Source organism: Liolophura sinensis, chromosome 10 (assembly GCF_032854445.1).
Source record: "Liolophura sinensis isolate JHLJ2023 chromosome 10, CUHK_Ljap_v2, whole genome shotgun sequence".
Classification (NCBI taxonomy): domain Eukaryota; kingdom Metazoa; phylum Mollusca; class Polyplacophora; order Chitonida; family Chitonidae; genus Liolophura; species Liolophura sinensis.
Genome location: NC_088304.1, coordinates 10,999,827 through 11,071,915, shown reverse-complemented (window position 1 = coordinate 11,071,915; position 72,089 = coordinate 10,999,827). Strand labels below are relative to the sequence as shown.

The window sequence follows — 72,089 nt, the reverse complement described above, 5'->3', positions numbered from 1 at the left end:
GATCATTAATAATGCACATTGTTTTGGACAGGTTATAGATGGCGGCTTATTTTTATACCATGTTCTGTGTTGTGGCTGTGCGATTTAAGTTTGAAACAGGCTTACATGAAACTAGGCAAGAACAATGCGTATGACTGCGATGGTGAAAGTGTTCATAGACAGCGACTGTAGGGGTCCAAAACGGACATATGTATACTGGTCGTCAACGAAAATGGACGTTCCCGTTCATTAATCGTAAGGTCAATCCCCAAAACAACGTTCATGCATAATGTGCGAAAGTAAGACGGATTCATACAAAGAGAAGTTTCAGAAATGCTGGGAAGTTGCAAAGAATGTTCTAGGCGAATGAATGAAGTCAGTACCTAAATAGTTACTTTGGGAGTGTATAAGCTGTGGATAATCAGAATTTGCATCCCAGTGGCGCTTTGATTGTTTAATGTTCATATGTCCAACGTGGCGATCTAATCCAACACGAGAAATATACGACCCTAGCCCCTGGTTAACCTGTTATACCACAGGCCTCGCGTCATATACCCCTAGCGTACTGGAGATGTTCTATCAATGGGAAATGCCCCATGTTATGCGCACTGCGATATCAAGCCTTCTGTCTTTGACATTCCTTTCTCTGTAGTCTTCTCTATACAACACCAAGTTTTAAGCCGTTGAGCAATGCACACAATGAACTTACTTACACTCGCTTCCGCCGAACTTACATTTTTGTTCAGCCTTATTCCTGTGACCTGACTTATTGTTTGTTATTTGTTGACCAGGAGATGGAGGCTTACGTCGACGCCATGAGGAATGCAGTGAATAAAGCAATGTACTTATCTACGGAAACCCTGTTTTATCTAACCAGCAGTATGGTATCGGTTGTAAGACAGAAAGATTTAATCAGTGAAAATGGATTGGTAAGATTGTTTAAAATATATAAGAGATTGTGAGATTGGTTAAAAAGTATATATATATATATATATATACTTATATGTAGACTTGTTGTGGCAATAGAAATGACCCAACATCAGATAAGGGAATAATTCGGTTAACAAATATAACACGGTGCTTGCAGTAAACCAGTGGCGTATTTCGACTGGGTGAAATGGGCTACCTGTTCCCGCGCTATAGCGATTCGGGATCAAGTTGGTTTGACCACTGTTGTTATGCACAAGTTCTAAGTTACCAGGTACCGAGAAACCGTCATCGCAAAAGTAGGAATGTAGAAAGGACTGTAAAGTTTTGGCAGTATTAAGGGTACCCACTGATACAACGAACAGTCACAGAGAGGGTATTTCCGTCTTATATGCCGTATAGGCATTTAGATAAAACAATCAGTGCAATATTCTGAGGCTTTAAACAATGACCCATATATATTTCAAGTAAAATTTGAAAACCCACAGCTTCATCATTTGCCTCTACTCGCTATATGAGCTAAGAGAGAGCAGAGTGAATTATTGTCTCCAGGAAATGAAACAGTTCATATCAAGCTGTAATGCTTTTCCAAGATTCCGTTCCCTCACATTCACCCCAAATTGGATCAAGTATATTTGGCTAACAAATAATTGCTTTTTGGTTTCCAGGAAATGGCTGTGGAAGCAGTAAACCAAACCATACACCCATTAGACTCTCTCGTGGCCGAAGAGCTCAGTGATACCCGTGTTGACGAGGTTCTTTCCTGTAAGTTCGAATCCACATCTCGCTGCTTCAGCTGTAGCTCTGGGATTGGGAGATGTCTCAAATACACTGCGGACGGCGATGGATTATTATGATCGTTCCAATGTCCTCCGTCCATGACATGTCGGAATTTTTAAAGATGAGCATATATATTTATTTTTGGGTACCCTTTTATCAGACAAATCAGACAAATATATAAATAAATAAATAATATGCATAACATACCCTGACCACAGAATAACAAGTTCAAAAAATCTGAAAATATGACCTATAAATGCCTTTTGTTATTTCCAGCTTTACTGTCGAGCGTTGACAAAATGGTGAGAGTCGCATTGCCTGCCGTTCCAGTCATGCCGACAGACGTGGACATTCGGACAGCGCGGAAAGAGATGAGCTTGAAAGACACTTACCGCCCTTTGGACAACACCAAGTCGGGTACGGAAGCAAAAGAGAAAGCGGACATCCATGACAACGAACGAGCGTTTTTTCTTATGCGAACATACCAAGAACAACAATACGAGGCAAAGCGAAAGGAGAATCTGGTAAATTTCGGGCAACATTTTTTTCTTTCTTTTCCTTTGTTAAATGTATTTCGAAAAAAAGAATGCACTGTCAGACCGCACAGCTCCGCCAAAGGAAAACCTGAAAGTGTCTCCGTTACAGACAAAGAGATAATGCTCTGTATTCCTTTCCTTTCTGCCAGTGGTTAGGACGAATCGTTTTAAAAATTCCTGATCCGGATACCGACATAATTCAGAGAACAGATACAATACACGTCGGCAAAACCTGCTCGGCGGAAGTAAAACAAATAACCGTCAGCAATACCATAACTTCCCAACCGCAAGGCAAGAAAGCATATATTATTGAGCTTTTTTAGCTACCGTAAAAATTATCTCCTTTGCGGCAGTGAAAAAATAAGCGTTTTTCACAAAGGGGAAAATAAGCTAGGGGAACACGTCAGTGCTGTAGTCTTTTGCAATATCCTTTTTCGAAAGTAAAAAACATGACGTTATTGGCAAAGGTAAATATATATGCTGGCACAACCATAACCTAATGTTGGACGTTAAAAAATGTAACTTCTTTGGCGAAGGTAAATTAATCATTTAACAGTAATAAAACAAACGAATACCATTTATTTATTTACTTATTTGCTGTTTTCCGCCGTACCCAAGAATGTTTCACTTATGAGACGGCGTTCCTTCCATTATGGTGGAAGTAAACCGTGCAGAATCCGGGAAAACCCACGGCCGTCCGCAAGTTGATGGCAGATCTTCCCAGAGATGGCAGCATGAGCTGGACTTGAACTCACAGCGACCGTATTGGTGAGAGGCTTCTAGGTCATTGCTTCTCGCTGGCGTGCTAATCTCCTCGGCCGCGGAGGCCCCACGACACGTATACCATGAACGGGGATTTCAAGTCAGTAATCGTAACGCCTGTTCCCAAGATAATCTAAGTCCGAAGATATATAAAATAAATACTAAAAAAAGCTAGTGACATATAAGAGAAGGAATCACCAGTTTTCAGTTATCTAGGAAGGACAGACGGTATTATAGACATGATATCCAGATTACATTTCAAAGTCCTTGACCAAGAGGAATGTCCTTCGGAGTACGTCATTTAGAAATGACATACGATGGCCATCATGAAGAGCGAATACACCCTCTGTAATGAAAAGAGTTATGCCTCACTTGAAAGTCATCTAATTCCAAACAATTCCATACAGAATCCATGCGTCGAAACAGACATCTGTATACCAGCCGTCAACCAAAAATGACTTTCCAGGTCAAAAATCGCAAGACCATTTCCCAAAACGACGTTTAACACAAACCACCAATAAACTAAAAAAAGTATATAAAGTATGAAATTAGGGCGGAATCATGCAAGGCTAAGCAGTCAACAGTTTTCAATGATGTGGGAAAGAAGCAAGGTATGTTGTGGGCGAAGGAGTCAAATCGGTCTTCAAATCGGATACCATGATAGTATATAAGTTGATAGTCGATAATATATGTATTTCAGTTGCACTTGGATTTCAGCTGTTCATATATTCAACACGGCGATGTTATTTTGCTTTTGAAAGTTGCCTAGCTCAAGTGCAAATTTTGTCATTATTCCCTCTTTGGCGTTAATGTATTGTCACATTAATTTTACTAATGCTGGTGCTCCTAGGGATTGTTTTCGTAATTTGGTTCCCATTACTGAGAAGTTATAACAGCGTGATACATAAATATTAAGTAGAAAGATGCACAGGTGGAAGTATACATTTCTTTTGCATTGCGTGATGCAGAGTTACAAACTATTACGTAGTGATCACCTGGCACATAACAAAATGATTCACGTTGGTGTTGTAGGCAAGGACAGTCACAGGGCCCCTTCAAGAAGCCATCGATAAAGCACTGAAAGCAGCTTCAAGGTTTCTGGTGGTTGGCCAAAAGTCAAAGGTCTATAAAGATTCCATAATATCAGCTGCCGCAGAGAAGTTTCGTCTGAAGTCATTTTTCGGTAGAGTCAAAGAACGGGGAGACATACGACTTCGTATGGATATCAAGGACTCATTCCCTATGGAAAACCCTACATTTGACTTCAAAGTAAGCTACCTATACACACGCAAAGTACCTCCGAAGAAAATTAAGTCACGTTGAGGAAAACTGTGCGAAGTGCCAGAGCCTCACTTGGCACAGTTCTCCTCCGAATGACTTAATTAAAGTCGAAATATTGAGATCGTCAAAATGAATTTCATCCGAATTACCTTGCTGATTTATAATGCTAAGTTGCTTAGTGCGTAAAAGTATCATTATCGGATAGGTTAAAACAGTAAAGAAATGGCTTGTGCAAGTCTCAGACAGTTATCAGGCTCGCACAAGAATGATTAATCTAAATAGTACACCGGCCCCGATGGGTTTGAATGTTTTTCATTTGTAATCTTTTAGCCTTGATATAGTTGCAATATGTCTAAGCCCCGATCATTAATTAATCATTCCTGCGTACATGTAACTGTTACCAGACCACGGTATTCCAAGAGAACCCGTTTGTGTGGAATGGGGAAGGTGACTCATCCAGAGTTTCCTCCCCTGCTCTCGTCATGGACTTCAGCGGACAGGATAGTGACGTCAGCAGTTTGGATAATTTCACGGGCGTCAAGGTCAAACAGACCGTGTCCATCCCCAACCCGAACTCTATTACTTCAACAACGGTCACACCTCGTTTCATACCACTCGACCACGACCAGCTATTGTACCACCGATTAGAACTGACCTCTGTACACGATGCCATTATTCTATTTCTGACGTCATCGATACGTCACGTAAAGTATGATGTATACTTCCGGTCAGGAGAGTTTCCAACATCCTCAGAGTACGATTACAAGACGGGGATTCCCCCGACCTCGACTCTCGACGGAAACACCAAGCTAAAAGTTATGTGCCCCGAAAGAAGTTTACCACATGCCGGAACCGTCTACATTGGTCTTCGGCCTTATAACCTCGGTAAGAACGCCGACCTATGAGTCTTATTAACCTGTAACCCACCAATCGCTAAAACGTAAAACTTCCGCATTTGACTTCAACCATATTCCAATTTGCCTTATGCTTTACACATTAGGCTCGCTCTTCGGCTGAAAATCTCTGCGTCATATGAGGAAAAGTTCGTCAGTCAACTCGGTGAATCATAGGTTTCTCTCTGCTCATAAAGCACACCGATGTCTTACATGTATAAGCCAAATATGTTAGTACGGTATCAAACATCAGTCCAAGCATGAGTCAATCAAGACACGATAATGTATAGTTTCACCATGATACTGTATCATTTGCCAGCAATTTTGAACGAGTACCCAGCCCTTCTGTACGACTAGCTAACGGTACTGTCTGTTTATTGTACCACGTGGCATCAATAAAAAATGTTCTTTTTTGTCATTACAGAAGGTCATAGCCACCACAAGCGTGACACCGTGTCCTCGAATAACAGTACTTCCTCTAACGACAGTACGATAACGTCAGATTACGGGTTCGGAGTGGGCACAGTTGGGTGCAGATCCTGGGAGGGAGATACATGGTCAACTGACACGTGCTGGGTAAGTTTCTAACATATTTCCCATGCTGTAGAAACATAAAAGACTTCCAGCATAAAGAGTAAAACCAGAGTAAAACCAGACCAGACAGCGATAGCTGGCAAATGGACACAAGTAACCAGTGAAATACCTTCTCTTGTCAATTTAACTCAGGATTTATTCTAACTAGTGATGTAACTGCTTAAGTAGTAGCAAAGTACACGAGCCTGATCACCATGGATTAAGCAGAATTTGCTACGAAAACATACATTGATCAAAAGGCAAAAATGTTATGATGTGATCACATCTAACATGGAATCAATTAAAACAAGAGCAAAGGGACCGGACTGTTACAGACATAGATGTATACACTGGCAGAAATAATCAACCTAAGCAGTTCAGCAAACAAACCGGTTTGTTTTCACACATTAACATTCTCAAATTAAGTAATTCATGTCCAAGCTGTGTTGTCTTTTTAAGAAATAATAATTCTTTATGGAGTCATTGTTGTTGATTTGATTCCGGTAAATGTGGATGAGTTGAAATTTTAGAACGAGGCGCCGCAGACATCCGAGGTCAAAAATTTCAACTCTTCCACATTTACCGATCTAAAATCAAAAACAATGACTCTATAAAGGGTCAACATTTCTATTCTATTATGCCTGCTTTAACCTTTTACATATTTATTTGACACAAATGACGCAAACGCAGGGCAAATTGCACAACCTTCCTCCCCCATTTCGCTGCAGTATCTTGTCTGCTGTCAACACGTGCTCGAGAGGGTCATGGAAAGGACCATGCACACACAAAGCAGAGGGGTAAAGCAGTTAGCATGGGGTTGTTTGTGACCTGAACACCCCCTACTTTGAAATGGTGTCATCCAAGGTGGAGTTTTTTGACGCAAATCGTGACGCGTGTATGTTCCGAATAGTGCGTCCCTGATTTTAGACCCGTTGACATTCAACGTTGCATGTAGCAGAAAAATCTAAATATAAGCGCCAGAGTCTAATAGAATGGTCATCCCTACCTTTGTAGCAAGGATTGATGCAAACTGGTAACGTCCAGCACTCGTTTATCAAGAAAACGACCACAACTTGGGAATTAATCTATAAATAGTTTACATAAACATTTGCTTCACAGCCATTGCATAGCATAGAAGTACACGCCATAGATTGATCTACAAATATTTATATGAGCAAAGTTTCGTCATTCGATGCTTAAGGACAATTCGTGAAGTTGTCTATACAGCTTTTACTAAAATCTTTCCTAGCAGGTGAGCAAAGACTTGTATGTTTACTTGAAGGGGGTCAAAGACTTGTATGTTTACTTGTAGGTGAGCGAAGATTTTTTTTCTCTGTTTACTTGTAGGTGAGCGTAGATTCTTCCGAGACGTCCACGGTTTGTGTTTGTGAAAAACCTCTAACTCAAAGTTTCACGCTGGCAACCTCCTTTGTCGTTCCTGTGAACAAAATCGACTTCTCGACCGTGTTCACAAAAATCGACTTGTTGAACAACGGCGCTGTGTTCGCCACGATCATATCTCTATTGGTTGTCTACGCCCTGCTGGCCGTTTGGGCGAGACACAAAGATTGTGGCGACTTCCTGAAGGTAACCATTTTTAGAACTATAATTTGTATTCGCCATTTTATGTACCTAGTATGTCCCTTCCTGTGTGCTCCTTTGCCTGTTTAGATATCTGGAGCCGCTTGCGCAAATTCATCGTAAACATACACAATGTTGACTGCAAATCACAAAACGGCGATTGTATCCCTCAAAAGAGAAGCAAACATAAAAATGATTTCAAAATCGATAAAAAAGCGTCGTAATTTCTCTGCAAATATGGCCTTATTTTTTCAATATTTTGTTGCAGGAGAAAAGTGTATTTCAAAATATTTTTTGTATGGTTGATATTTGGGACCACCTTTTGCTATTTATCGTAGTTTCATAATAACGTTCTGAATAAGGATGTGATGCATGTCTAATAAAACTATTTAAATGTAAATTTCTTGTTTGTATCCAAACATAAGCATTTAATCTGAATTATGATAATATTTATGAACATATTAAAAATATAAATATAATCCAAATCCCGGTTGAACACATTTGTTAGCCGCGAAGACCAAATTCTAGTGCAAACATGTTTGTTTTACATGTATTACGTCCTCACTTATAACAGTATTACACAAAGACTATACATACCAAAATGTGGTCCCAAATACCCACCATACAAAAATATTTGTAAGTGTCTTTTCTCTTTAAAGAAAAATCAAAAACATTATTGAAGACACCCATATACAACTAATTTTTCATCTTTTATGTAATTTTTAAAATTTTCGCATGAATACTAGTACTTGCCTCAGGCAGGTTGCGATTGTTATTTCCGACGCAATGTGCAAGGATAGGCAGTTGGATCAATATGCTGCTATGAGAAGTTTTTCAATTGCTGAATTATTACAATACATAGCTGTTCTGAAAATGAAGGCAACAAAAAGTTATACATTATCCATTTATATACACTGCCTGAACACCGCTGACAAATTTGGCCGTCGATCACAGTGTCAACGTAGAAAAATTACGCTCACCGAAGAATTTGAGGTTATAGTGTATTTCCAGTCGCCCGTAGGTCATACGCAAGATTTACAATCAATTATCGCTGCCAGTCCTTTTAGCATAATACCGTAGTGACTTTTACTGTGTTCTGTTCCAGTGGGGCATAACGCCCTTGATTGACAATGACCCAAGAGACCATTATGTGTATATTGTAACCGTGTCGACCGGAATAAGACCTGGGGCAGGCACTAAATCTCGCGTGGGCGTCGTCATCGCGGGAGAGCACGAGGACTCTGGGATCCGGGTACTTTATGATGGAATTCGAGAAGTAAGCATAGTTTTATAAGCTAATTGCAAAAGTAGTTTTCTTTGTCTTATTTGGGATTCACCTTCGGCAATAGCCTGATTGCATCTCTTTATACAAGTCCAACCCAAATGGTTTTATATTTCTAGTATAATTAAATACGTACAGCATAGAGAGTAAAACCAAGCCAACAATGAGAGTATGATAGCTGTCAAATGGTTACACCTATCCAGTGAAAAACGGCCTCTTGTCAATTTATTCTGTCTGACCATTTAAATGCTTAAAAAGTAGCAAATTACATGCCCCTAGCGCCATGGTTTAAGCAGAATTAGATAAAATAAAAAGGTAGTGATGTTACACCCAGTTTATTAAACAACACGGGTCTAGAATTACTCTAAATGCTGTGTTGTCAGCACATTTGAAATACAATAACACACTAAAACAATGATACTGAACTGGAGCTATCGGTCTAACCCAACAGACGTGACGCAATCTGTGGCGAGCCAGGGCAACTAAATATATAGTGTAATCTGCAATTTAACGGGGCTGAGAGTTTACCCTATGGTGATAACAATCAAGGTACAAATTCGCTAAAATGTTAGAAAGGAAAAAGGTTTGCGAGGTATGAGAATAAAGTAACAAAGAACTCGGTGTGTTGGACAAATATGTAGGTAAAGAAGGAAAGATCAAAGTATTATAGGTGAGTAAATATGTGAGAATAAACCACGGCAGAAATTTGTCTGTACTTCTACATTTGGATAAAAGCAGGTGCACTGCTCTAATTGTATTCACACCACCAAAAGAAATGTGCAGGTGTATTTCCGGGATGGCAAATTCCAAAAACTTAAATTTTTAGATTTCCCTTTCATATCTGTCTTAAAAACAAGAAGAAAAATTTCAAGTGGGTGTTTTCCTGGTTTATTGTGCCTGTACTAGTGGGAAAATTGGACCTTACCATATGTGATTTGAATAAGTGATAGTTCGAATGACGCGTTTCTGGAGGATCTGTAAGGGTGTAAGATGACTTCGATATGTATTGCCCCATATGATGTTTCCGTATGAAATGTAAGGATATATGATATATAAGAGAAAAATACAGAAAAAAATAATGATTTCTTGTTAACAGAATGCTTTATGTAGATTATCAACCCGAGACTTCTAGACACCTTTGCACTAATATAGTCGATATGGGAAGTCCAGTTAAGATTGGAATTGAAGACCATTCCAAGAAATTCGAAATCTGAATTTAGAAAATCTTTCTATTTCATTGTCACATATTTTAAGAGAGGGTGGTGAGTTTATTTTCTTTTTAGTGAGAGGGGGTATGAGAAGATATTTTGTCTTCGTAATGTTCAGGGATAGGCGGTTGCAGCAGACCCAGGTATGAAGTTTTTCAAGTTCAATGGACATAGTATTATAGAGATCATTTATATTATGAGAGTAAATTGTGCTGGTATCATCTGCAAATAAAATAATATGAAGAAGGTAAGATACATGGGAGATCTCGTTGATATGAAGTAAGAATAAAAAAGGTCCTAAAATAGAGCCCTGTGGAACTCCACATGGTATAGATTCAATTGATGATAAAGTGTCAGAAAACGATACACACTGAGTTCTATTATATAAATAACGTCTAAACCAGGAGTTACGTATACCTCTAAAACCATAGCATTCAAGTTTACGCAGAAGTATGGCATGATTTACTGTATCAAATGCCTTTGAAATGTCGAGAAATGTGACTATAATGTTCAGTTTGTTCTCCATGGCAGTCGCTTATTTATCATACAATGAACAAACAGCCAGAAATGTTGAGTGATTTGCTCTGAAGCCATATTGGTTTTTAGCAATCATACCATCAGTTTCTGCATGGCTAAATACTGCATTTGAAGTTATTTTCTCAAGTATTTTACTGAAACAGGGAAGTACGGATGTAGGTCGGTAGTTTTCCAGTAGGTTAGCCTCTCCTGCTTTGTATACAAACGACACTTTAGCAATTTTCATGCAGTCAGGAACGTTGCCTGATACGTAAGATATGTTGATAATATGTGACAGAGGGGCAGAAATGTGATCGGAGACAAGCTTAACGACTGACATTCGAATTCCATCAATGCCCGCAGAGGCTGAGGACTTAAGGTCCGAGATAACAGAAGTAGTATCACTTGGTGTTACATGTGGAAAGGCAAAATTACTGGCAAATGGTTCGCTTAAGTAATCTGTAAACTGTTCCTTTACTGCAGGGATTTCTGCGTTCAAACTACTGGCTACAGAATTAAATTATTTTATAAAGCTGTTTGCTATCATAGCAGTGTCAGTTATATCAGCACCATTAATACTGAAGGACAAAGGTAGTTCTCGAGACTTCCTGCGATTCATTAATTCATTTAAAACTTTCCAGGTACCTTTTATATCATTGTTTCCCTTATTAAATTTGTTCTCAAAGTAGTGTTTTCTTGCTAAGCGAATACTTTTGTTTAACTTGTTCCTAAAAGATCTGTACATTTTTCAGATTCTTCATCTTTATATTTCAGTTTAAGTCGATATAATCTGTTTTTTGTTCAAAGATAGATGTCAGAAGGCCGCATGTTACCCACGGTTTTATGATCTTTTTTATGAAATTTGAGTTGAGTAATGGGAAAATAGCGGCAATAGATGGAGGAGGACATTAGACCAAAAGTGTCCATAGCATGATTTACATCAGCTGAGTTTAGAACAGATTCCCAGTTTGTATTTTCTACTTCATCGATAAAATTTTGCTTCTTTGATGCATTGTATTTCCTGTACTGCAATTTTTGTTCTGTATTATTCCTACAGTATCCTTATTCAATGATATGAAAAATCGGAAAATGACCTGTTATGTGTGTTAGTAGGGTTCCAGAGAGAAGATACTTGTCGAAACAATTTGTGAATATATTATCAATTAATGTTGCTGATCCACATTGTACTCTAGTTGGCTTAGTAATTTGAAGGAGAAAGTAATTTGATTTCATTATTTCAAGAAAGCCTTTTGATGGAGCGTGATATTCAGTTTTGGAAAGGTCAATATTAAAGTCCCCCATTATAACGGTTTGTTTTGATTCTTTTTGGCATTTTTCTAGGATATATAATCTATGATTATTAAAATTATTGACATCTTTACTAGGTGATCTATATACAACACCTATAAGATATACGTTCAATTTAATCTCTATGAACAGACATTCACAACAACCAGAGTCGCTGAGAAAACTCAGATCCTCCCTTACTTTACATGATGTAATGTCTGATGTAACATAGAGAGCGATGCCTCCATCTTTACACCGGGTACGTTGCAAAGAGAACATATTGTAACCTGGAATTTCAAACAGTTCTTCAGTGGTTGAGTTAAGCCAACATTCCGAGAATCCAAGGACAGAAAAAGGGATAAGAGAGACTATGAATAAAGGCAGTTATTTCTGTGAAATGCTTGCCCAGCTACTGGCATTCAAATGAAAAAATGATAGATTGGTTGTAGAGTCAAAATTTTGTAGCCGAGGTTCAGAATTATAAGGCAATTGAGAAAAGTAAATCGATCCATTTGAATTGACTTCATTCCAGTGCGCTATCTCTTAGTCGTTATCATCAGTTTTTTACTGATATATGTTCAGTGGCATTTAAAGCAATTGGGTTGAAACACATGCTATCTAACATCTCAAGATTATACTGACTTGGTTGATGGGAGGGTGAAGTATTTACTGCTGGGATATGTTTTTCACAAGAAAAAGGAAAGACTGATGATAGATTCGAGAATGAATAGTTCCACTAATATCAGTCATTTGAGACGAGCTTACAGGCGCATATTGTACTCATTTAGGTAATGTTTCTTAACGTATAAATAAAGAAGATAAACCCAGAGAAAGAAAAAAAGGATGAGATGAAATTTAACATTTTCAATAAATTCATGAAATTTGTGTGCTCATCAGTAATTATGCTACATTTGTGTATGGTATGTACAAAAATGATCTAAAAAATAAGCAGTGAACAATATTTTAACTTCGTATTTACATAACAGCAATAGGTTATAGTATAAGGGCTATTTCTGCTGCAGCTCATATTAGACGAACACCGCCAGATAGGAGACACCTGATCGTTCAGCTATTCAATATATACAACACATTTTCATATAACAGCGTATCCATCTGATTTAGTTGAACGTCCATGTGCAGCACATATTTTGTTGAGATCCGCAGATGACATGATTATAATTATTTTGTCGTCATGAGTTTTCACATGAATTTTACCAACACGCGACCAGGCCGATACAACTTGAGAGTTTTCAACAGCAGATTTTAACAGGGGCTGATTTTGTCGAGTGAGGTCCTCGCGTATTACAATACCGGATCCCTTTAGCACTTTCCGGCGTTTTATTACCTCCACTTTGTTACTTCTAGATACAAATTTTACAATTACACCCCGTGGGTGAGACTGAGAGCTGGGACGCAAGGGGCCAAGTCTATGGGCAATACTTTTATCACTTGTTTTGTTAGTCATCCCCAATGTGTTGTTTAGAAGTTCAACAACTTTCTCAGAACAGTCAGCTAGCGTTTCTGTCTTCTCGTCACCATGAATTCCATTATTTCGAAGGATGTCTTTTCGTGTGTATTATTCAAGATCATAATGATGTTTACATACATCATCAAGTACTTTTTTACCCGGATTAGTTCTTCACAGTCTTTGTCTCGCTCCAGACACAACATTTTGAAATCCTCCCTTAAAGCGTGATTTTCTTGTTCGAGGTGGAATATTCTATTTTCTTGCTGGTCAATTTTCTCCGTAAGTATTTTTATAACACGGCTCTCACTCACCTCAAGTTTCTTTCTCAGCATTTCAGCCGTCACAGAACTATTCAGCTTGTCCGCAATGGTCTTAAGCTGCTCCTCGACTGTCATGGTAGTTTCCACCTTTTTCCCAGGAGGTTTACTCATTGTAGCAAGAGAATCGTAATTAGAGCTCGGCGAATTAATAATTCGACATCTAGCTTTTGGTCTTAGTTTTAGATTTGTTCAGTTCCATTCCCAGTGGAAATAGATAATGTGTGGTAAGTCAGCAGCTGGCCACATGTTTAGGTTGCATAGGTAGACCGGTTTGACAAGTTCAGGTTGCATAGGTAGGCCGGTTTGACAAGTTCAGGTTGCATAGGTAGACCGGTTTGGCAAGATAGGGGAGTCCGTGCAGCCGAATATACAAAGTCCGTGCAGTGTGCATGACCTGTATCAACATGCATTGATTACCTCATCACATCTGCTTCCAATCGTTGATCAGGATCTGTATACTATATTTACAAAATATGAATAAATGTAGCCCACCTTCATAATAGTTTACAGTTGTGTAGATGATTCATTTTCAGTCAGTATCTTCGGATTGAAGGTACCAGAGTCTTAGCCATCGTCATGACAGTATAGGTACGGAGCAAATATTCCGTATCACCCCTCGGTTGCCATGTTTGTCTTCATGTTTGAAGTCACAGATAACGTGTGGACTTGTTTGTAGGAGCTCCCGAGGCAAAGTGTTGTGAATTACCTGATGACTGTCCCCTACCCCCTCGGGGAGCTGATGTATATCAGGGTGTGGCACGATGATTCCGGCGGTGGGGACAAAGCCTCCTGGTTTCTGCACAACATCGTGGTGGAAGATATTCAAGACGACAAACGGTATAATACATTAATGTATGCATAACGGACTACTCTGGGCACTCCGGTGTCTGTTTTGAGGACAAGATTCCTGCTGCCTTTAACTGCGCGGCATTAAACCACATTCAGATAAATAAATGAACACACCAATTCGTTTGTACACAGGACCTTGAACAGTTTACTTCGCTAATGTTATCTACCTCGCTACAGTACAAAAGACATTCTAACTAGCGCGATTGTTAAAGAATGGCCTTGACAGATCTTATTTAGATTATAAGAGTTACTAACATGGAACTGAAATGGGGAAGTAGTCCTGATATTACGATGTTATCACTGCCTGTGTGCCATACATCATGTGACTCTACGGGCTTCTTATTTAGAGTGACTACTTTTAAACTTTTTAAAAGATTGTAACGCATATTACAATAAAGAATTCTTTATCTTCAGACGCCATAGTGTGCCAACTGACTTTCTCATGTCCAATGTTCTAGATTTCGTTGAAGACAGTGTATGCGAAGCGAAACGCCAAAGCAGGCATTCGTATAAGAGATGTTAACCAAAGTGGACGTTTCGGGTCAGTTATCGCAATTTCCAAAAAAATGTTCAACTTAAACCACCAAATAATTAAGTGAAACAAGACTTTTGGGGACTGATGTCAGAGAATCAGTCATTTGTCAATAATGATGGAAAGACACAAGGAGTGCTCTAGCCCAGTAAGTAAAATGATTATCCGAAGCAATGAAATAGATTCTGTAAAAGAGATAAATCAATATTTGTCCAATTGGTTCTTTCTTCCAAGGTACACCTTTTCGTGTGGTCAGTGGCTGGCTGTTGACGAAGAAGACGGGCAAATTGAACGGACGTTAGCCGTGAGCGGGACAGATGACCTCTTATCTTTCGGAAACTTGTTCAATAACAACATTAGAACAAGTATCACCGACAGCCACCTTTGGCTTTCCGTGGTCATGCGGCCGAAACAGAGCCACTTCACTCGCCTGCAGAGACTCTCCTGCTGCCTGTCCTTGCTTTTTCTCACCATGATCGCCAGCGCCATGTTTTACCGAGCCGAGGAAAATGTTGTCCGTCCCGCCATCGTCTCCGTTGGTTCATTCAGGTTTTCACTACCGCAGATCTACATTTCTTTCATCAGCATACTCATTGTTACTCCCGTCAACCTTGGCATAGTTCTACTGTTTAAGAAATCTAAGCCGCACAACACCTCTACGGTTTCTCCTGTAGACCGTCTGTTGACGAAGTTGTATCCCTTGCGGTTTCGGCAGCGAACAAATTTGGCAGAGTTTATGATTGCACAGCGCACGTACAGTCCGATTGAGAAGATGCTGCCACACTGGTGCGTTTACTTTGCCTGGGGCTTAATCTTCCTGTCGGTGACTGTCCCCGCTTTCTTCTTGTTCCTCTACAGCCAAGAGTGGGGCAGCACCAAGTCTGACGAGTGGTTGACAGCCTTCATACTCGCGTTCTTTGAGTCCCTTTTCATCTTGGATCCCATCAAGGTACTTCGTTACCGTATGAGTTGTTGTAGCTTCATCCCCAAGGTTTTAATTATTTCGTCTGCTGGGGTTTAAGAGTAACCTTTTTGGACAGTTTTGGATTGTCAGTGCTTGATTTTATCGATCTCTTTCATGTTCTGCAAAAATGGAATTGTCCTTCAAATGGCAACTGATAATCTGAAAATCGACAAACTGAGGTTTATTTTTGTGTTCTGCGGAATGCTTTACCTGTACCAGAAGTAAGACATATATTCAAAACCAACACAGAAAAGAGTTTAACTTAAGTTCTGCTTTTCTTCATGCCCAACGATGTAGGCATTAAACTCTGTTAAATGCTAACTTTTCTGAAGTGCAAGGAATCTGGCCCCGGGGTCACGAGACGATCTTAGACATAAGTCAAAATTTTAATCATTAAACCCCGTATGGTTCTTCCCTTATTTTAGCTGAAATTTGTTTTACAATAACGTAGTACCCAGAATTTACGTTTTCAAACAGTATTTTGATCTTGTTACGTCAGAAATAACAATGTTAAAATGATTTGAAATTCTGACTTAAAGTCTAAGATCGCGCTATGATCCTCTGACCATCATCTATTTTCCGAATTACTCATCGATTCGTTTGTCCTGGCTACAGGTGGTGCTGTTGACCGCCATCTTGGCAATGATATTCAGGAAACCAGAGGATGAAAACATGGCTATCCCAGACAAGGAGGAGATAGCAAACACCAGGGCCAATGAACGACACAACGACAGTGTGTTCAAAGGTGAGCTTATGTTGCTGACTAGGCACCTTTGCTCTGCGTCGTGTAAGTTTGTTTCGTTACTTAAGCTTCAGTGAAAGCGAATGGGTCTTTGTTTGTCCCTGTATACATCCGTTCCTCGCTGCGTCCCTATATCTGTATGTTAAGTAAGAAAATGTGTCAGAAAACAGCGCATGTGAGTGCGTGAGTTGGTGCTAATAAGCATTTACAAGAACAGCCAGAATAACACTCTTATTGAGGTAAATCTGAAAGATGCCGAATTTCACCAGTTACTCTTATCCATTTACCAACTAGCACTGCCGTCGCTGTTCTCTATGATATCTTTTACCTTGTATTTTCCAATTTTGTCATTTAAACAATGGAGTTAAACAAGTGTTCTTTCCTGCTTTGCAGATTACACGAAAAGTTCCAGTGTGCCACTGACAGAAGAAGCACTTAAAAGAGCACAGACTGTGCGACGGGAAGAGACAACAGCCTTTGGGCTCATGCGAGAAGTTACCTTCTATACATCATTCCTGATTGTCATCTTCACCATTGCTTACGTCAACCGAGATAACCGCAGCTTTGCCCTCCGACAAAACATCCACAACATGATGGTTAAAAGGCAAATGGACAAACGTATAGGACTTGAAAACGTGAGTCGCAACTATGGCTTCCTGTGCTATTTTTCAATTCCACATGGATGACTGCAAATTTGATATCACCGATTATTTGATGAACCAGAAACTAAAATTCATTTGTTCAATAACAGTTTGAATGAAGTCCACTTAAGGTGTCGTTTATCTCTACCAACGTCGACCTACTAAAGAGAAAGGGCAGAGAAATCACTAGCATTATGTATTTGTGAGCTGAAAAATCAAAAATGTCCAGGCAAATTGTTCAATTTATATTTTAAATGTTTGGATTCTGCAGTGACCCGCTGGGACCACATTGTGACCAATGACGCGACATCAGTTACTGGCCACTTGTCACCACATACAGATTGCTGGACATTTGTTTTTAAATTTTGGCCACGATATGGCTGGAATATTGTTGATATGACATTAAGTCATTTTCCTTCATTCAAACTGAATAGAGCCAAGAATGCAGATGTAACCTTAATGTCAACTACTGGGTTCCAACAAAGCTCCGATGAATCTAATTTTTAACAAGCATTTTACTTATTTAAAAAATTGTTTCTTAAAATATCAATTTCATTTCCAGAACAGTGTTTAACATTCTTTTTTCTGATATATCTTTCATTTTAGTGGGTTTGTCTTTCATTCTAAGTAACTTCTATTGCAAATCGGGTCATTTCGTAAACAAAACAAGCTAAGGAAAAATTGTGATTGAAATGGTCTCAAGTTTAAAACATCTACTCTTGAAACCAAAAGATCGCCATAGTTTGTAAAGCAAACAGAAACCGATGAACATAACGAAAATAATGTATTGCAAAGCGAGTCAAATCGGTAAATGGATGAAAGTGTCATCATTTGTCGTATATTACTGCCTCATGACTCTCGCAGTTCTTTACTACATGTAGCTATTGGAGATAACACCATAGATACCATTTGCTTGTTCGATATTCCCGTGACTAAGTTTGGTATCAAACGCTGTGATGTAGGTTCGATCAAGGGAAGACTTCTTTCAGTGGATGAACGACACAGCATTTCAAGCACTGTTCGCGGAAAACTATTATGAGGGCACTAGACGACACTGGAGGGAACGGCACTTTACCAACGATTTGCAGAATTACCGTGTCGGCCCCCCGCGCCTCCGCCAGGTGCGATCGCCAACTGGTGAGTTTATAAAATATGTTACCTTCATCAAAGATTTCATCCGTTTGAAGTGATCTTATACACCAAGTTGCACCGTAAATAAAACCATTTAGATGGTTTTGGTTTCGTGAGCATTGGCGTAGCCAGTTGGAGTTCTTTTCGGCATGCTGAGATTTTGTTTAGCCTCCAAGAAGTGGCCTACAAGACCATATATAGATATAAAGAATACTTCAGTTTTGGCTTCCGATCATACATAACTTGGTCACAAATGTGTCTTGAGCCATCTGAATTCAACAAACAGCACTGAATAGCACTGTAGCACTGTAGCACTATCCTTATACACGTATATACCCACACATGACTTAAGACAACACAGTATTTTTAGTAATTTTTCAGCAGTGACATCTAATAAATTGCAGGTAGGGTCATTCATTTTTACCTAATTTAGGCCCTGGTTCTAGAGAGCGTGTCAGAAGCTATTGTTTAAACATACAAATGAACAGTTACATTAAAACCCTAACTGAGGTAAATTGACAAGAAACCAGATTTCATTGTTTGCGTATGACCATTTGCAAGCTATCACTCTGAGGACTTACTTTCTATGCTGAAGTCTTTTATGTTTTTGTTTGTTACAGTTGAGGTTTGTTACGTCCATCACATGGGGCAATTTTCTTGTCAGAAACGGTATGATTTCTTTCACGAAGACACTAACGATTATTGTGTCGGCTGGAAGAACAAGCCTTGCCCCGACAGAGAACCGATTGAAACGTTCACCGCCAAAGCATGGACTTTCACATCCTCCCTAAAAATTTGGGGAATGCCGATCTGGGGACATTTTAACGTGTACAGTGGCGGGGGATACATCAACGAGATGGGAGTGAACTACCAGGTTTCCAGTGCAATGTTAATGGAAGAGTTTTATAACCTTTGGCTGGATCGCCGAACCCGAGCCGTAAGTCTTGAATTTACGTTGTACAATCCCAACGTCAACATGTTCTGTTACGTCACCTTAATTGCTGAATTCCCGGAGACCGGAGGAGCGTTGACGTCAGCATTGGTTCAGCCGTTTAGGGCATACCATCACGAAGGGCCAATCGGAGCTTATGTTCTCTTTAACGAGATCACCTTTCTCGTGTGTCTGTTGGGTGGAACTTTAAAACTATTGCTCTCAATCTGCAAACAGAAGGCGCAATTTTTCAGAAGTTTCTGGAACGTTACGGACTTGGTTACAGTGTGTACCTGCTATGTCAGCGTTGTTATGTTCGTGGGTAGGCATCTTATGGTAAAGGCAGCAATAGAGACATTCAATGAAGACAAGGAAAGGTTCGTTAACTTTCAACACATAACAGTTTGGGATGACTTACTAGTAAGCATAATGGGCCTCATCTGCTTCCTCTGTACGTTACGGATGATCAAGATTCTGGGTTATAATCGACGTATCAACAGCATCACGTCTGTCCTAAAGCGAGCTTCTGATGATCTTCTGGGGTTTTCAGTTCTGTTCTTCATTGTGTTTTGGGGTTTTGTCATGGTGGGCTATCTTCTATTCGGTCGGTCCCTTAAAGCATACGGTACCATTTTGACCACGGTGGCGACACTTATAACAAGCATTATTGGCAAAACACCGTTTGATGACATGAGGCGCACCGAACCTGTTTTGGCCCAAGTCTTTTTCTCCTGCTTTGTTTTCTTCATCGTGTTTGTCCTGCTGACTATGTTTCTGTGCATACTTAACGAGAGCATCAACGCTGTCCGTGCCGAAGATCTAGCGGACGCCGATCGCCATAGAGTGCTGAACCTTCTGATAGCCAAGTTTAAGGAATCCATTGGTTTGTTGAAAACTCCTGTTAAAATGACTTCTGTGAGCAAGTGCAAAATGGTCCCTACAACTGTGCAGTCAGCTAATACACAAGACGTGTAAAAAACGGTGAGGAACCTCTGTGTCCGAGATCGTTACATGTAGCGTGCAAGCGCGGCGCAATGTTACAGGAGCCTCTCACCTATGCGGTCGCAGGCTTCCTCTCCGATCGTGCGTGGGAAGATCTTTCTGCAACTTGCGCATGGTGGTGAGTTTCTCCCGAGTTCGGCCCGGTTTTCTCCCATCATATTGCTGACCGCCGTTGTATCAGTGAAATATGCTTGAGTAACATCAATCAAGTAAATAAATAAATAGAAAACTGTGCTGATATGTAGTACTTATCAGGGTACAGGGGATTAAATAGGTCCTATTTTTTTCAAAACCTGCAATGTTGTGGAAGGTTGAACTTCTTTTCTTGCTTCATTTGGGTTTACAACTATCAAAATTAAAGCATATGTGAAATGCATGATAAACAGAAAGAAGAAGTTAAATTTTTACAAGTCATTTCCTTCAATTCTGAATCTTTCCTGTCATGTGAAATAAGCTTTGTATACTGCGTTTAAATAATGTTATATTTAAAGTAAATATTTTAAAGGTTGCTTGGTCGGCTTGGTCGTATAAGCTAAATCGCTGCAGAAGACATGTCTTTACCAATAAATAGGAAATGTTATGAACGGACATGCGTGATACAGCGTTATTTCACATTGTATTTTGTCATCTGTATAAGATCAAAATATCCTTTCAAGGTCGCTAAAGTTGTATTTTTGTTCTGACAAGCTTTTCAGTGGATGGAATAACCCAAACAAATTGTCGTCAGTAGGCTGCTTTGTAAGAATTAAACTAATTACCATACGGCAGTTATGACAAAAGATCAACTTTGTAAGTAGCCAAGCCGTGTATACTGCGCGAAAGTCACTTTTAACCATTCACTAAATTGTGCGTCAAAGCAGACATTTGTATACTAACAGTCAACCAGATTGGACTTTCTAGGTCAACAATCGCAAGATCATTTCCCCAAAACAACGTTCAACACAAACCGCCAAAGAATTCAGAAACTATATAAAGTACAAAATTCATACGAAGATAAACAGTAAAATACTAGTATCACACTGTCGTCGTTGCTCTCCCTTTGCTCTCTATACTGTAATCCTTTTGTGCTATTTTCTACATACCACGTTAACAAGATGGTAATATCAGCTCCACATGCCTTCCCTTACACCTTCTCACAAAACCATGCTGACCAGGTAAGCTTATAAGGTACTCTTCTACTTGTACTGTACAACACGTAAAGAACGTGACCCCTCGTGAAAAGTGCTGCTTCAATGTTATAAGTACACGTCATAAATCCTCAAAGCCTGCTCCACTGAAGCTCCGTGTAAACCTTTTGAACACCAACTTCCGAGCCACATCCAGGTCTCTACATCTGAACCATGCAGTTTTATCCCCTGTAATCAGCAAACAGCCTAGTCTAGGAGAAATACAAAAGGAAGATCACTGATTGAATATGTGATATTAATTAGGATATGTGATAAAGCGTTGCCTTGGGTGTAGAGTTTTCTACATCTTTTGGTGTTAAAATAGCTCTGCCAATTTTAATTTGAAATATAGCTGCCTACGCAGCGATGCTGGGGTTCAAGTCGGTATTTCCGGCCCATGCTGGGTCACTTCCGGTTACTTAAATTGTATGTTCATGCATTGATGTGTAACCAGATTAATTGGAAAGCGAACATTCCTCGTAGCCATCCTTCCATTGTATTACACTATATAGCATGTAATTGAATTGTGCATTTATGCATTGATATATAACCAATTTAATGAGAAAGCGTATGTTCCTCGTGGCCATCCCTCCATTGCATTACACTATATAGCATGTAATTGAATTGTGCATTTATGCATTGATATATAACCAATTTAATGAGAAAGCGTATGTTCCTCGTAGCCAACCATGCATTGTATTACACAAAATAGCATGTATACTGACATACGGTATGTCTGCTTTGGGACGTTATTCGAAAGCAAGCAAGTCCTATGTTTTTTGACACAGGTCAAAGATTTTCACCGTACATACAGTACATGTATAGCTCTATATAGGCAGGGATTTTCAGCTTTACACTTGTAACGGTTTTCTGCCACGTGACCTGCAGAAATGGGGGAACTTGCCAGTGTTCGTGTTTTGATCGCAAAAGTATACATTTATTTATATAAGTATATAAAAGAGAGGACAAAAATAAGACCAAATCAGGGCGTCAAACTATGTCAAGTAATATGTTAAGAATATTTTCCCATAACGTCACTTCAAATCTATCAGTTAAAACCTAATTTGCACACATATTGCATCCTTTTTCTGTCGAAATAGCCTGCAGGAAACGCTCGATATGTGTGCTAAATTTTAACCCAATCGGACATTTGGTTTTGGAGAAAATGACAGTCAAATGTTTTCATCGCAGCACAAAATGGCCTCCAGATCACGTGACTCAGGTCACCCATATTTTTACTCGTCAAAGTTCATCCTCAGGGTCTACCACACACCTATGTTTTATGCATTTTTGTTGGGTCTCGTCAGCTGTAGAACTTTGTACTACTTTCGGTTTGCTGACGTCACCTCCAGTTAAGCAAAATTTATCTCCTTGCCTGGGGATGATGTTAGGCTTTAAGATTGGTTCTCTAGGTCTCTAGGTTCATTGGTTATGTACCCACTTCGGGTTTTGATGATGTCAGTTCCGGTTTTGCAAAATGGCATTTTCGGAATCAGCTTCCAAAAGTGCATTAGATATTAGATTAGTGCATTTTTGGTCACGTGACATTTTCAACCAAAAACGAGCTTGTACAATTTTCAACGGAGAAAGTACAAAATGCATCTAGGTCTGTACAACAGCAGTTTAAATTTGAGCTCATTCGTATTCACCTTTCCGGAAAAGAAGACTTTTTAGGGCAAGTCACGCAATCAAATGGGTATAGAAGTAAACTTCAGATCCTTTGCTAAAACATTCCGAACTTTCAGCTATGTATCGTTTGTCGTTTTCTCATAAAAAAGGATCTCAAAATTGCCAAGAATAATAATGATAATCCGAATAAATACAATAGGGAATCGAGTCTGATTGGCTTGAACCCATAATGAACGATCAGAGAGAGAAATGTTTTCCATCCAGCCCTGTATTTTCCCTGTATTCCCATTGTCTTCATTTTAAAGAAAAGTTTAACACTCCACTCCATGTCATATACATTCTCTGTATCAAGAAAAACTCCTAACACATATTCCTCATTACGCCCCCCCCCCCCTGACATTTTCCAAAGTGGATCATCTTTTATGTCTTAATCTTGCTTTGGCAGGGGTCAAAGTTGTAGATCAATATGATGCAATGCAGAAACGCAGACTGACCAGGTTTAGTAATGGAAACAACTGTGACCTTCCAACTGTCAGGTGAGACGGTATTAGTCCACACTGTACTATATATGTAACAGTATCACAGTTGGACATTTTTCAAGAAGATGTGAAATCACTGAGTAAGAAATGTCACCAGCTCATCCATAGGGGTCATTGGTGCGGTTTAGGGCCAGCTTCACTTCAATTCCTGTACACGTATGCATCGAAACAGACATTCAGCTGTAAATTGATGCATATCATCACACACAATATTATTATGACTTTGACTCTACATGTTTCTTATGGAATACAAATTCAGAGTGCTAATGTTCTGAACTTGATATAAAAACAAAGTTATCGACCAACACATTACATTTCACTTCATTGTGAACACGCTGACATCCATTTCATGGTGACTGTAGGCACATCATTGGGCGTACATTTTCCACACACTGCATTGACTTGTGGCAAGGCTTGATTTATACATATAGATGTGCTACTCTGAGCAGAACATACATGTGTCCCCAATGATCGTTCTGCGTTTTTCCTTACAAGGCGTTAACTTGGGGACACATTGCCGGAAGAAATTCTGTCTAAATACAGTTGGTTCAGCTAAATACAAAAATGAGTTTACATCTGACTCCTAACTACACGCCCTAGGCCTGTATTCTTCGAAAAATGTCAATTAAGTGAAGTAACAAAACATCTGATCTCAAAACATTCCCACGTGCGACTGGACAGGAAAGCAACCACAACTGGACTTGAACCTACTGTAACACATTATGAGAAAGGCCAAGTTTTGATCAGTCCCTTGTACATGTACGTTGTACTCCCTGTGTCACCATGCCTAGTGTTATTGTCTTAGCGAACACAAATATCGAAACACCATGATTATGTGAAAATTGGGAGCATTGCACGAAACGTAACACCGTCCCTCATGATATGACCGAAATAATTACACTGCAATGAAATAAACAGATAAACAAAATAACAATGAATGACAAATACCAGCATAATATTGTCAGATAAAAGAGGTAGACGCAATAACCGATGCGTGACGAAACAGTCAGAGGTTCAAAACAAGCAAAATAACGTGTGGTTGTCGTCTTCCAATTTACATAATTACAAATGGCCATTTTAACGTAATCTCACACAAAGAATTATGCTCATAAATGTATAAGGGTGGGCTCCGGTTACTGCCAGAAGGCGTGTCTGTTGAGACCCTGGCACGACCTCGATGGGTATAAAAGATGCAACTCTGACAAAGATGTTTACATGTGTGCCATTCCTGTAGCTAGGTAACCATAACAATTTGCCAACTATCACATTATAGGCGCTGCTCTGATTTTACTCTCCATGCTGTTGTCTTTTATAATTTATCCCTGTATAAACCAGGATTCTGCTAGAGGATTATACTCGTACCTATATATTTGCACTGTTTTCATGTAGATGTTTGGTAAAAATGACGACAACACCGCATAGTGAGCAATTTTACAAAAGTCACGTCTAGCAAATTGCAATTAACATTACGGCATTGGTTTTTACCCAAATCTGCATAAGCTATGTGACCAGAGAATGTATAAATTGCTACCACTGATTCATATACCTGAACAGTTAAAATAAAACTCTAACAGGGGTAAATTGACCGGAGGCTGTATTTCATGGCTTAAGCAGAAACAAGGAAAAACGTTTTTGGAAGTCAGTGGTCTGAGCCACCCAATATAAAAACAAATTTTGGAGGGCCATTTATTACCTAAAGTTTCCTTTTAGAACAATTTATTTAAGCAAAATTTCAATCTTACCAATACGGGTTTCCTCCCATTATAGTACTTGTCGTCCCCTTATAACGGAATCATTCTTGAGTAAGGTGCGAAACATTTATCAGATAAAGAGATAAATAAGCAAACAACTTCTTCTTAACTGCAGTCAGATGCATCTTTTATTCATCTGGTATTTGCACATTTGTAAACATGCTTCAAGGAGTACAGGTCAGTACAGCTGAAGCCACGGGAGATAATTCAAACGTCCACGATGTTTAAGTACAGAGTCTCTGTAGTAAATGTAGATCTGAGCTGTTAACCTATGTTAGCCAGTTAAATATTCTTAAATCATTGATCTTTTGTGTGCTATGTTTCAACTTTCAACAAATAATAGTTTCATGACGTCAACAGCATATTTAATTTATCTAATTAGAATTTTTAAAAAAACCTGGGGTTTTGATCCAGCCATATATTATTATATATATATATATTTTATTATTGCCTTGCGAATATATGCTCCTTGTATGTCATCTTTGTTTATCATATTACTTACTTTGTTAATATATTCTGGTGAATAAATCAAATCTAATAAAATGTCTTGGCACACTGGTGCTATCTGGCTCCGCGCGTCATATTTAAATCATTTCACGATCCACATATTTCCTACAGTGCCTCTGCCTCATTCTAGACTTTATTGTCACCACTACCACCACTAGACACGCTTGACATTGGAAACCTGTGCGACGCATGTGGGCTTGTTTAGGATTAAAGAAGAAAACATAAAAACCATGCCAACAACAGATGAAAGAGGCTGAAATCTTATTTGCAAATATGGTCTTTAATATTTTTTTCGATATTTTTTCTTTCAAGAGAACAGGGTATTTGAAAATATTTTTGTATGGTGGGTATTTGGGACCATAATTTGTTACACACCGTCTTTGCTTGTTCTAAATAAGGAGGTGATGCTTATGTCATCCATTTATTTGATTTATTTATTCATTTGATTGGTGTTTTACACCGTGCTCACTTATACGACGGAGGCCAGCATTATGGTGGGAGGAAACCGGGCAGAGCCCGGGGAAAACTCATGACCATCCGCAGGTTGCTGGCAGACTTTCCCACGTATGGTCGTCAATTTATTTGAATGTATATGTGTTGTTTATATCAAAACACATGTATTTAATCAGAATTATGATAATATTTATGATTATAGTAAAAATATAATTATGATCAAAATTTAGGTTGAACACATTTGTTGGCTGAAAAGGCCAGACTGCAGTGCAAGTATATTTATTAAACATATCCAAGACACATTATTTATAAGTAAATAAAACACTTAAAACTATGCATAAATATAATTTAATTATTTTTTTCGAGATGTTTGTATTTTAAGGGTGGGCTTTATGAACCATATTATCAGGGTTTAGGGACTCTGGCGTCACAGGAAGTTTTTCCAACTCTAACCATGACACTGAAAGCTGGAATAACACTTTTTACCCATGAGTGAAAGATTACTGAAATAATGTTCCCTAAAATACCTTCCTTCTGGTGAACATCAGAAAAAAGGTGATGTCACATCAGAGCTTCTAGATACCGTCAGTATGGCTCATAAAGTCCACCATAGTATTCAAATATCTGAATACCTTTCAAAACTCTTAAAAAATCTGAAAGCATTTTTACGCTTAGTTTTGAGTTGTCCTAATGATGAATCTTCCTTCATATTTTAGCTTTCTTTTACTTTAAACAAAGACAATATATACCAAGATTTGGTCCCAAATATCCATCATACAAAATTTATTTTTAAGTGTTTTTTTTTTCTCTTTAAAGAAAACCCGAATGAAATATTGAAAGACCATATTCTTTCTTGTACACTTTATGTAATTTTTATGTTTTCCCCACATTTAACCTCACCGCCGATGTCCTAATCGGGGCCTATAATTAATGTTCACGACCAAACTTCACGAGAATGTATATCAAGTATTAATATTAACAAACAATAAGATACAAGGTTTTGAGTTTTCTAACATCGCCCGCGTCTTTACCCTGACCACATTGATCTTTCTAGAGGTCGCTGTAAGGAGTATGGGACTGGCTAGGTAGTGATCCGTTGACTGTACGAGAGACACCTTATTTATGTATTGTAATTAACGATCTTTTAATGGACCGCCTTATGCATATGCATGGCCTTTCGACAGACAGATTCTGAGTTTACTTCGATAAGGACTTGGCATGCTCTACGGATTCAGGCCTATTCTAAGGTTACAGACCTATTCTAAGGTTACAGGCCTATTCTAAGGATACAGGCCTATTTAAACCTGAAACATACTAGCAAGAAAAATAACCAAGCAATAAAAAGAAGCAATGGAACCCACTGCGAAATCACATTTCTAAAGATCATGGGCTCCCCCATATACAAACGCTTGGTTACTGATAATCCAAAGTGATTGGTTACTGTTTGGGATATTGGCGTGTGCCAGTTCATCGCCACACCCAAAATGGTTGCTTCGTGTTAGGCACATTGGCCTGTGCTAATCCCTCGACCTACTCAAAATGGTTGCTTGGTGTTTGGGGTATTGACGTGTGTCAATCCCTCGACATACTCAAAAAGGTTTGGTTGGTGTTTTGAATATTTGTGTGTGTCAATCCTTCGACACACTCAAAAAGGTTTGGTTGGTGTTTTGAATATTTGTGTGTGTCAATCCTTCGACATACTCAAAAAGATTTGGTTGGTGTTTTGAATATTTGTGTGTGTCAATCCCTCGACGCACTCACAATGGTTGGTTCATGTTAGGCATATTGGCCTCAACACATCCAAAATGGTTGGTTGGTGTTTGGGATATTGGCGTGTGCCAGTCCCTCGACATACTCAAAAAGGTTTGGTTGGTGTTTTGAATATTTGTGTGTGTCAATCCCTCGACACACTCAAAATGGTTGGTTCATGTTAGGCATATTGGCCTCAACACATCCAAAATGGTTGGTTGGTGTTTGGGATATTGGCGTGTGCCAGTCCCTCGACATACTTAAAAGGGTTTGGTTGGTGTTTTGAATATTTGTGTGTGTCAATCTCTCGACACACTCAAAATGGTTGGTTCATGTTAAGCATATTGGCCTCAACACATCCAAAATGGTTGGTTGGTGTTTGGGATATTGGCGTGTGCCAGTCCCAGCGATGTAGGAAAGACGGACGATATTCCATGTACAACGTCCAGTTTAAACTGTGAATAATTTTACAGGTCGATTGTAACTGTTCATAAAAGCAGGCTTGGTAGCACATAAATTAAGGCAGACCTACCACTACACAGCTTGTCTTCACTTACAAACTTCCCTACAGTCTATACCCACCACTATCCCACAAAATTTCCCACATACAACCGATAGGTAAGCCAACAAACTTTTCTGCTCATCACAGGCACCATGAGAGGTGATGGCTGAAATATACCTAAGAGACAGTAGTTTAATTCGTAGGGAGCCATGTATTCTCTATACGAACATCAAAGAGCAAGGCGTATGTATATAGATACGAAAATTATTTATTCCTCAGTGTTCAATCACTCCTCTAACCACATTGCTGCTCGCCGTCGTAAATGTGAGAAATTCGCGAGAAGGGTGTAACATACCAATTGAGTAAATAAAGGACTAATACTAATAGTAAGAAAATACATGAAGTAAGACATTAGGACAGATTCATGCGCAATGACGCAATCAATAAATTTCAGTTATGACGGAAAAACACGAGGAATGTTCTAAATGCGAAACAATGAAATCAGTGTCGAAATTTTGTACCATACTATAGTTCTTAGGTTGTCGTTAATCAAAACATGCATTTCTGATGCGCTTTGATTGCAACGGTGCAAAAAAGCTCATCTATAAAGATGGTTGCTTGGTGTAAGGCATATTGGCTTTTGATTCTTCTCTATGACATGTATTGCTGGACACTAAGCTAGTGATGATTTGAGAAAGACAAATAACTACACAACTGCGCAGTAACACCACAAACGTAAAGAAACAATTTCGTCCGACACTGTCCCTGTCGCTTAATCTTTGCTTTTCAGTTTCGTGGTAATAAAAGAAGTCGATCATAATCTTGAGGAAAATTAGGCAAATTCCGGTAATGGCGTAGAAACTGCTTGTAATGGCACTGTAGTGAAGACGACCAAAGCATAGCAGCAGCATTGAAATCGATATGGTCAGACCAGTACCCATGTCGATTCTGATAAAAACAGTCACAAGTATTTATCGAGATAAAACATGCCCATGACATCCACCGCAATAAACACCGAGTAACTCATCATCATCATCATTAGTGCAAATCCGCACGGTAATGAGGAGAACTTATCGAAAATATCGTAGGTTAAGCGGGAGAACATAATGCCAACTGACAAAAGGACCTTGTTGGGTACATCGGAAACCACCGCAGCTTGAGCAAATGAGATCAAGTTGTAGAAAATGGCGGAAGGCCAGAATGTGGCGTGGAAAAACTTCGACCTGAGCATCTACCACACGAAAATAACTTTTCCATTCTCTTCTTTATCAATAATCGTGGTTTCTCTTTCAAATGTTACCTTTAAACTCTTGTTTGTCGTTAGATTAGGGAGAAATGTAAAGCATGTCCCATAAACCACAAGAGGCAATGGAAATGAGAAAGTCGCCAAAATCCTCAGTCAAAAATAGTTCCATCATTCCACCGTAGTATAATGTTCCGGGGCAGCACAAAACCATGTATAGTTTAACAAGTTTTCCTTGTGTTTCTTCGCTAGTAGTAGCTACCAACCCTTTGCAGCTGGTGGTGCCTTGAAGGAAATGGTCACGCACTGTCAAGTTACGCTGTTTAAAATTTCTAATATATTACGGTATTTTACGACTGGGGAAAGTACTGTAAGTCCTGTTGTGTTATTTAGAGAAAGATAGTAGGTCTACAAGTACCTGCTTGTATTACTGTCATACTATCAAACTAAATATACTCTTTTTAATTGTAACCACATAATACTGGTACCGGCCAAGATGCCTCAGTTGGTAGAGCGTCGGGCGAGGCGGCATACTTGCCTTCGGTGAAGCAGCACTAGAAAAAAGAGCTGTGGAAATCCGTCCTGCAACAAGAAGGCACATTGCATGCAGTCTAAGGATTCTTTCGTTGTCATATGACTGAAAAATTGTTCAGTGCGATGTTAAACCCCAAGCAATTATTCACTCACTGAAAAGATTTCAACTGTCCTTTCATCACAGTAGAAAGACAAATTGTCACAGCATGCTCATCAGAGTGACAATTGCTCGGTTTTACTCTGCATACAGCTGGCTTTTAAATATTAATTTAACGAATTACTATAGTTTACTGTTTCACCGTTAATTCTGCACACACACACACACACACACACACACACACACACACACACACACACACACACACACACACATGCGCGCGCGCGCGCGCGCACGCACCCACATGTATTTTTATATGTAACTTGTTTTTGATGATATTGACGGTTTGTTTTCGTCTTGAAATATTGTGACTTGCACACAATTTGTACCCATCGGAATACTCATGCACTGTTCATAAACGGTTTCCCCGAATTTCGCATAGATTTTACTGATAACAAAGTCCAGGTTATATGTACTGTATTGCTGGGATGGGCAAAGAAAACAAAGTCTTGCAATCGTGCATCTTTTATTAAAGCAACATCTCTTTCTACACAGTTGTTAACAAGCATAAACAAGAGTAAAAATGCTGTATCGTAATCACATTTAACATACTAACATATTAAAAAAAACTGCCTTGCAAACAAAAATGATATAGCTTAAGAAATTATATAACTTTAGATATGATATCTGTGTAGTTACCACGCACAGTATTAAAATAACAAGCGGTATAGAGTAGTTACGCAGTTACAGACGTTTATACTTATGAGGATGTCACTTTGCTTACACCAAACTTGAAGTTTACTCATCAGTTAAACCCGCCACGCGTATTGATTATTAAAATTCGAAAAACTTAAGTTTTCAGATATTTTTGGTAGCTAAATGAAGTATGAAGAGCCCATATGCACAATTCCAGAGATTTTCACCACTATTTGCCTAAAACGGGATACTTGTGTGACAGGTGATAAATTTACAATCATCTTACAGAAATGACCTTTCCATCTGTATGTACTCAACATTGCGCATTCAGTACAACTGTTAACTTGTAACATCCCTTCATGGTTTACGCGTTGCATACACATGTAGGATTTGATGCTTGTCTAAATTGTTGTCTCTTATCTGGCCATTTATATTTCTCCAGGTTTTCTGAACGACGGTTCAAATCTTTTGACTTTTTTCACTGACATTTATCAGTTTGAGATAATAAGCCATTTTACTTCTTTGCAATACAACTCATTATTATCCTATGGGTGTTGTATACCCACACACAATATGAATTTCATTTAACACCATGATAACTCGCAATCTCTTCCTGTGAAAATGTCACATATTTCATTCTTGGAAATTTGCGATATTTGCATAGTTTTAGCTGTCCTTTGTCCTTACCGATCTGATCGGCAGCTTCAGTTGATAATTAAACAGGAATTAAATCATAGATATCCTGAATAGCAATTGTAGTATTTTAAGCGGAAACGTTGTTATTTTCTTGATATCAAAGTCTTTTGTAAAATACTTTAATGTGAACAATCTGGCTGGCAATATGTGAAAACCTTACATGAGACTAACAACTGACTTCAGCAAACACACAGCCGTACATCTTTATAGGTATGATATTTTTATATATAAAGCTATAAGACATTGCTAAGCAATATTTTCAATACAGTTACGGAAATGTACTTTATACATTGCTCGACAGGATATAAGTCGTCTCTAGGAAATCATCTTCACACGGCCATCCAATGGGAGCGACGTTGATTTTTAGGGCATCTTTCTGTTAATACATTACAGCACATGGGTTAATTAAGTCCATGCTGGGAATTGTTCCAGCAGACATAAACAATCACATCATGCTTTTTAGCCATAAATTTAGGTAAAATACATGTCTTTAGGCAAATGTGGGGCGAGTGCTGGTTTAGTGGTTATAATATAACCAACAAGTACAGCACAGAGAGTAAAACAAGCAGCGACGACAGTCGGAGAGTTGGCAAATGGTCACACGTAACAGGTGAAATACGGCTCTTGTCAATTGTTATGGTTTCATTCTAACTCTTGTTGTAGCCTCTTGTCAATTTAGCGGAATTAGGGTTTTATTTAAGCTATTCATGTAGCCTCTTTTCAATTTGTCTCAATTAGGTTTTTATTCTGTTCATTTAGCCTCATATCAATTTACCTAAGTTAAGGGTTTATTCTAACTGTTCATTTATCCTTTTCTCAATTTACCTCAGTTAATGTTTTGTTCTGGCTCTTCTTTTAGCTTTTGTCAATTTGTCTCAATTAGGGTTTCATTCTGTTCATGTAACCCCATGTCAATTTACCTAAGTTAAGGGTTTATTCTAACTGTTCATGTATCCGCTTCTCAATTTACCTCAGTTAGGGTTTTATTCTAACTGCTCTTGTAACGCACTTGCCTTTCGCTCACTAGGACAGTCGAGTTTCGGGTAAAATCGTTATTTTCGCCCGCTTCACTGCTTGTGAGGCCGTGGCGACAATCAGCCGCTGACGACGCCAGTGTGCCCGTTTGCCCAGTTTAAAGAAGAAAACATAAAAAAAATAATGCCAAAACTTATGCCATAAACGTGGTTTAGATTTTTGACGACTTTGAGGTTTATATGGAGCGGAAACTTGACAGACCACTGGCAAGACCACTGCACTTTGCCTGCTGCATGTAGATGACAAACCTCCTGATCCGGATACATATAAAGGTGCTACGATTCGAAGAGTATGGCTTTAAAAAAAGAAAGATGGGTTAAAAAATTAATTTTGTTTCTCATTTTTGAGCCATGTTATATTATTTCTTAATAACCCTTCCATTTTATGCATATTTTCCGTCAATGGCCATCCCCCCCCCCCCCCCCTCATCGAATCAAAGTTCTACTGAGAGCTATCATATTTGATGTCACCATAGCAGGGTGTTTCATGGCTGATCGCTGGGGCCTTAAGCAAACTCTAGTTTAAGTCACTTTTACACCCAACGAAGACATCTCAGAGGCGTTTTTGTTCTTTTTTTGTGTTAGACCACATCCTAAATTGAATATTTCGAAAAAATTTGAACCTTGTAAAACCACGTTTTAGACATCGTTGCTGGCGTTCAATCTACACCCTCATTGTTTAGCGGGTGATGAACGTTTAGTAACGGCGATTGGACGATGTTCCTTGTTAATTACTATGAGTAATGTTGTATCAACATGTATGAACCTCAGAAAGCTGGTATGACAAGTTCGGCATAAGGGCTGTTCTGTCCTCCTCCATCTCGGCGAACTCGGACGGTTGTGGGACCGGAGTTGGACCAGACCATAAAGCCGGAACGTTCATCTAGAGTCTTGGAGATGTACGCAGGGTTGTACCGTCGATTAATAACTTCAACTACGTAGACTGTAGAAGTAAAGGAAAGCAGTTTCAGTACTTTAAAACTTTCTAGATGGAGACGGAGAACATTTAGATTTCGACATACAGCAAAGAATAAATTAAAATAGGAAGATGTCTGCATATAAGGGTAACTCAGTGACAGCCCAAAACAGTAAAACAAACAGATGCCTGTTCATAAAGAAAGAGAGAACTCAGTAATCATCCATTAGCCTAGAACATTCTTTGCGCCTTTCTGTCACCATATTTTTAGTTCTTTGGTGGTTTGTCTTAAACACTGTTTTCGGAAATTGGTCTTGAGATAATTGACCCGAAACGTCTATAATGGTGGGTGTTTAGTATATGAATGTCCGGTTCCGCGCCCAGTTAGCAGAACGAGCCATGTTTTGCACATTCTAAGATAATGATTCAAACAGTGAAACCGGTAGGAAATCTCTAGTTCGTTCAAAAATACGTTGCAAGCGGTCTAAAAAATCATGAATCAACCATACAAAGTCTTATGTTAAACGCACGTCAGCCTATCTAACAGTCTCCAAAAAAATGGTGTCATGCCCTTTTCACGACTTTCCAGATAACAGTGACTTCAATGGATTCAGTCCAATTACGGCCAATACATCATTATAACTGATTCTAAAGAGAATAACGTTCTATAATCTCGTGTAGACCTAATAAACTCGCCCAAATCTAGCGTTGTCTTATTAAAGGCCATTAAAGTGCAATGGATGAAATATTTACTCCTTTGACCACACCAGGACTTAAACTTGAACCCGGATATTCATGGTTGAAATTCAACGCTCTATCAACCTGAACTACAAAGGAATGTCGACTATTTCTCACTAAGACCCATAAGAAACATGCTCTTAGAAATTTCTACAATTGGGAGTAAAATAGTTTAAGAGTAAAAGGCTTTCAAAATTTTGTACCCGGCAGTGGATTGATTCCTTATATTAAAAATTTGGAAACCTGCGGATGGTTTTAGGTTTTCTCCGGGCCCTGTTTGGTTCCTACCATAATGCTTGATGCCCTAGTAACATTGGGGTTTCATGGGCTAAGGCTCAACATTAACATAGGCCTCACTCTGCTGGGCTGTGTGTAACTGCACCATGGCTTGGTTGAACGTCGTATCCGTTATCTTTGGCATTGTGGTTCAAGAAGGCAGAACTATAAATAAGCTACGTTAAGCCACAACGTACAGTCCACATCATTTAGAACCTCAGACAGTAAGTCAATCAACTTGCCTTGTTTCTTTGATTCCGAAGAGGCCGGTATGGCTGATTCCCAGGTAATGATGAAAAGACCAATCCTCCCAAATTGATAACGTCTACTGATTTTCAAGTTTGTCGGCGGCCCATCATCAACTTTAACTAAATAGAAGTAAAAAAAACGTGTAAAATACGTGCGTTATACAAACGATGTTATACAAATTATTAGTCTACATGTCTTTACTGTTTTCAGTGTCGTTATAAAATGTGAACTGCCTCTCACCAATACGGTCGCTGTGAGTTCAAGTCCACTCATGCTGGCTTTCCCTCTCGCCGTAAGTGGGAGGTCTTCCAGTAACCTGCGGATGGTCGTGGGTTTCAACCGGGCTCTGCCTGTTTTCCTTCCATCATAATGCTGGCAGTCGTCGTATAAGTGAAATATTCTTGAGTACGGCGTAAAACATCAGTCAAATGAATAACCGTGGACTAAATTTTCTCCCTTTGATTACACGTTGACTTGTTTGTATACTAACTACGTAAGTTTGCATAATATGAATTTCTATGACTTACCAAGCATTCTTTTTTTCACTTCTGATGCTGTTAGGGGGTTTGTGGAAGAGCTTGATGTACATGCATATGTACATATCGCATTTATGTGTATATATCGGTTAATGACAACAATGAGTGATCAGAAATCAAGAAAAACTTTCCCATAGCTACTTGTAATAAAACTCACTCTCCCATTGTTCTTTGTCTTCTGTGCAATGAATGCCCTTGGAACATAAAAAATACAACATAGCGACAAAAATATCAGGTATATGCCTTTAAAGTAGCAAGTTCAACTTCTCCCTAACATCACAGGCCTTGCTGAACTGGGTGAAAAATGAAGTGATGTTCTTTTATGAATGTTTATATGACGTCACTGGTCCATAACTATCCAAAATGATCTGCTGTCGTAACATTAAAAAACTGAGATGCTCACTATACAGGCAAAATCCCGGTTTAGGAGTATCAGGCTACAAACTTAGCGGAAAAGAACCGGAATTAAGAGATAATAACCGTTTCTCATCAAGCCTAAACTCGCGAAAAAGCATAGTTAGACAAAGACATCTATGTTTAGCGCGTGTACCTACCACAGACATTTTCTTTTCTTTCCTTAAATCCTGTAGGACATCTAGCTGATACATCTGGGGCATCGACGACTGATGGATTAAAGAAATAAACCTTCGTATCTCTGATGAACAGCGGCTGATCTGACAGTATGGCGTCTTGAACGCGAGCAATGGAATGCTGAAGGTAAAGTTGAGCTGCCTGATGCATTCGCACGCAAGCACTGAGTGAGCATTTCTCTGGACGATTGTCGCAACCAGCGATAAAAGACAACTCGGCCTCATTTTGTGAAGTTTTTAATATTCTAACGTCAGCAGTCAGCGGCTCTGTAGCGTTAGCAATTAGAAGCAAAGAGTCCTGAAAAGCTGTCTCTAAGGCAGCCTTACTTAAATCTCCCTTGAGCAGCGTGTCGTTCTCACTGACGTTGCCTGGTTCAACGGTAATAAACCCAAATCTCAGTGTCATTGTTGGACAAAGCTGTCTGGCTTCTAGGACCTCAATCGTCACTTCTCTAGATGATACAGTTCCATACTGGTTAACAGCTTCGCACTTGTACACTCCAGCGTCTGATTCCTGAATGGAAGGCAATACTAGAGATTTATTTGTCGTTTCAAAGGTATTATCGGAGGGCTTACGCCACGTTATATTGGGTTGTGGTAAACCGGAAACATTGCAAGTCACGACTACTTCGTCGCCATTAACCACTTCAATCTGGGATGGGGGCTGAGACAGAATTGTAGGAGGGGAGATAACTGAGACAATGGCTGGGTTGGACGTGACGTTAGCCACGTGATTTCCAGCCACACAAACGTACTCTCCGGCATCCTCACTCGTCACAGCCGTCAGTGTTAGAGACCCACCAGTGCCGTACATTTCCTCGTTCATGAACCAGAAGTAGCTGGGCTCGGGGATGCTTGAAGCCAAGCACGTTAACGTGACACTTTCTCCTAACCTCACAGTCACATTTCTTGGATCCTGTGTTATTTCTGGCACGGTACCACAGAAGATCTCATCAGCTCTCAACAATCTCAGTTCGTTTAAGATTTCCGTTGTTATATCTACCAGTTCTGTAAAGCTCTTGGTGTCATTCTCAAAAAGGCTGTAAAACTGTTCCTCCAAGGCGGGTAAATCTTGCTGAGCTCTTGGAAGAAGCTGTGGGTCGACGGAGTCCACCAGTTGGTATATTTCTCCAAAGCTCCAAACCACACAGTCATAAAAGCCAGAGCACTCGTCAGTAGACAATAGTTCCAGGGTAATATTTTCCATCCTTTCCCGGCAGAGAGGTAAGATTTCTGCGCTCGCAAAACTGTTCAGTGCCTCTTCGTTTCCTCGGAGGACATAGTCGGTTGCAGATTTGCTTTCCTTTACCAAATCATTATCTTGCATCTTTGCATTTACGCTATTCAAAACGCTAACAACTTGTTCTCTTGTCACGTTGAAGTCTTCTTCGGCTACGGTGTAGTCAACTTCAGAGTCATTAGCACTTACGTTAATAATGGAGTTTCGTACCTCTACTGTTTCTGAACCTCGATTGGAAATTTCTTTCATGGAAGCATCCAGTTCATTTGTGACGTTATTTAGCTCTGAGATGCTCTGCTGCAGAAAATTTTTCACAGGGGAGTAACGAGAGCATTGTTCTCTCCAGAAGTGAATTTCGCTCTCTCGGGTTGTGTTTGTAAGTATGGTGTTATTCAAGACTCCATCTTCAAGGTTGTCGAACAAATCTTCGTCTAACGTTCCATTTCCCGCCTGCCGTCTGTAGCGGAACGCCTTGTGAAGTCTTGAAAATGCCTCGTAATCGATTTCTCTTTTTCGACGCCCAAACAGATTCTTTAAAGAATCCAAAAAGCTATTGACCAATGATTTTGCGGCATTCCAAATGCTACCCAAAACATTGCGGAAATTTAAACGGAAACGCACGGTTCGCCAGCCCAGCCTAAATGGATTAACATCACAAAATATTTCGAACTCAAACAAGTCTCTTGTGGATAACTCAATCTCAAACCCGCAATTACCAATGTCGATGATACTTTGTAAGCCGTATTTCACAATGAAGTTGATAGCATATTGCACGGCTCTCACGGCAAATTTGACCACCTCTAGAGCAGCATTTGCTAAACTAAGCCCTCCTTTAGCCACTTCTAGAAGACCTTTGGCAACGTCAAAGGCGACTTTTACTACTTCCAACACAATACGCGATTTATCAACAACAACTTGTGCGACGGACAGTGCGAGCTTGGCAGCGTCCAAAGCAAGCATGGGCACTCTCACGAAAAGTTTAGCAACTTCTAGTGCCGCAAAAGCAATAGCCCTGATACCATGGCATAACAAATTCGCGGCCTCACACAAAAGGTTCGGAATCTTGAACATACAGCTTGTAAACTTCGGACAAGGAACCCTAAACCAGCCCAATTTGCATATTTTAATCTTTATACCAGGAATACAAATCTTTGAACACGATTTGATTTTGCATAAACGATCGACTCTTTTCTGTGCGGCGTTGAGTTTAGCAAGAGCTCTGCGGAATGGACCCTTTGCAGCCTCTAACTTCTGCTTTGCTCGCTCTAAACCAGCTATAGCCCTATCGAAGACAACGTTAGCTTTATCCACCTCGGATTTTTTATCATCCAACCATTTCTGTGCACTTGTAAGCTTGTCCTTTGCTTTGTTCACTGCATCTTGGGCTTTACTTATCCGTTTCACAGCCTCATCAGCTAACCTGTTCACAAACTTTCGAATGGCATCTCCTAGGCTGGCCTGAACGTTGTTTCCTGTCTGGCGTTTGCGGCCACCACCAGGAATAAATTCACCCCGAATCTGCAAAGCCCAGTCTGCAACATTTACAAACACCGTGGCCCGGATCGTTAGCCTGGCTCTGAAAATATCCCAGATGTTAACTTCCTTCCGCGTGGCGATCTCTTTGTTCGTGACGAAGACATCTGCGGTGGCTTTGGCTCCAAAGAAATTCAAACGAGCGTGAAACTGTACCACAAAGTTGTTACTGTCACTGGCCAAGGCGAGTCCGAAACCAAATCCTAGTTTCACAGAAAGGAGACTCCAAAGTTTACTCGTTATTTTCCCTCTGCTGGATGCTTTACCACTGGCAAGACCAACCTCGAATCCATCAATGACTCCGAAGGCTCGCCATGCTGCTTCTCCATTCATGTGATCGTAGATTTCCACTAAATCCCCACAGCGCCGTAAATGAGCGTCAGATTTCACGAACTCACCCTCGATACCGAAACCTTTACCCAAAACAGTTACTGAGAAGAAACCGCGAATTCCGAATGTTTTTGGGCCCTTTAAGATGCCGACAGTCTCGTTGTAGAGAGACTGTACCATAGTTAGCGTGTTGTTTTTAATCTTATCCACCTTCGTTTTCACAAACCTAATGAAGTTCTCGAGGGTTTTTTCGAACATCAGTTTGATAAGGTCCACCAGCTGTCTGACTTTCTGAACCAGATTATTGATGCTCTCTATGATATCTTTGACAAGATCGGCCACATTCGTTATCAACGCCGTCAAGCTGAATTTCTTCAAAAACTAGTTGACCAATTGCAACAGCGCTTGAATGTGCTGGCGAAATTCTTGAATGGCTTCAAGTATGACTGATGCGATGACCCCGACGTATTTTTCAGTTTCGGTCACGACGAAGTTTTGGAGCTCAATAACTGCCTGTTTAACATGGGTTAAAACAGACTTGATGATATCAATCGGGCGAGGAACTTTGGAAATGTCAACATCATCGAGACGGTAAAAGAAATCTGCTTCCAGCTCAATGTTAAAGACAAGATCCTGGATGACTGGGACGCCACGGAGAAGTTTGGCGTCAACGAAAACTGTGGTGAAAACTCCAGGAGGGTTGGCTTGGTGTCCACAGTATGCTCTCGGTCCTGGACCTGGAAAAGATTAAACGCTATCAGTTTTAACTACAACAATAGCTTATTGATAGATTACATTTGTTTGTAGCTTATATGGTGAGTTTATATCACCATTTCGTCTGATTTTGATGAATGTGATAAAATTCCAATCATTTACGTGTAGGTCAGTTTAAATACAGACATATTTATTCAGACACATAATAATAGAACTCAATTTTGTATAGTTTTATAAGATGTATAACTATTATTTAGGCATAGCTCACATTATGCAATCGCATATCAATAATTAAATAATGTGATGAAAAGCATTTCTCCCAGATACATGTAGTGTGTGTTACATACACCTGACGCATTCCCAGGTGCAAATCAAAGGAAACAAGGAAACAGGGGAGGGGCAAATGTACGCAATTGTCATAAAAGGGGCATGTGGCAATTTCCTCTGCTCACCTCTTAACATTGGGTCTTATGAAAAGAGTTCACAGGGTGCCCATTACAGCGACAAGCTTAAAAACTTTGCAAGGGGTACATGTATGCGTACCTCCAACAGATCCAAACGCCTGTAAAGTGTGTTGCAATAAATTGCCGAATGACAAGGAAATTGGAGCTGTCCTCTTCAGTATCGTGACGTACAGAGTCACTTCCATTGGCTTCCCGCCAGTCTTCAGGTAAACTTCCCAAGGGTCAACAAACACGTGCGTCAAAATCTGACAGGTAAAGATGTTAATGAAGGTTTATGTCGTTATTTTATTGCCGTTAATATTTTCAATTAAGAATATTCCGTGCGTCTGTCTATCGTGATTGAAAACGTTTCGTCTTACTTTCCTTTTTGAGATGCTTTATTCGTTTATAGGGTATAATAAATACAAAAATAAATATAATACATAACATATAAATATACATAAATATAATTCAAGTAATTAACACACCGTCCCAAGTGTTCTTTAATGCTGGTGTAAACTAATTGTCTGTAAGGGTGGGTAATGTATTGACACAGATTTCAGTCAGCTCGCGTAGCCTTACAATTTCCGACACGTACCTTTCGGATGTCAGGCAGAGCTGCGTAAGTTTCCACGGGAATTGGGGCTACCGAAAAGTCAAAGACTTTGTTGGGATCTCGAACTCGACTAACCTCCAATGATACCCAAAACGAGGCCGTCTGACTAAGGCTGCAACAGGAATATTTATTTATTTATTTATTTATTTATTGATTTATTTATTTATTTATTTATTTGTTTGATCTTTTACACCGTACTCAATAATATTTCACTAATACGGCGACAGCCAGCACTATGGTGGGAGGAAAGCGGGTACAGCCTGGGGGATCATCCCCAGGTTCCTGGCAGACCTTCCAACTTACGGCGGGAGAGTGGACTGAACGCACAACTACCGCATTGGTGAGAGGCGCCTGGGTCATTACGCTGCGCTAGTGAGCTACCAACTGAGCTACGGAGGACCCCTGCAGCAGCAATAAAATAGATATTTTGTCTAATAACACTAAATAACTGTAGGTAAAATACAAAATCCGCGCGGAAAATAAAAATGACTGTTACTCTAACTGTTCGTGTAAATGCATAAATAGCAGCAATTTACACGTCCCCTAGCAGCATGGTTAAGCAGAATTAGGTAAAAAAAAACATGCAATGATGTTAATTGTAATTTAATAGAGGTCACTGGTCTACTCAGAATTTCTCAGAAGAGGGCTTTATAAAACACCAACAAATATGTGCAACAAACGGATATACAGCAAGTGCATTATTGAATATTGCAACCTGTAAGATTCATTCATTCCATGAAAACAACAATAGTGAATTAATCATTTGGGGGACCAGTTTATCCTCATAACCATGCAGTTGTTATTACTTACGGATAGTTGAATGTTTCATCCCCGTTCCACAGCTCCAGTTCAGACCCGATGGGGCGTACGTTTAGCTTTCTAAACAGAGAAAATCCAATGCCGTTGGGAAAAACCCTCACACCCGCATCTTCTTTTTTTTGAAGACTTCAACTTTCTCTAACAGAGCACCTGCTTCATCGGGAAACATCATCATGAATGTCGTGCCGAAATCTTTATACAAGTCCAGGATGATGCAGTACTGCTCACTGTGGAGTTCTGGCAAATACACATCCTGGTTGACAAGAGTCAGTGCAATGGCATGAGTAAAGCGGAATACGTGATATCTGGTATCATCAAAAACTGGCGCGCCTTTGCAATAGGTTGTCTTCTTTACTGTACTTCCGGTAGCAATCGTTGCAAAAAAGAAGGGTTGCGGAGAGTTTGTGCCGACAAACATTCTCAACCAATTCGGCAACAAAGGCTCAAGCAACACAAAAAGCTGTCGTAATAAACTGTGTTCCTTGATGAAGTCGTTGATATCTTTGACTGAGAGTTCAAAAGAGGCTTGTCTCGCTCTTCTGATGACTTCTCCTGAAACAGCCGATCCTACGTCTGGGCCCCGAAGGCCACTCACAGGACCGACTGTTACCTGGTTGTTTACGTTTACCTCCAGACCGTTAACAGACATGGGTACCGAGAGATTTCCAACAGAGGAGAATGTGACACCTTTGGTGAAGAAAACATTCGGGTCAGAGTTGAGACGGTACCACTGAGACGTGGACGTGAACTTATAGTCTTCACCTTGAAGACTGAGGTCGATGAAGAAATTCCCAACCGGAAGTCCCTCGAAGGGAATTTGGTATTTTGAGAAAACGTCATCGGACAGAATCTCGAGAGTGGTGACGTTACTGAAAGATCCAGAGTCTAACCCAGAAGCTCTGAAGCTGACGACGAATTTCCCACTGTCAGGAGAGAGAATTTTAAAAGTGGCGCTAGAAGCTGGACTCCGAATGAACACTTGTCCGGGGAAAACCTGCACGTTATCATTCTTTACTGCACTCAGGATTAACTCCCGCTCCGGAAAAGCTGTCACCACGAAATTGTCTGACAGAACCCCGGCTCTGACTCGTACATTGTCTGGCAACGAGATGATTCCTGTTTCACACCAGTCTCCTTGGTATCCCGTGTTGGTACAGTCACATGTAAACGTTGTTGCATCTGGGGAGGGTTTGGAGCACACGCCGTTATGTTGACAGGGCTTGATAAAACAAGGGTCTGCAAACGAAACATATTCACTTTATAGGATTGACCACTTTCACCAAAGTTCCATGCCTACCTTCCAAGCAAACTAAGTAATGTATTTGTTAATTACCAGCTTGCCAATCTTTGTTGAAGCTTTATATATATACTTACTTATCAAGTTCTTGAGTTTTTGGGGTATGAAACGCTACTTTTATTGTTATAGGTTGTATGGTTGTATAAACGTTGTGCTCTGTACAGATATACATCCTGGTTGGTTGTTAAGTGTTATGCACTTCTGAAGGAACGCGTTCGGTGGCGCACTAATAGTTTTTTTATGTATTTATTTACTTTTTCGGGGTTTTACACCGTGCTGAAAAATATTTCACTCGTACGAAGGCGGGAGGAAACCTGTAGAACCCGGTGATATCAAAGATCACCCACAGGTTGCTGACAGACCTTTCCACGTCTGACCGGAGAGGAGGCCAGTATGAGCTAGTCTCGAACACATAGTGACCGCATTAGTACGAGGCTCCAAGGTTATTGCTACGCGCTGGCACTAACAGTGATGTATGTGTTGTTGTTCCATAAATAATATGTAGTCTTCAAGAATGTTCTATGGGAAACACTTTGTTCTTTCGTGCTGAGGGACTGCTAATTTTACGGAGACGTGTTCTTAATTTGATGGATTACTCTTTCAACCTCTCCGTGAATGCTTTCGTGACGAAGGCCGACATTTTATTGTGGAACGCTGTAAACCTGTGCCTGGTGTAACCTTCAAATGGTTTTCGGGATTCAACAACAATGGTTATATTGGCTAGCCGACACTCAGATCCTCAACATGCTATCTTGACCGACCCACTATAGACCTCCTCGACCAAAGGGAACGGCGCTTTTTTCGTTCAGATCCATTGTCCGGTAGATTGGAAACAAAGTGTAAATCTACCAACGTCTTGCCCAACCCGAAAAGAATGAATTGTACGCCTGACGTTTTCACGCTCTTGTTGACAAACGTATAGCATCCCGTGTTGAGGTTTGTGTGGAAAACACCTTAGAGAATACTAAGCAACATTTGATGTAGTCAATCAACAGAATGAGGTCTGTGGTTCGAAAACAGGGTAATCTAAACATATGCTAGTAAGAGTATGCTAGTACTGAGCGATCGTCTGAAGTCTATGACATGAAATGTTGTGTTGAGAAATCTAATTATGAAATAGCTCAGAGAAGAGAATGACAAACATCATGGTCGGGTCGAATAATACAGCCGACTCGAATGTTTACTTGTTACTGGCCTAACTGTAGCCGAGCACAAGACAACGGACGACGCTGTGTGTACACTGTCCTATGCCTTAGATGTGAACAATACAATCGACGATCTGTCGTGATCTTACAATTTGCGCAAAGGGAAAAAACATAAATGAAGATGCAACAAATATTTTTTTTTAAATCTGCTCTGCAACTGAGAAAAGACGGCAGGTGTTTCAATGTCTGGACTGGAACATTTATTTTTTAGAAAAACAACAAACTGTGAACGCCGCCAGACCCAAGGGAATTTGGACTAGGTAAACATTATACCTGGAACACACAGCCTTGGGCCACATCTATTGCCCAGCAAAGCTGTGTTAGGCCCCTGTATTCATTTTATTGAGACAAGTCAAGTGGCAAACAGGTCCTATAGACCTATTTTACCACACTCGTTTAAATCCTCTCGTTTTCATTCCATTTGAAAAATATAACAGGACCAAATCAGAACAGTCTTTTATTTACGATGCCGTAATACATTGATACCATCTTTAATTTGATTGAACTTCGTTAGTGTAGTGTCATTGGGCATTAAGTTTTACACTAGATAACGTGAAACGAAAACATATATTAGACTGGCCCTCTCCACTTCCCAAGAAACTCGTGCTTCTTTTGTTCGGTCCCTTACAGCAGAGCACGGACTCTCTTCAGCCATTTACTGTCTATAAGAGAGCAGCGTGGAGTTCACGTGATCTTTTCGTTTTGTACAATGTCATTGTTACTATGCCAGTTACCATTTCAAATTTACAATCGGTACTTCTTATTTCATAAACAACGCAATACTAGCGGGCACTCGGCGACCATCCATATAGTAATTACTTACTATTAAATTTAAAACAAAATTTGTTATATGCGGTTTGCGTAACTATACAAGTTACTAGATTTACTTAGCCCAGCGCCAGTTACTCTTCACAGACAAAATTCAGTTCTGTATTATAAACAGACCTTTAGTAATTTACATTTATATACAACACTGATTCTCCATGTAAACATTTTGTTCTCTCATGCTTAACAGGAAAATATTTATTTGATTTTATTTTATTTGATTGGTGTTTTACGCCGTACTCAAGAATATTTCACTTATACGACGGCGGCCAGCATTATGGTGGGGGGAAACCGGGCATAGCCCGGGAGAAACCCACGATCATCCGCAGGTTGCTGGCAGACATTCCCACGTGCGTTCGGAGAGGAAGCCAGCATGAGCTGGACTTGAACTCATAGCGACCGCATTGGTGAGAGACTCCTAGGTCATTACGCTGAGCTAACGCGCTAAACGACTGAGCCACGGAGGCCCCTAACAGGAAAATATGAACCATGGCTATGTACACAGCATAAGCCTTCAGCTTAAGGTGTACCTGTTAAATTCCTCTTCCATGGCCTAATGGTTAGAGAAATGGGATGAAACCTGGATCAGGTCATACCAAAGACTGTAAAATTGGCATTTGGTGCTTCCTCGCTTTGCGCTCAGCTGTGAGAGGTTAGATAAAGAAAACAGGACTGACTGGCTCAGTATAATTTGATTAAACACCATGTCTGGTGTCTCCGGCGTGATACTTCAGTGGAGCCAGCACTATGATTGGCATTTCTCCAAACAGTTCACAGTAAATTGCTTCACCTTGATATATTGTATGTCTATATAGACGATGTAAGGGGTCTGTCGATGAGCTTACCTACGCAGTTGATCCCATTGCTGTGAAGCACGTGACCAGAGGGGCACTCACAGGAAGACGCTGATTGGCTACACTGTGGCCAGCACCAGACGAACTGTTTGTCATCGCAGTCTGAAGCATCTGTTTGAAATTAAAGGTAATATCATGAGTGATATGTGATTGTTTTACGCTCAGATTTGGATATTTGTTATACGTACACGTTCACAGATTGAAAATGTATTCGGCTTTGTACACGCTTTAGAGAAATGTTATTCATGAAAATGAAAGCATGTTTTCGTTAAAATTAAGTCATAACGGCAGCAAGTCTTTACTGGACGGATAAACAACATTTTGAATGAATTGCTCACCACACCACCTTTTCCCAGCAATAGGTTAGGCCCCACTGTTTAATCTAGTGGGCATAGAAAGGAATGTGTCTGAGTTTTGTGTTCCTTTGCCAGAATCATTTACCTCGCGTAAAAATTAAAGACTTGGTAGGTGCTTTTTGGCAGCATTCTACTAGTGTCTTTACTGGTGTCACTCATGATCTTATCTCTGCACGTTTTCTGTGTCTCTGTTGATGTCAAGCCTGGTATTTTCCTTCTTGTGTCTCGGTTGGTGTCACACAAGGTCTTTCCTCTGCACATTTTCCTGTGTTTCTATGGATGTCACGTAATCTTACCTCTGCATGTCTTACCTCTGCATGTTTCCGGTGTCTAAGTTGGTGTCACGCGCGTTCTTACCTCTGCGAGTTTTCTGGTATCTAAGTTGGTGCCACAAGTGATCATGCCTCTGCACGTTTTCTTGTCCCCATCGAGGACAAAACCATCCCGACATGAACACATGAAAGAACCCTCAGTGTTGGAACACGTCTGAGTACAGCCACCGTTATTAGCCTGGCATTCGTCCAAGTCTACAAGTCATTCAAACCATAGAATACTCAAAAATACATTTCTCATGAGAGTTAGCAAGAGTTTAATATGGCGAGTGACGGGTGAAAAATGCATCAGCAAATGGAGATTTATACCTGGATATTTGGAACACATCCCAACAGTACAGAAAGTATGTCACAAGAATAAAATATTATCAGGTTTCTGGATTGAAAGGAGATAAATCCAAAAAGGAAAACCAGTATAACTGAGTATCACCTCTGCCATTAAATTATATCAATACATCCTGATATATACCTTGACACTGACGCCCATCTACTCCAAGCTGGTATCCCAGAGGGCAGCTGCAGTGGAAACTTCCGGGATCGTTGACACAAAAATTGCTGCAGCCGGAAGTACCCTCTGCGCATTCATCAATATCTGCAAGACACAGATAAAATTAAGACCATCGTGTCACCGGTGTTATATCTTATAGAATTTTTTCCATTCTCTCATGCTAAATACCAATCCAGGCAATACCACGGCTGTTCAAGTCCCAGTTCCGCTGGATTAGCCAAATACCGATTGAACTAGGGCTTCCCCGCTGGTCGGCCGGTATACTGCAGTCTGATAGAGGCATAACGAAATGTAATAAAAATGAGGACATATCGTGTGATCAAATATTTTTTCCCTTTTTTTCCCGATTGCGGATTTACCGGCGCACGCCTTTCCATCCCCAGCTAACCGATATCCAGAGGAACATCTACACCGAAAGGATCCCTTTGTATTCTCACACTGGTGCTCACATCCGCCATTACCGGAGAGACATTCATTGGTATCTGAAATAAAAATGGTGAATTTGAACAAGAGAGTGATTTGCTAAGAGCGCTTTTAAAAATGGTACATTCATATATGGACACGCATACGATTATAAAACCTTTTGTATTGAAAACAAGCCGTCCTGTACTTGCGGCACGATTTTGTTTTATTAGGATAGAATACTTTAACCAAAGAGATAAGGTGGTGGTGTGGAGGGGGGGGGGGGGGGGGGGGGGTCGCTGGGTTAACATCGCATTTTTCACTTAGAGCAGTTATAAGATCCGTTGCCCAGAAACGCGACTAACATACATAGAGTTTACATTTAAGCTATACATTTAGGACACAGAGGTTTTCAATTCCGTGTGAGGGCTAGGGACTACTTTTTCCAGGTATTACGCTATTACAGAACTATTACTCTTGTGAATTTAACTGTCAAGATGGGAAAGAAATCTGAACAATGAAGTAAACATCGATAAAAAGGCCATAAAACGTGTATCTGAAAACAAATTCAGTAAACTGTTTGGGTTGGACGATGGGCTTAATGGACCATATCGACACACCACATTTTCTACACATTTATGTTCATGGGTCATTGTTTTCTGAACCTTACTCGTGTAATCTGTGGTCATGCACCGAAAAGTGAAACATTTCAGGCATAAAGAAAAGACGGTCAGAAGGCATTGACGACATATAATATCCACATGGCCCATAAAGACCACCTTACAATCCAAGGACTTGATTTCATTTAATTCAGTGAAAAAAAAATGTTAAGAAAGCTTAAATTAAGTTATTCTGATGTACATTTAATATTACAAATAATACTAATATTATAATATATGATTTTTATATTATTATTTTTTTTGCAATGTGTCCTTTCATGTAATGGTTACTTACAAAGTGGGCGTTGGGATTATCTCATGTAAATTTTGAGACCGGAGTTTTTTTTTCCAAGTCAATAATGCACAAGTAACTATATCCTTGGCTTTGCTACACATGCAAACTGTATCTCTTCCTCATGTATTTTGCGGAACGTCTGACCAGGCAAGTATGTGAAAAAACAGTACGGTTTTGAAACAATTTGACGTCGGTGGTTGATGGTTTTACTACAGAAGCTAGTTTGTCAAGGATATTCAACCGTTTTCACTTTAAGTTCCTTAAATTTTATACAGCAAATACACATCTCTTGTTAGCAAATACGGCAAAGAGGGCTGGATATTCATCCTGTTGAATTAGACTGCCACGTTGGATATATAAACAGTTGCAACCAAAGCGCAACTGAGATACACATTTTCATTGTTGACATCTCACACGCTTGTATGTTCTATATACCCGTACTGGCCTCAGTAGCTTAGTTGGTAGCGCGTCCGATTCGAGGGCGGAAGATTCCGGATCAATCCTGCGTCAGGTCACACCTAAGACCTTAAAATAGGCAGTTATAGCTTCCTCGCTTTGTGTTCGGCAATAGGGGGATAGTGCAACGACTGGTTGACCCGTATCAGTATAATATCTCGGGTTGGGCTCTTACTTTTGTTCGGTAATTCGTCTCAGTGAAGCAGAACTAGATAAAAGAGCGGTGGAAATCCGTCTTGTTTACTGCTTCTTTCTGCATGAATTCATAATTTCTTACTTTGTGTACCGTCTTAGTTTTTGATGTGTTAAACATTGTTTTGGAGACTGGTCTTGCGATTATTGACTCGGAAGAGCCATTTTGGTTGACGGCTGGTGAAATAATGTTTTGACGCCTAAATTCACAGCTCTTGTTCTGTGCCCTGTAAATATTTTGTTGTAAACCGTCACTGACAGGTAGCTTCACCAGCTTCAGTAAAGGTTTACTTTTTGTTTAAGTACATGCGTACTGGTTTAGATAATAATTAAACCATTTCAAGTAAATTTAATGCTAAATAATACTCAGTATTAACACATCCTGGGCTTATCGAAACGATCTTAACGGAATAGGCATGATTACATAATTCAACCTCCAAGGTATAGGTAAGGTGTTGTTTTGGATCGATGTATCAGTAAACTCGGAAGTACTTTATTTATCTAGCTGATTGGTGTTTTACGCCATACTAAAGAATATTTCACTTATACAACGGCGGCCAGTCGTTTGGTGGGAGGAAAGCGGGCACAGCCCGGGAGAAACACACGACCTAGGTTGTTGGCAGGCCTTCCCACGTACCATAGGAAGTACTTTTACAAACATTTGTCATTCTGAGCATTTCAAACAGGTTTATATATACAGTGCAAGTTTTAAGAGACACTTTTCAGTGTCTGAAGTACATGTTGACCTATATGGCCCTGTGTAGGACTTAATCCTATATTTCCGGGACTTGAAAATATAATTAAGACGTAGAGCACAGAGAAAAACAAGAGCAGCGACGACAGCTGCCAAATGGTCACATGTGACCAGTGAAATATGCCCTTTTGTCTGTTTACCTCAGTCAGCGTATTATTGTAACTCTTCATGTAAATACATAAATAGAAAAGGGATCAGAAGGACCGAAAAACCGTTAAGAACGTATTATCTCTGTTAGAAATTGCTAGGTTTATAAAGTTCTGAACGCTCTCCAACGTATACCTTCGAAAACATGAGTATTACATATTTTAAAGGAATGGCGTGGATGTTTACCTATAGGTAAGTCAATGTGGGCATCATTTGACCATATTAATGAAACGTTTACTGTTTTAAATACACAATTACACAAAATCTATACAGGTTGTGCACAATTATGTAAATCTTTACACAAAATTTCAACAGGGTGTACAACTGCAATTCATTGCTCGTCGTTTTGAGTTACATTCTTTATCTGCTGGCTGGATTCCTAACACAGCCAGCCTGTATCAAGTTGCACAAGACTGCATAGGGAAGTAGGTCTCAACATTGTCGATTGGTTATATATAAGTTGCCGGGCTACTATTTGCACAGGCAATGTTATACGACTTATACACAGCAAGGCTGTCGGCAGAGTCGAATGAGGTCAACCAGACCCAGAACACTTCCCCTCATTACATGAAAAGAATACGGGTTTCTTGGGCATATCTTATGTATGGGTATTCAATGCCTGGTTTGACCTGTTTAAATTCTTTCTAACCCTAAGCTGAGAACGGGTTTATGTTGTATTGAGGACTTGCAGGTGTACACTTTGGGGTACAACAAGATGCAACAAACCTGATCTCTGAAAATAAATTCTTTTGTGTGGGTATCAAATATACAGAATTACAATTCACTCCTGATTTCCAACAAAAGTTTCATGAAAAAGAAGGTATATGAGTAAATTCCTATGGCGCGTCTCGACTGTCCGAATTTCAACGCATTGATGTTAAAATGAGGACATAACAAAAAAAAGACGATAGTAAAAAGTCATGGTGGGACGCCTGGGTTTCAAATCTTTATCTCTTTGTGAACTGTATAACTCATACTGCTATGAACTGTGCATTTACGCTTCTGGATGAATAGAAGGGACAAAGTATGCCGATAAGCTTTTGGCTTGACAGTTCTTATATATAAACTTGATTTTCCGGCTTTGAAATAATTAGTTAACATTCACCTTACACGATCGCATATGCCTCTGCTGTATATCTAATTCCGTTTAAACCGGGACTTCGGGCTGTATATTCATCATGTCGAATTAGATTCCCACGGGTGTATGAACATTTGCAATCATTTGTTATCGACAACTTATATTCTATCATTGTGCATGATTTAAATACTGATTTCACTAAATCGCCAAGAACATACTTTGTGTCTTTCTAACATCATAAAAAACTGTAGACTGCTTCTCTTTGCATGATTCTGGCAGATTTTCGTACTTTATATACTTCCTTAGTTCCTTTGTGGTCTGTGATTAATGACCACAAACGTCCTCATTGGTTGACGGCTGGTATATGAATGTCTGTTCTGAATTATAGATACACGTTTACACTTCGTCTGTCCGTCCGCCAGATCGTCACTAATAATTTTTTCCACATTTTGTGAAAAACAGACCATTATAATGAAATGAAATATGTTCCCTGTGCTAGCTATCATATGAGAGCTGAGTGTTCAACGAAAATCTGCAACTTTAGTCACTTTTCAAAACAGAATTGTAACTTGTTTCTTACCGTTGCAAGCAGGCGCAGAGAATCCACCCGGACATTCACACACACCTGGCTGAACACAGGTACCACCATTACGACATGTGCCAGCTGGAAGTCCCTGGCAGATTGCTGAAATGATAATTAATAATGATAAGTTACCAGATTAACTGCCACTACCTTTCGGTAAGTTGCTTTCTGTATATGTACATTAAATGCAGGAATCGTGTTTGTCCACACCCACAGGTGCGTTCACTTATACGCCTACGCGACTTAACAGAAATACAGGATTCAGGCTGACCGAGTGATTCCGTTCTTACAACCGTAGTCATTTGTCCGAAACGTAACAATATACATGTAGGCCTACGTATACCTTTCCAATTTACGAAGGCCTTTGCATTGATAATGCTTATATCTAGGCTGGCGAGAGCTTGACAATATTATAACATTTGCTTTCGATTCATATACAGTATTCAAGATATTCCATGCCCAATATTTTGAATTTTAGGGTGGCAGGTCAGGCATCAAAGTCTGAGCATTTCTGTACCGTAAATCACGAGTTCAGATTATACAGACACCATGATAGGTCCTGCGGGTACATTATGTAGACACCGTTAGCCAGGAGTTCACCCAGTAGATTGTACAAACACCTTCATAGTTTGTGCAGGTACATTATGTAGACACCGTCAGCCATGAGTTCACCAGATAGATTATAAAAGTACCTTGATAGGTTCTGCAATTACATTATGTAGACACCATCAGCCATTAGTTCACCAGGTAGATTATGCAGACACTTTGATAGGTTCTCCAGTTACATTATGTAGACATCGTCAGTCACGAGTTCACCTGATAGATTATACAGACAACTTGATAGGTTCGGCAGCTACATTATGTAGACATCGTCAGCCACGAGTTCACTAGGTAGATTATACGGAAAAATTCCAATATTACCTTTACAGGTGCGCATGTCCGCAGCAAGCTGGTAACCATGGCGACAGTTGCATGTGAAGGATCCCTGTGTGTTCGTGCAAGTGCCCGAGCATCCACCATTGTTTTGGAGGCACTCGTTTATATCTAAAACAGGGATTATCTTTGTAAGACATACATAATCAATCATAAATATTCTCTAATTCCGATGTGCTTTTGTCCTCAAACTTTCGCTTATGTATTTGTCTATTTGTTAGTCCTTCCTTAGTCCACTTCCCTCAGTACAAAGGAGTGCCTCTGTGTCTCAGTTGGTTAGCGCGATAGCGCAGCGTAATGACCCACGAGTCTCTCACCAATGCAGTCACTGTGAGTTCAAGTCTAGCTCATGCTGGCTTCCTCTCCGGCCGTACGTGGGACCTGCGGATGGTCGTGGGTTCCCCCGGTCTCTGCCCGGTTTCCTCCCACCATAATCTTGGCCGCCGTCGCATAAGTGAAATATTCTTGAGTACGGCGTAAAACACCAATCAAATAAATAAATAAATAAACTGAGAGCGATTGCATTGGTATTAGGCTCCTGGGTCATTGCTGGCGTGCTGACCCCCTCGACGACAAAGGAACCTTTAACTTTCTGATCGATTGTACTTACTCTCAGGGCCAATACTGAAAGTGTTCTTATGATGATAAATGTGACTGCATACGTTACTGCGGTAATACTGAACAGGGGTAAAACAAAATGAATGAATAAAATATGGGCATTTCTCAAAGTGTCCGCAAATAATATTTCAATTAATACTCTTTTGTCCTCGAAGCATTCTCGGTAAATGACTTGAAGATAACTTTACCTACCTGAACAGGGTGAACCGGAAAACCCCCTGGGACAGGAGCACCTGTCGGGGCTTAGACATCTTCCCCCATTTGGGCACGTCCCAGGGGCACCGCGGAAACAGATCGCTGCAACAGACAGGTGATATGCCGGAATTGAAAACCATTACCTGTACATAATATACATAAGCCAGTCATCTTGACAGTTAAAAAGCATCCTGACGAACAAAATCAAGATAACCAATTATATTGTGACTAACTTATACCATGGCAACCGACAATCAGCTCCACTTTCAATATTCAAGTCATAATTCGGGTAAGAATAAAACCCTGATTAACGTAACTTGTCAAAAGGGCAATGTGACTTATTACGTGTGACCATATTATTATGTATGACCATATTATTACGTGTAATTCTATGTGACCATATTATTTGTCGTTCGCTTCTCCGTTATTACTTTCTACGCTATACGTCTTTATTTATGTAATGATAAATATTTACAAGACATATTTGGTCTTGGTCTCCTTATAGCTATAGAAGACTCATGCAACTTGTTCACGTAAAAGTTACTGACTGATCACCAAAAGAGACACAAACATCACTTTACTCTGTGTAGGGGATACATATGATTGTTACAGACATACATATCACCCTAAACGTTCTGATTGTATAATGATACTCACGTTTACACAGACTCCCGTTCACCAACCCGTATCCAGGCTCACAGCTGCACCGGTATGACCCGTGAGTGTTCGTACACGTCTGACTACAGCCACCGTTATTCGTGTTACACTCGTTGACATCTGAAAAAGTAGTCCTCCGGGGTAAATACAATCAACTGCATTACATCTACACAGGACATATGTTCATACTTGCTATTAAGGATGTTTTGGTTCAAAACCGAACTGAAAAATATCTCAGTCGTTTTCCTCGGTGAGGTAATTCGTGAAAGAAACCTCCAAAGGCCAGAGAAAACCACCGCCTTTCGGCAGATACCTGACAAATCTTCTGATTTCTGACTTGATGTGGCCATTTGCCAACTATCACATTATGTTGTCGCTGCTCTTGTTTTACTCTGTTCTGTATTACATTTTGAACACTTGCAATTACAGCACCATTTACGACTTGTAGATTAAAAATCGGTTTCTGAAGTTGTTAATTTTTCAGTATTAGTTCTGTATAGGAATTATTGTCAGTAGTTGTTCCTGATATGAGCCCTGGAGTGAGTTATTTTTCTCGCACGTCCTTTTTCACGAAAAAATGGAATTCGGACGTACAATCGTGGCATCGCTTTCTGCCATTGTGTAATCCGTTTATGCTGTCGTGCTATCCTTTCTTCCTGTCGTGCAATCCTTCTGTACAATCGTGTCGCTCTGTGCCCGGGTATCACTGCTTCGTGCCCTACCGCCGTCCCTTAGTGGCATCATGCCGAGACGCCTGGTGCTATCGTGCCATCATCCTGAGACGCCTCGTGCTATCATGTCATGGGCCGGTGTCATCATTAGATTTCAAAGAAGTAGAAATGTAGACACGACCTAATATCAAAATATACAGTTAATTTTCTAAATGAATTCGTCTGTTCGAAACGTCGGCTGACTTACCATCACATCTGGGGGCTGCAAAACCTGTTGGGCAAGCGCAAACATCGGGTTGCACACAGGTTCCACCATTTTGACAGGTCCCAATTGGAGCGCCGTGACAAAGTGCTATTGAATGACAGCCAAGACGACAAGAACGAAAAATACATGTAACAAATGAACCTTTCTACTTGTTTGTATTCCGACTGCAGTTTCGAACGTGTTGTTCTTACCCTTACACTCTTATTCTACTAATTAAAGAGACGGAGAAAATATTCATATCCAAAAAAACAAACAGATTGTAATGCTTAAATTATTAAATAATGTGTAAATAATTTACATAAAGTATTACCCCCAAAGATAACAATCGTAGCATTTACCACACACTGCTTATCTTCATCTTAAACCTTTAGGGAAAAAATCCTCTTTTTGACTGGGACTTACCATATCAGAACAAATGTCACAAAAAGTTAACCTACGTTTACACGATTTCCCATCGCTTAGCAACGCGTAGCCACTCCTACATCGGCAGCGGTAAGACCCTTGGAGGTTCTGGCATGTTTGGCTGCATCCACCATTTTTTATCAGACACTCATTTACATCTGAAAAATCAACAACAAATTATCCTGAGAAACAATTGTTTTTGGGGTGTCTTGAATGACGTGACGTTTGCTGGTGCGGACAGCCAATCGTTTTAATATCATTAAAGACGTACAGCATAGAGGGTAGGACAAGAGCAGCGACAAGGGTGTGATACATGTAAATGGCAGATGGTTACACGTAACCGGTAAAATACGGTCTCTTGTCAGTTTACCTCAGCCAGGGCTTTGTTCTAACTGTTCATGTAACGCATAAACAGTAGCAAATTCTACGCCCCCTAATACAATGGCTTAAGCAGAATTACGTAATAAACATGCAGTGACGTAAATTGCAGTTTATTAGACCTCACTGGTATAGAATTACTCAAAATGCTCTGCTATCATCACATTTAACATCCAATCACACTAAAACAAAAATAACAAAAATAATGACTAAGAGTAACTTAGTCCTAAGAAATGTGGTTTCCATCTCGGTCGTGTACACCGGGTTGTGTGTTTGCTCCAGTTCCGCGCATCATTTTGTACACAAATGGTCAGTTTCAATTGGTCATTGCTGTGTCAGTTTCATGTAGGCTTATCGTCTCCAGTGTGGCCTGGCAGATAACAACAATCCGACAGACTGATGCTTTTGCAAAACAAACTGACTGGATAGAATGTACTGTTGTCTGAACGTGTGAGGTGAGCTATATTGGTTGCGCCTATAATTTTTATAATTAATTAATTTGATTGGTTTTTCACGCCGTAGTCAAGAATATTTCACTTATACGACGGCGGCCAGCATTAGAGTCGGTAGAAACCTGGCATAGCCCGGGGGAAACCCACAACCATACGCAGGTTGCTGTAAGACCTTCCCACGTACTGCCTGAGAGGAAGTAAGGATAAGCTGGACTTGAACTCACAGATATCGCATTGGTGGTCATCAAGCCGGGCTGACGTGCTTGGATTTTTGAAATTCGCACTTTTTTATTGCACCTGTCTTAAGCTGATTCTCCACCTTACCGTATTAGGTCCTATGTATATTTGCTGATTTGATTGGTGATTTAGGCTGTACTCAAGAATATTTCGCCTATACGACTGCAACCAGCATTACACAGGTTACTGGCAGACCTATCCACGCACGATCGGAGACTGGTTTATTAAAGAGAACAATCATAAATTGTACTCACCGTCACATCGAGGCAGAGCGTATCCTGTCCGACATTGACAAACGCCAGGTCGCACACACGTTCCCCCGTTGGCACATATCCCCGGAGTAAGGCCGTTGCACACCGCTATGAAAAAAAAAAAACGAACGCGATCTCAGTGAAACGCTTTGCTCTATATATTCAAACATTGTCTCAAACATGCATTCCTTTGCCCAAAAAGTATCTAGTTTTAAGTTGTTGTTTGAGTTACACGTGGCTAAACCACAGCTTGCAACATGACCCAGTACAACTCTACGCAATTAAATGGACCTAACTAAACAATACGCACATAATGAATCACGGCATTCCTACTTGGCCTCCATAAGGTAATGGAAAATGTTTTTAGTATTTCCCGTTCAAAGGATTTGAAAAGACAAGGCGGGGACTGGGTTCCAGTGCATAACACTGTGTATCTCAAGAAGAGAAACAGACCATATATACGACTACTGACACCTTCGGAAGACCAGTTCCTTTCTCAGTTCTGTTTTACACCACTTTCCTGTTGTATGGCGAACAAGCTCCCAAACATACACAGAGGAGAGTTTATATCCTGGCTTGCGATGTATATATGTCATAAAACCGAAACATAGCGGCCTGCTCCAATCACACTGAGATATCTTTTTTGCATTAGACACTGTCAAGTGGGGGAATCAATTCACCACAAGTGTAGCTTTCGGAAATACTCTTCACCTCGCACAACAATCAAATAATAATCAGCCTTTTAATTTCAGTTCAGTGGCCACATGTTACAAATTAGCATACCCTAACAATTATCAATTGCAGTTCACGACAACAAGAGCCATGCTCATTACATCTGCATGATGCCTTTATGAACAGCTGCAATCAAAGTGCGACTGAGATACCTTGTTTAATTGTTATTTGACCTGGAACTCATTAATGGACTACGAATTTGATCTTTGATATGGAATTCATGCCTGGACTATCCACTGTCTGCCACTGTCTGCCCGCTCATATTTATAGATCTCGTCAGAAATGCGGATTTTAAACTTGCCAAACTAGAACTTCGGCCCACAATTTAAACTGTTCGTGCGACCTTGAAGGCCACTTGTTGTTTAAAACTATGTGGTTTACTCAGCACATTGAGGTTCCCTCCATTCATAAAAATGACAGCTATCGTTTGATTACAAATTTTTTTCAATGTGACATTAAATAACAATCAAATGAGTAAATAACTATGACATCGTACAGAGGCTCATGCCGTTTACATGGCGGCGGTCAGGTATTTTTTGTGACGTAAGAGAGCAGGGAGTTGAGAAATCTTGACTTGGTACTTCGCACATGCCACACTTAACTACATGTGGAAGCTCGAACCAACTATACACCATCGCTATGTCTCCAACACTATACTTGACGCAAGGCCACAACCTAGCCTTTAAGTTACTATTTATAAAACACCTGACCTTACAGGTTGAGGTACAGAGGAGTACTTGCTCACGTATAGCAGACATTCATATCTATTGTACATGTTCAATACCCGATTATGGTACATTTGTACAAAGCCATTGAAAGTTATTGTTGTTTAAACTTACGCTTGCAGTTCTTCCTATCAGCCAAAAGTCCATAACCTGGACGACAATCGCATCTGAACGATCCGATTGTGTTTACGCAAACCTGCTGACAGTCATCTGTGTTTAGCAAGCATTCATCTATATCTGGAATAAAAAAAATTAATTTAACACTCTATGCACCGGTCATACCAACATACCAATATGCTAGATGACTTCTCATATGTCACATCCGTACATTGCACACATAGTTAAGTTTTTCCTGATTGAGTCTAATTTCGCTTAATCCGGGGCTAGGGCCTTTATATTCATCGTGTTGAATTAGATATATGAACAGTTCAATCAAAGCCCAACTGAGATACATATTTTGTTATCGATAACTTATATTCTAGCATGGTACAGGATTTGAATACTGATTTCACTCAGTCGCCTAGACCATACCTTGCGTCTTTCCAACACTTTATTTTCGTAGTTTATATACGTTCTTAGTTCTTCGGTGCTTTGTTATACGTCGTTTTGGGAATTAGCCTTAGCATTATTGGGGCCGGGAACGTCCTTATTGGTTGACGGCTGGTATACGAATGTCTGATTCAACACATAGATTGACATCACCATAGCTTCAGTGACATTGTTCAAGGAGTATGTAAGGAAAGGCTTATAGTAGGCTGATATCTTCCAGATATCAAATGAAGCACGGGTCACTGTGACCTTGAATAGCACGAACAACAAAGCTTAGTTTGTTTGCCATTCGTGCTTCCTTACACAGTGCCCACAAACACATTCTTCCCATCAGGAGCCGACTGACACGCAAGCTTGTTTACATGTATAAGTATGTATGCACGCGCTGTCAGGGAGTCGCACCTAAAGCTGTTACAGTCATACTACTGTTGGCTGTGGTGGCCACATCAAACGCACCTTGATGCCTATTCACTAGCAACACACTTTGTACTGTATGTGTATGTTTGGAACACACAGTAACCCAGGTGAAATTTTTTTGTTCAGTGTACATGTATCATGCCGAAGACACCAGACATAACATCCCATCCAATATTTGCATGTACATTATACCTGCACCGGGTGAACCTGTCACGTTTCATTGCCCCAATCTTTCAGTGTCGAGCGCCAAGTGAGGCTACAAGAGGCATCATTTTAAAGTCTTTAGCATGCGACCTGGCCCGGGTTTTATCCCAGGCCTCCTGACTTTGTGACGGTAGCTCTAGCCACTAGAACGCAAAGCGGCCCAGCACTATGGAAGCACTTAATTAAACTTCTGCGGTGAATCGAATGGGGCCCGGAACCATGATTTTTTAACGCGATTCTTTGTCAAGAACATAATTATTATTAGACAACAAGTGGGAAATAGACAATATTATCCGTTTGATCTGTAGTGATTAATGGCCGGACCGAATTATCTGCGTTGGGGTCACTGTACTATTTAAACTGCGGGTTTTAGGAATAAGCTCTTGATAGGTGGAATTGCTCAGAAAGTTTCAGAAAGAGCGGCAAATTTAGTTGGATATCTACCTTTAAGACAAGATTTTAATTTTGTTATGGAAACAGCGAAATTCTTGTTTACGTAATATAATATAAAATACTAGAGTACGGAAGACAGTAATAGTGTGATATTTTGCGAATGGTCATTTAGAAATACTCAAAATACTGTGTTTTCCTCACATGTAATAGAGAAAACAAAAGGGTCTGGCAATTTATTATCAAATGATTATAAGCCGTTTAGGCCTACAAAAAAAAAATCCCTTTTTCACATAGACCGCCTTCCGCCTGTCTCCCTGATACTTCCAGAGATAACAGCAGAAAGTGGCTGTTTCAGTTTAATAATACAATGGTTTAAAACTACGAATACTTGACTTTATATTTTTGGGGAGGACATACGGTTGCCTTCAATTTCATATCGATCTGCTACCAAAGGTGTTTCCTTGTGAATGTGAGGATATTACAGAAAGTGGATGAGAAAAATATATGAATAACAACAGACGGATCGATATCTCGTCCACCATTTACTCACACCGAGTACATAATCTATCAAACACTAGTACATCATCTGCTTACTCGTTTAAGCGTGTAAATATACTTTCTTGTTTTACATTGACTTCACCTTTACAGTTAGGTTGGCCAAATCCCCCCCTGCATCTGCAAACTGTGGGCCGGACGCAAACACCACCGTTTGAACAAGTTCCTGGGGCGGATCCAGTACATATCGCTGGTAACGGTAACACAGAAAGGAAAATTACGTATGGCTTTGCGTTAAGGTTAAGGTACACAGTCATATCACAAAACCACTTCTTTATATATCTGCTGTTTAACACCATAATCCAGCATTTATATATCTGCTGTTTAACAAGAGTTCAGGTGAACACAACATGCGCCCCAATAGATCCATTTCTTTAAAACGTATAATAGAAAACCAGCAGGATTGTGGTATGTATAAACTCTGAGGGGAATCTTAATGGGTGTTGATGATAGGTATGTGGTTACCATGACAACCGCGCAAGAGGACAATTATGAAAACTTTATGCGGAAAACAGTTAGAGTTGTAGCCCGGACACAAAGTCAAAGAATATATTTGAAAAACTGTTACCTGGTTACCATGACAGCCGCAAAAATGTACAAATGTGAGTCGCGACACATCGTCATCGGTGTATCCATGAAAAAATTAAAACTCTATGAGGGAAACTAGGAGTTATAGTCCAGGCAGGAAACAATGTCTATTTATACAGAATATATAAGAAAATTAGCTATCTGGTTTCCATGACAACAGCAAAAAAGGACAAATGTCAGTAAAGCGTAATTGGCTCTGCCTAATGGCGGGGGCGTATGAAAATAAACTCTTACCTCTTTTACAGTGAATGTTGTCAGCACTGTTCCATCCGGAGCAACACCTATAGTCCACGGCTGTTCTGGTACGAACTACGTTCCTACGAATTTAACAGTAATATATAATAACATATGGCAATACAACGAATCCAACCTTATTTTATGATATGGAAAATATGAAGCCCAATTAGTTTATTCATTACGGGTGTAACAGCCCCAATATTTTATGATGCTCCGCTGCATGATTGTGTATAATTCCGATTAACCCGCTTTTAGGGTCGGTATATTCACCGTGATAAATTAGCTTCCCACGTTGGATACATGAACAGTTGCAATCAATGCGCAACTGAGATACACATTTTGTTATCGACTAATATTCCAGCATGGTACACGATTTGAATACTGATTTTACACAGTCCTCTAAAACGTACCCTCTACATGATTCCGTCCTATTTTTGTACTTTATACACTTTCTTAGTTCTTTGGTGGTTTGTGTTATACGTCGTGTTGGGGAATTGACCTTGTGATTATTGATGTAGGACGTCCTTATTGGCTGACGGCTGGTTTACAAATGTCTGTTTCGACGCATAGATTTATGTAAAACAGGAAAATGAGCAGCCTAGGAAGTTTACGTCAAACAGCATGTAGGAACTTTAAGACCATATTTGAAAGAGGGAACTAAAATGTCCAGCAGATTTATATCAAAAAAGATTTTACAGGAGCTTCTAACTTGCATGTCAAGAAAGAAGACAGATTTATTAACTGTAACACCCAGTTCCATTAGAGGTAAACGTCAGAAAGATTAGATGATATTAGAAATCACATCCCACTTCACACCAGATACGAGAATAAGACCCTAGGTTTCACGTTTGATACGTGTAGACGTGTTTTGACACAAGTGAAAATACATGATATAGAAATGTGACCAAAAATCACTCCTATGTTCGATTAAGCAGGCGTTGACAACATTGATTTGCAGAGAACCAGATTTGATGGTAATCTGCCTTCATTCTGCCCTGACTACTTTTAAAGTAGAGCTAGAAAAGCTTAGTACCAATGAGATCAGTTGTTTCTGTTTGAGCTAGGAACAGGTGTTCATTCAAATCTAATTTCTCCTGGAAAGAAATTTCACACAGGAAAAACTATAGCTTGTAAACTTCTTGACAAACAGAAATCCAGCAGAGTGTCTTAGAGGGTTGACTGCACACCGTGCCTAGTTCTCCACAGTTTGGATATATCAACACCCAGCCGTTGAAGTATTTACTTTGCCAGTACTGTATATGTTATCTGATCTGTCACTGGTGATCTCCATGTACTTAAACATCACGCTTGGTTTGGTAGAGGCCGCCTGTGGCTTGGGGTATGATTAGAGCACAGATGATGCACAAACTGTCATTCAGTCTCATGTCATTCTAGTTCTTACTGAGAAATGACTCACCGGTCTCTCTAGTTTGCACAAGTACCTGGGGCGTTTCCACAAAGCTTTTCCTGAATTAAACGGATCCTTTAGTTTGTATGTATGTATGTTCGTATGTATGTACGCTTGGGAGTTTAACGTCGTCCATAACATTTTTTCAGTCTTATGACGAGGAGGAGTCATTAGTGGTGTGTACATAAAAATAGTCGTGTTGTAGCAGATCCCATGGCGCCAAAGTGCTACCGTAACTGAAGTATCATACCGAAGACAGCAAACATGACATTCCAACCAGTCACATTATACTGACACCTAGCCAATCAGCCCTTGCTCTATCCGCGGAACACCAAGCGAGGCAGCAGCAAGTACCATTTTTAACATCTTTGGTGTGACCCGACCCTGGGTTTGATCCCAGATCTCCCGAGTTCAAGTCGAACGCTCTAACCATGAGGCCACTGTAGCGGTATCGAAAGATGGAGTAATAATGATGAAGATAGTCTGACCTGCTAGAGTCTCTGGCATTCTGCTTCATGATTGTACATCATTAGGGTAATATATCATCGTGTTGAAATAGATCGCCGCATTGGATATATGAACAGTTGCAATCAAAGTGATAGTAAGATATATATTTTATTATCGACATCTTATACTCTAGCATGGTACACGGTTTGAATACGGATTTCACCAAGTCCTCTACAACATACCCTGCATCTTTCCTACTTGATTGAAATTTGTTGACTGCTTCTCTTTGTATGATTCCGTCCTATTTTTGTATTTAATATATTTTATTAGTGTTTTGGTAGTTAGTGGTTAACGTCATTTTGGTAATTGACCTTGCGATCACTGATCGGTTTGATCATTGATCATCTGTTTCGACGCATAGATTTATTCATCGTCAACTAATGACGCTGTACTTTGAAACGTTCTTAGCGTCATTCTAGCATAAATGCACTCCTCGACGCCATGTCGAGCTCATTCAACGCCGCATAACGAATACTGCCATTTAACACCAAGAAAATCTGAACGCAAACTACGTTTCTCAGGAGTCTTCGGTTTTAGGGTTTAAATGATGTTATTCATCGGAAATACCTCTGAGTCATGGTTTTTCTTAGGATTTTCTTTCTATCATTTTAATATTTCTTCCTGGTTTCCGTTTGAACAGGAGTAACACTCTGAATCGAAATTTTCAATCCTCACAGTTCTCAAGTTTTGAAATTTAAAATTTTTTAAAGAGTATATCTTCAGGTAACTTTTTAGAGGTGGTCAAAATTTTTAAGAATCAAATATATGTTTTGAAATCGTACTTTAAGTTTTAATTTAAGTGAGAAATGTCTTTGAAGAATGGTACCCTGGTCTCGGTGGTCTTTTACTAACCTGTGACGTGTACATCTTCGCCAGTTGAACAATCCGCACTTTGTATAGTATCTCTCCTGGGCCCTGTACGACTCGATTCGGGTGTGTCTACAAACATTCTGGCTGGAATGTAAAAGAAAAAGCACAAATAACTTAAGTTCGTAAAAAGTAGGAAATTATATTTTGGTTATCTTTTCCTTTTATCCAGTATACAAAAAGACAAGACAAACAAGCATGGAATTTTGAAAGAAGTTGTCAGCATGAAGTACAGTACAAAGTAGAAAAATAACATTTTCAAACCGTCCACACGGTCTTTAAAGATCCACAACTCTTGGAGCTATGAGGTATAGATGGATGTACGCCACGTGCATACCTCAGCTTGAAGCATTGATAATGTGTGCACATCACCCATAACATTTGAGAGGTTCCGTAGTTTGCGTACTTGTATACATCAGCTGTATTTATGTACACCTCAGCAACTTTGAAATAAAGAATTTTTGAATAAGTGATGATGTCAACCTGATGTGGGGTGGGGTGGGGGTTAAGTAGGGATTATGCAGCGATGCAAATTGCTATTTATTAGACTTTCGTTACGAATCAAAACTGTTTTACGAAATGCGCTAAATTTTAAATAAAACAAAGCCCTTTTCTCACTATATTGACTCGCCTTTCATTTGGCACACACTAATATATCACAGAAAAGAATGTATTTTTGTGTAGAAATATGTGTTCCGTTTATAAAAAACCTTTCCTGTTACAGTTTTGCCTAAAAATCGATTTTTAGTAACTGAGGAGGTGCAGCTATTATAAATAAACACGTAAATTTCAAAAATATTAATGTAGTTCATACACCTTGGACAGATTTTAAGCATACCTCAATGAACACTTCATTCATAAAGGGAATTTTAACATGGTAAATAATTGTCTTTACTTAACTTGTTATTCATTCAAAGCGAATAATTCAGTCATTTAATGCATTTAAAAACAAGCAAAACAGTGTATCATTTTGAATTTTTGAGGCTTTTAACACCATACATATGTAATCTCAGCTTACTTACCCAAACCTTAATATTATTTTCCGACTACTATCTTGCAAGGTATTAATTGGCCTAAATGAAGGAATAACGCCTGAAGCGAAAAGAAATGGGTTGTTTTGCAACTTTCGTTGCCTTAAGAGTAGGTAAAAAGTCGCCTTCGTGCGGTGTTTCTTTGACACTTACCCGCTGGGTGACAAAGCCTTCACAGAGAGACAAGCCAAAAGACAAAATGTCAACACAAACAGTTGCATGTCTAGAGACACTGTCCAGACCTGATGAAATGACTATGCCGATTAGAAACAAGGATTGCTGCACAGAATGACATTAAAATGTTATTTCTGTTGAAAAAATTTCCCAAAACGCGTCATGGGATAAGAATCCAATCAGAAAGTGTAATGCATAAAAGGGTTGCACCGATACCTCAAGGAAGAAGTGGATTGGGCATATCAAATATAAATTGTGAATGCTGTAAGTATATACTAGCTCACGTTTGGCACGCCCAGTGTATTGACACCAAAAGAAAAAAGCTCAAAGGTCATTATGCACCAGACTAAAATGTCTGAAGGCCTGTTGAATAAGTGTAAAATACAGAAAATCATGATAACAGAACTCTTTCTATTCATTTACACAAGAAACAGTGACCTCATTACAAACAGAATCAGCGACCTCATTTATAACAGAAGAAGCGTATCTTGTTTCTAATCAGTGATGGGCTAAGTTTAATAAAAGCAGTTTCTCATGTTGTGAAACAGGTGTGCATTTCCATCTTGTAGGTTGTAGGCTTCAAAGTCACATCGTCCTTCTCGTAAATACATGGCACCTAGTTTCTAAACAAAACTCCCTAAGAGACCTATCCGACCTCGACAACGGGCAATTGAAAACGGGATCCGGGTGCGCTGGGTACAAAAACGAAGAAAGAGAGAATCACAAAAGGTTTGATCTAAGGAATACCAAGAAAACTTAAGAACGTAAGAATTCTTATAATATTCCTCGCGCCCTTGTACAAAGCTCAAGGGTCCAACGAAGCAGACAGCAAATATTTACACAGACACAAAAGAAGCAGTTAGGTCTCCAGAGTTCGACAACCGGACCATTCGTCTTGTGTGACAGGAATGAGGTTTTCAGTTCTGTAAAATGGTAATCAAATTAATTCAAAAGACTACAGCGTAAGTAAAACCAGTGCTAGTCCCACTGTACGTGATACCTGGCAGCCTCGTCACCTCGCCCCCTATCACCATGGCCTAATCACAATTAGGTAAAAAGCAGTGATGTTAATTGCATTTATTAGATGTCAATGGTCAGTTACTCAAAATGCTGTGTTTTCACCTTTCCAGAACATCCATCGCATTTGATAATTTGACCTATGCGTAATGCATAACTTTAGGCAGTCCTATGTGAACTGGACGATCACGTTGTTGAGAGGCCCCTGGGTCATTGCGCTGCACTGGGTCTTTGTGCTGCACTGCCACGCTAACAGCTATAGAAACAGGTCAGGGAGAAAAAAATCTGCACTGTTTGAGTAGATTTCTAAGTATTATTTATTAGAAATAGGAGTATTATTTAAAAAGGGTTTTATTAAAACCGTATACAGCCGCCAAGTCACGCGACTGAATCAGCCCAAAAGTTACGTGTCCTGCCCTAAAACATACCTAAGTTTCGTCAATATCTGACTGAACGATTTCGCTAAAAACGACACTTTTTGTCGAGAATAATAATAACAAACCAAACAATTTGAATACGGTTTTCAGCTGAAAGACTTGAACTTCTAACAATTTCCATAGGGTTTTAAGCTGAAAGACTTGAACTTCTAATAAAAACATTTACCCTTGAGCACCATGGTAGAAACCAACACAATAACCAAAGTGACAAATCTATGCAAAGAAACAGGCATTCATATACCAACCGTTAACCAGGTGAATGATCTCAATCCCAAAACGACATATAACAAAAAACAACAAAGAAATAACAAAAGTATATAAATTACGGACCTAGGACGGAATCATGCAAAGAGAAGTAGTCAACTGTTTTCAATGATGTCGGGAAGACGCTGTGTATGTTCTAGGCGACTGAGAGAAATCAGTATTCAAATCGCGTGCCAAGCTAGAATATAAGTTGTTGATAACTAAATATATATCCCAATTGCGCTTTGTTTACAACTGTTCATATATCCAAAGTGGCGATCGGATTCAAATCGACGAATATACAGTGCCTAGCCCGAGGTTAAGCAGAATGAGACTCAATCATGAAGCCGAGTGCCACAGATTCTGGACGCTCCGTCCATATTTACTTACAAGAGAATTATACTCATTGTAAGATGAAAGACACTAACATTGAATTTATGCGTGGAAATAGATATTCGTACATCAGCCGTCAGCCAATAAGGACGTTCCGTGTCAATTATCGCAAGACGAATTCCGAAAACGACGTTTAACACAAACTATCAAGGAACTAAAAAAGTATATAAAGTACGAAAATAGGACGGTTTTCAGTGATGTAGGCGACTGAGTGAAATCAGTATTCAAACCGTGAACCATGCTGGAATATAACGCGTCGATAGTAAAGTATGTATCACCGCTTTGATTTTAGCTGTTCATATATCCAAAGCGGCGATCTCATTCAACAGGATGAATATAATACCACTAGCTGAAGTGGTATTATATAATAAGCTGAAGTATGGCCTCGGACCCCCATTAATTTTTCCATAAGCGACAATGTTAACGTCTAGCGCTTTAGATCAGTCCCAAACATTCCAAGGCCAATAAGCTTGGGTGCATACCTGGCCCAGCCTGTGAGAAACAAGCCATAAAAATCTTGACATAGGTTGACCGTCAAAATCTGGACCTTTCCATGCCGGCAGCTGGGAGGCGTGCCTAGCAACGCCAAGGGGACGTCACTTGCAGCCTCATCACTACCTCACACCTTGTGTCCTCTCACCCAGAATTTCAAACTTTCATCAATAAAGCTCATACCTCCTCAAAGTTTCGACAGTTTCCAGCATTTTAATACCAAGCATGCACCTGTGCACCAAAAATGGACGCCTGGGAGCAAAAAAAGACTTTATACCCTAAAATTCACAGAACTACAAACGGAAGTTGTAATGGGGGTCTGTGTCCGTATACACAGTTATGAAGTAGAGCGCCAGAGATTCTGCACGCTCTGTCCATATTTACTTACAAGGGGATTACAAAAAGATATGTGTCAAGGTTATTCCATATATTGTTTACAGGTGGTTCATTTATTCTGCCAGCACGGTACATGGATAGTTTCTTGTCTGCTGAATAGGCCTGAACTCCCATATTTGGCGGACACCCTAAGTATCTTAAGATTTATAATGAGTATTATTCCCTTCTAAATAAATATGTACACAGCGTCCAGAATTCGTGGTACTCTGCTTCGTGTCTGTGACTAACTGCACTTAGCCCGGGGCTAAGGGCTGTATAGTTAGTGTGTTGAATTAAATCTCCATGTCGGATATACGAAGAATGAAATCGCAATCGAGATGGTAGCATGTTACACGATTTCAATACTGATTTTACTCGTTGGGCTAGAACATTCGTTGTGTCTTTCCCGCAACAATGAAACTGTTGACTTCTCTTTGGACGATTCCCTTCTAATTTTAACTTTACATACTTTTTGTGTTCTGTTTTTGATTTGTGTTAAATGTCGTTTTGGGGATTATGAACATAGAACAAGGTTTACGGCTGGTATACCAATGTCTGTTAAGACGTATATGTTTGAAGATTCCTTCCACACGTTATTAACCAAAGAGGTCAAACCGGTTTAGTACCTATTAATCCACAGACTGGATACCGCCAGAAACCATTTGAGCTAGAAACCGCCACCTGTGGAATCTTTCCAGCGTATAAAAGTTATTGCCCCTGAACATTTTAACAGTCAAACAATCAGCTTTCACATTATAACACACACTTTACACATACCTCTACCTACCATGCATCGTCACAGTGTGTTTCTTTCTCCAAAAACAGCACATATTTGTTGGAAGATGCGAAAGGTTACAAAGAAGATATCAAAGGCTCACTGTTTGGGGACAAGATATCCACACAAAGACAGCAAAGCTGCTGCGGTGAACTGGGAGTTAGCATGTTATTTTTTCACTCTGGGTAACTGCAACAACAGCAAAGACATTACTATAGGTCTATAATTAAAGAGAATCTGGTGGAGATCGGCAGTGGATTATTTCAAAATTCATTCGAGGATGAACGTTATAAATACTTAACCAAATCCATTTTGAGAGCAGAAAATTGTAAATGCTTGCACGGTGTACGTTTAAACCAAATATCATGGTCATTCTCAAACTTATTACTCAGATAATGGATATCAAGCTTCAAGTAACACAGACTTGTCTGACTACTGTTCGGCCTTGAAGCAGAGTAGATCTGGCTGTTTGATGGAATAACCTTGGCGCTCTAGTCTTTGCATTAATAAGATGCGAGGTTATTGCAAAAACTATGATTATGAAATAAAGCTCAGCCAAGTCCACGAACATTTGCTTTGCAAAGAAAGAAACATGTTACGCATAATAGCTAGACGAACAGCATAGGGTGTCAAACCAGAGCACTGACGACAGTGTGATAGCTGATAAATGGTAACACGAAACCCATGAAGTAGGCCTCTGACTGTACATGTTTTCTTATTCTAAGGCTTCATGTCAATGCTTATGTTGTGACCCGACCTGAGTTTGATCCCGGGCCTCCCGACGAGAACTTCGGATTCACCAACAATTCGGCCAAACGTCACGTTTAATATATGTAAACAGTTTAACAGCCAATGTTTATTGGCTTTTTACATTTAATAGCGTCAGTTTACTATTAAGTAGTTTTATTAGTGTTAACTGGAAATATCAACCACATTATCTCAGATCTGTTTTGATTGCAAGTGACTTCCCGCCACTCGGGAACTTCCTAGAAACTCGGGAACTAGAAATAGTAATGATCCCTACTTATTGTGTAGTGCGAGTGCACTGTCGCCGGGATCACGTGGGAGCCTTAGACTTTTTAGTTGGACTTAAGTATTATTGCTGAACTTAGATTTGAACTGAAATGCCGACTTGTTTTTTTTTTGTTATGAAAGGTTAAAACAAGCTAATCAATCGATCAGTCCTTCTTCTTATTATTTGTGGAGCTCAGATTGACCGGGAATACATTATCTCTACCGAGTGTATTACATGGCAAGGCCTACTCTTTACACAGAGTTGTCTCCCTTTGCGTTTCTTTTTTTGTGGCCAAAAAAATCAAATCTTTAATACAATTCGCGTCGGTAATGAAGTTCAGAGCCTTCCGACGTTGAAAGAGGGTTAAATGAATCGATGCAAATTTTCTATTAATATTATTGCTCCCTGACTGAATAGTATATTTATTAAACGTCAGACCTGTCATATGTTTCTGTCAGCGGAGTTACGCCATCGCAGTCACTGATGGGCTGATTTAGGTCAGTCATGCAAGGTCAGGGTTAGTCCTTATCAAATGAAACGCACCAAGAAGATGAGACGACAAAATACTGCGATGGGTGTGTTTTTAATTTACAATAGGGGCCTCCGTGACTCACTTGTTTAGCGCGCTAGGGCAGCGTAATGACCCAGGGGCCTCGCACCAATGCGGTCGCTGTGAGTTCAAGTCCAGCTCATGCTGGCTTCCTCTCCGGCCGTACGTGGGAAGGTTTTCCAGCAACCTGCGGATGGTGGTGGGTTTTCCCCGGCCTCTGCCCGGTTTCCTCCCACCATAATGCTGTCCGCCGTCGTATAAGTGAAATTTCCTTGAATACAGCGTAAACTCCAATCAAATAAATAAATAAATAAATTTAATTTACAACATAAAGATCAACGTTAACCAGAAAAATATTTTTACTGAAACTTTCATGTGCGTATCTCTACGTGCTGTTAAAGTTTCATTTTAGTTAACATTTGTCTTCATAGGTATAAAAAAGCTTTATAAATGTGATCAATTTGTTAATTTTGGCAAGTTTTAAAATTTGTACTTCTGCCGTAGTCTCTCAGGCTTCCTTCACAGTACAGCGTACAGACGAAGTCACTGTGGAGAACAGGTTACAACTCCATGGGAGGTAGATTCCTATTGGGGGGGGGGGGGGGGTCATTGACAACACACATTTTTGTGTGAGTAAAGATATAGGCTGTCTTCTGCATTGAATAGGTGCAATAATTTATCAATAATTAGAGTGGATAATTTTTAAGCCATGGTATTACGTAACATGTGGCACCTATAGTGAAATCATGCGTGAATCCTGGTTGAGAGCACATGTGACCCTCTAGCTATCATTAATATGTTATGCGCAGCGGAAGTAGAAGGCTGAACATTTGTTATATATGTATTTAATTGACTGGTTTATAACTGCGTGCTCTGGAATTTTTCAGAAAGTTGCTTTCCGGTGAAGTGATTTTCTCTACTCTACAGTGACTAATGCTAAAAAAAAAAGATATTTCAGTGTGACTGGAGCAGGCTACGAATTTTCCAGTTAATACATTTCTTTAATGCATGCTTTCCATGTAACAGGAAAAGAAAATTTAAACAGAACTAAAAAATAACCTTACGAGCGTGTCAGCAGCTGTCAGTCAGTCATACAGCCATAGTCAGTTTCGCTTGTTGCACAGTTTCTTGCACTGGGGCCGATTCCTCGCCTTATCTACCACACCAGTTCCCTCTCGTTCACGACTAACACAGTGATATTGCGATCAACAGGCAGGGACGAGACTGATTGATCTTTACAGAATACAGCACTATGTGGACGGTGATTTAACTCTATGTAGGAATGACGAAGACATTCAAAGGATATATGTTTGCATCAAACCAAGACAAAAATGTCTTAGGATTTTACCAGGATGTTTGAAGGAAATTCTTCAAAATTTTAACTGTCCTTTTCATCACGATAGGAACAAAAATTATCGCAGCATGCTCATTAGATTTCTTTCGTATTTCTACAATACCACTTGCCAATTTTACCACATTCTCTTTATCAGTGCGAAACAAAAAAAAGGTCCTTTTTTCCGACGTTGGCCATGATCAGAGGAGACGAGAAAGTTATTTTGTTCAAGCTTTTCTCCCATTTTATTTACAGTTTGCATCTGCGCGTCTCGCTTTTACTCCGAGGA

At 39.8% G+C, this 72,089-nt stretch overlaps 2 protein-coding genes across 3 annotated transcripts; both read right to left on the bottom strand.

Moving 5' to 3' along the window:
- Nucleotides 1-30,875: 30,875 nt before the first annotated feature.
- Nucleotides 30,876-37,467, bottom strand: LOC135476736 (titin-like). Of its 2 annotated transcripts, XM_064756856.1 has the most exons (4): nucleotides 36,051-37,467; nucleotides 34,954-35,079; nucleotides 33,548-33,724; nucleotides 30,876-32,123 (listed from the first exon to the last, which is right to left on the bottom strand). In XM_064756856.1, exons 1-3 carry the CDS (start codon nucleotides 37,411-37,413, stop codon nucleotides 33,549-33,551), a joined length of 1,665 nt encoding a protein of 554 aa, XP_064612926.1. In that variant the 5' UTR covers nucleotides 37,414-37,467; the 3' UTR covers nucleotides 30,876-32,123; nucleotide 33,548. The 2 variants fall into 2 exon arrangements, with proteins under 2 accessions (XP_064612926.1, XP_064612929.1); XM_064756859.1 differs by lacking the exon at nucleotides 30,876-32,123 and having other exon boundaries at nucleotides 33,207-33,724.
- Nucleotides 37,458-65,221, bottom strand: LOC135476877 (uncharacterized). The gene is made up of 22 exons (XM_064757021.1): nucleotides 65,150-65,221; nucleotides 63,951-64,052; nucleotides 61,181-61,263; nucleotides 60,444-60,548; nucleotides 58,355-58,477; nucleotides 56,787-56,891; nucleotides 55,501-55,623; nucleotides 55,046-55,150; nucleotides 54,128-54,247; nucleotides 53,468-53,572; nucleotides 52,646-52,768; nucleotides 51,722-51,826; nucleotides 47,518-47,640; nucleotides 47,120-47,242; nucleotides 46,723-46,845; nucleotides 45,954-46,073; nucleotides 41,883-43,017; nucleotides 40,945-41,074; nucleotides 40,447-40,612; nucleotides 39,728-39,926; nucleotides 37,516-39,553; nucleotides 37,458-37,478 (listed from the first exon to the last, which is right to left on the bottom strand). The coding sequence occupies exons 1-22, from the start codon at nucleotides 65,215-65,217 to the stop codon at nucleotides 37,458-37,460; spliced, it is 5,445 nt and encodes a 1,814-aa protein (XP_064613091.1). The 5' UTR covers nucleotides 65,218-65,221.
- Between the last annotated feature and the right edge of the window lie 6,868 nt (nucleotides 65,222-72,089).

What these genes read in the sequence shown, in the direction of transcription:
- LOC135476877 (XM_064757021.1), bottom strand. Translation starts at nt 65,217, where the DNA reads ATGCAACTGTTTGTGTTGACATTTTGTCTTTTGGCTTGTCTCTCTGTG. An exon ending in CAACATTCACTGTAAAAGAG is followed by an intron (nt 60,549 to 61,180) that starts GTAAGAGTTTAT and finishes TACCGTTACCAG; the next exon opens with CGATATGTACTGGATCCGCC. An exon ending in GGACATGCGCACCTGTAAAG is followed by an intron (nt 51,827 to 52,645) that starts GTAATATTGGAA and finishes TTATCATTTCAG; the next exon opens with CAATCTGCCAGGGACTTCCA.
- LOC135476736 (XM_064756856.1), bottom strand. Translation starts at nt 37,413, where the DNA reads ATGCAAGATAATGATTTGGTAAAGGAAAGCAAATCTGCAACCGACTAT. An exon ending in AAGAAAAGAAAATGTCTGTG is followed by an intron (nt 35,080 to 36,050) that starts GTAGGTACACGC and finishes ACTTCTATTTAG; the next exon opens with TTAAAGTTGATGATGGGCCG. An exon ending in TTCGGAATCAAAGAAACAAG is followed by an intron (nt 33,725 to 34,953) that starts GCAAGTTGATTG and finishes TTACTTCTACAG; the next exon opens with TCTACGTAGTTGAAGTTATT.